Source organism: Gossypium hirsutum, chromosome A03 (assembly GCF_007990345.1).
Source record: "Gossypium hirsutum isolate 1008001.06 chromosome A03, Gossypium_hirsutum_v2.1, whole genome shotgun sequence".
NCBI lineage: Eukaryota > Viridiplantae > Streptophyta > Magnoliopsida > Malvales > Malvaceae > Gossypium > Gossypium hirsutum.
This window is the reverse complement of record NC_053426.1, coordinates 26,458,582-26,530,670: the sequence shown is the minus strand read 5'-3', so window position 1 is coordinate 26,530,670 and position 72,089 is coordinate 26,458,582. Positions and strand designations below refer to the sequence as shown.

At 33.4% G+C, this 72,089-nt stretch overlaps 3 protein-coding genes and 1 long non-coding RNA gene across 4 annotated transcripts; 2 read left to right on the top strand and 2 right to left on the bottom strand.

Annotated features, from left to right (window-relative positions):
- The first annotated feature begins 39,805 nt into the window (after positions 1–39,805).
- Positions 39,806–40,546, top strand: LOC107893696 (uncharacterized). The gene is made up of 2 exons (XM_016818752.2): positions 39,806–40,109; positions 40,187–40,546. Exons 1-2 carry the CDS (start codon positions 39,998–40,000, stop codon positions 40,381–40,383), a joined length of 309 nt encoding a protein of 102 aa, XP_016674241.1. The 5' UTR covers positions 39,806–39,997; the 3' UTR covers positions 40,384–40,546.
- Positions 40,547–41,136: 590 nt separating this feature from the next.
- LOC107893695 (eugenol synthase 2) lies at positions 41,137–43,034 on the bottom strand. The gene is made up of 5 exons (XM_016818751.2): positions 42,710–43,034; positions 42,486–42,620; positions 41,965–42,202; positions 41,640–41,843; positions 41,137–41,476 (listed from the first exon to the last, which is right to left on the bottom strand). The coding sequence occupies exons 1-5, from the start codon at positions 42,890–42,892 to the stop codon at positions 41,310–41,312; spliced, it is 927 nt and encodes a 308-aa protein (XP_016674240.1). The 5' UTR covers positions 42,893–43,034; the 3' UTR covers positions 41,137–41,309.
- Positions 43,035–44,741: 1,707 nt separating this feature from the next.
- Positions 44,742–46,088, bottom strand: LOC107893699 (neurofilament medium polypeptide-like). Its single transcript, XM_016818753.2, has one exon. The coding sequence runs from the start codon at positions 46,086–46,088 to the stop codon at positions 44,742–44,744; it is 1,347 nt and encodes a 448-aa protein (XP_016674242.2).
- Positions 46,089–49,129: 3,041 nt separating this feature from the next.
- On the top strand, positions 49,130–65,805 carry LOC121219489 (uncharacterized). The gene is made up of 3 exons (XR_005916256.1): positions 49,130–49,218; positions 52,063–52,147; positions 65,566–65,805. It is a non-coding gene; the product is annotated as an uncharacterized lncRNA (long non-coding RNA).
- The last annotated feature ends 6,284 nt before the right edge of the window (positions 65,806–72,089 follow it).

The window sequence follows — 72,089 nt, the reverse complement described above, 5'->3', positions numbered from 1 at the left end:
ATGATAAGTTGATTTTTGAAGAATTAAAAACTTTAAGGTTGTTTCCCTAAGTTTAAGTATTAACTTGAGTTGAAATTCACAAGTTTCAACTTCAAAAAGCGATAATTTTTGTCAGATCTTGAGCCTTTAAAGCATATTTTACTCCTTTCATGCTCACTTTTATTATGAGTGCGTCAGTATTGATTTTTTATTCTAGAACTTGCTTGATTATGCATTTCAAGACCACACCATTTGATTTGATATGTCAAGATGATAGAGGCACTTAGGTTTAACCCACTCACTCCACAAAAGCCTACCTTCATAATTAACCCTTAGTGAACCCCTTTGAGCCTAACAAGCCATTAATTGATTTACCTTCAATATTAACTCATAACTCATTATTATTGAAATCCCCTAATTTGCTCCCTATTTTTGTTGAGATTTGATTTGAACTAATTGCTTGGCTATGTTTTGCTCTTCTATGTTTTTGATTTGTTCTTAAAAAAAAAGAAAAAAAAAGTGTACTTCGATACATATTAGTTTTAATTCGTCATTTTTTAGCTTAAGTGTCAATTCCATATTTTGAGAAGAAGCTCACTTGTATTCAATTGATGACTAGTCATTTTTCTAGCTGGGTAATTTTTCAATTCAATCTCGATTCTAACCTTTACTTTCAGCTTGTGTCCACACCCCCTAACCAAGGCCACGTTACAACCCTCTAAAAAGACCTTTTTGATTGATGTATCAGCTCAATGTATAGTAGTGGAGATTTGATTTTCAAGAAAGCTTATGGTAATAAATTTTCATATTAACTAATGAGTGCCTTTATTGATGTCTTTAAACACCTTGAGTGATTTGAGTGAATCTTTAGTGAGGATGTTAAACTCTGGGATATTTTGATCAAAGGTGATCACTTAGATAAGGGGAGACACCTATGTTTTCATGATAAAATGCTCAACTTGGAATGTTTGAAACTTTGATGTACTTTTAGTTGAATTCTCAATGTATGAATACTTATAGATTATTTTGAGATATTATTGATAGGGATTATAAATTGAGAAAAATTTATTTTGATTGTGAGTTGAGGATTTTTCTTAAGGACAAGCAAATGCTTAAGTGTGGGGGTATTTGATAAACCGTAAATTATACATATTTTTATCCCATGCTTAGCACATTTATGGATGATTTCTCCTTAGATTTGGTGAATTTGATGCTCCTAATCCTTTAATTTCATGTTTTATACTTAGGTGAGCATAGGAGAGTAAAAAGAACGAGAAACAGGCCGAAAACGAAGAAAATGGACCCACGTGGGAAATCAACACGGCCTGTACTTTCTCACACGGGTGTGTTACACAGCCGTGACCCTTTGGCAGGATCGAAGCATGACTTACACGAGTAGACTACACGACCGTGCCTGTTCAACAACCTTGACCACGGGCTGGAGTAATCACACACAAGCGTGTCCCTGCCGAGCCCAAGTATAACCCTATTTGAAAAAGGACAATTTTGGGGGCTCTTAGGTATTCTAAAGCCTATTCAAACACCTAAGGAGGCACTTAGAAGGGGAACATAGAGTAGGAAGCAAGGAATTACTCAAGGAAAGCCGATCGATCCATCTCAGAAGCTGGATTCATCATCAAGACTGAAGATCTCCCTTCAAGTTCCTTCAAGAGTTTTAGGTTTTCTTATGTTTTGTTATCTTTATGCTTTTGAGATGTTTTCTTTCATAAGTATGAACTAAACCCCCTAAATACCGAACTGGAATGAAATCTAAGATGGATCTTGTTATTATTATCTGAATTGTATAAATATTTGACTTGTTCTTAATTCTTATTTTGATATTCCAGGATATTGATTCAAGTTAAGCTCTTATTCAGGGGAGGAATAGACCCTGTCTAAGAGTAAATTTGTCATAATTAAGCGGAGTTGATTGCACGATTAGAGATAGGGTGATAGGATTTTACCGGATTAGGGTTAAACCTAATAAGGGAATCCATAGATCGAGTTAATGAAATTCTAGGGTGTTAATTAGAAAGAGATTTCAATTATTCAACCTAGGGTTAGACGTTATTAGTCTCAAGAGAGATAATAATATAACTTAGGGATTTCTATGGATCAAGTCAAATGAATAAATCGTCCGATTCAGAGTCAAATAACAAGTGAAGTCTAGGTGGATTTTTCCTTAGGTATTGTCTTAATCAATCGAATTTTCCCAAAAGTATTTTCCTAAATTTTCTTTCTGTGCATTCTTAGTTTAGTAATTAGTTTAGATAACCAAACCTCTTAATTTTAGGCTAGATAATAAAAAGGAAGTAAATACTAGTACTCGTGGTTCTTTTGGGTTCGACAATCCGGTCTTGTTGAACTATACTACTGTTCGATAGGTACACTTGCCTTAATCATGATAATAAGTTAGCCTCAAGAGCGATTCATTCATAAATCTTTAAAACCTATCATGAATATCATACATCAATGAATAGCATATGTTCTCACAGGTGCTCGTGGCTCAGATCTAACTATTGTATCCCTGGTAGTACCTCAGCTACCACTAACATTGTCGGGATGATGGGATGGTCTGCCTCTCGAGAAAGGATTACTAGGCTTTGGAGCTGGTTCTATCTCTTTTTTAACTCTTTTTAGACAATCTCTAAGAAAATGATCAAGTGAACCACATCAAAAACAAGCTTCACTTCTAGACCGACATTCCTCATGATGAAATTTGTTACAATGTTTAGATTTTAGTTTGGGATTACCAACACTACCTACACTGGTCACAGATTGAGATTAAGACTTTGGGTTAGAACATTGAGAACCCCGCTCTCTTCCAAAATATCCCGTAGAGGTGGTTACATGATTATAATACTTCTTTGATTTCTTAGAAGCAAATGATTGTGACTTACTCATAGTTCTTTTTCTAGAAACTCGAGCCTCTCTTTCAACTTGCTTCTTTTCCTTAATCAATTCATCAGCTTTGTGTGCTCGACCGGCTAACATCGCAAATTCTCTTATTTCGAGAATTTCGATCAATAATTTGATATCTTTATTTCAACCCTCTTCAAAGCGTTTATACATCTCAGCCTCAGTTAGAACCCATTCTCTGGCATATTTGCTCAATAGAACAAATTCTCGTTCATATTCAGATACAGTCATGTTTCCCTACTTGAATTCTAAAAATTCTTTCTTTTTTTGATCCATGAATCTCTGACTAACATATTTTTTTCTGAATATAGCCTGGAAGAATTCCCATGTAAAAATTCTCTCTTGGTACCACTGAAGTTATGGTATTCCACCAATGATAAGTTGTATCCTTTAGTAGAGATACTGCACATTTCAGACATTCGGCAAGTGTACAAGATAATTCATCAAAAACCCAAATAGTATTTTCTAGCCTAAACTCAGCCCTTTTCAGATCATCATCCCCGGTAGCTCTAAATTCCTCTACCCCATGCTTGCAGATTTTATGTACCGGAGGCTTACCAATTCTAGCAGGTCCGGCACCCTGTGGTACCTCAAGAATCGATTGAGGAGTAGGTGGGGGAGGTCATTGTACAACATGGTTTGTTCTCAGATACTGTGTAAACCATTCATTCATTATTTGAAAGAAGGCTTGTTTTGCCTCCTCACTTCGGCCATGAGACACGGGCCTTTCACTACCAGACGCAGAAGTAGCTCGTTGAACTGAAGCTGAAGTTTTGCTCTCAGCTTTCTCGGATTCAACTCTAGCTCGATTGGATGACATTATGATATGAAAACCACTTTTAATATGATCAGGAGTTATCACACTATCACATATTATATAATTGCATGTATAGCTAAACTCGTGTTTGCTACGTTAGATTTGAGAATCGGCTAAACCATAGCTCTGATACCACTAAATGTAACAGCCCTAACCCGTATTAATCGTCAAAACAGGGTTATGGAGCATTATCAAAACTTTCAAAATATTTTTAGATAATTCAAATAGTTACTATATACATTTCTCGAGATTTATTCATAATGTCCCTTAAAGGACCCTTGAGGCCCAAAACTAAAATAAAAGTCCCCAAAATAAAGTCTCATGCCACAGTCCATAAAGAAAAATATTACAGTCCCAAAATAAAATTTTAAAATAAAGTTTAAAGTACTTAAAATTAAAATCATCTGAGAAGCTCCTCAGATAGTTACGTCCAAGTACTAACCTCAAGGGTTATTTGTAAAACCAGTAGACTAAGTAGTGAGTTAACAAGCTAAGTGTGAGTCTTAACTCCAACAAATAGTAATAATAGTAAATATACAAAATATTACAAATAATACAAAATTACATAGTTTATGCAATGCATGAATACGTTAATGCAACGTTTTCAGAATATAGTTAGTACATAGACATATGTCATCATAGATCTTACAATTTGGAGGTACTTGGATTCAATCCAAATAAAGGATTTATCTTCACCAAGTAAACTTTTCATATTCATGTAGCCAATATTTTCAAGCAGATTAACACAAATGTTACCATTTCTAATCATAGATGTGTGATTTTTATGAAAAAAACACATAAAGTTGGTAGGTTAAAACCCACACTTGAAATAAGGTCTTATGCCACTAGATCTACTCCACCACACTCTAATGATATCGATCTAGGCAAATCTCGCTTGATCTGATCAAATAATAATGGTTCGACATCAAAGGTACACTCGTTAGTTTCAGTTTTAGTCCAAAAATAATTCTCTTAAGAAATCAATTTGAAGGACTTATTCTATTAATCGTCACCAGAGATCTAAGAATTTCTTTTGCACTAAGGAAAAATTGAGTTATCTGGATTGGATTCTTCACGAAAACATTTGCACATAAGTATATATTAGATTCAACCCATCTAAATAAAATAGAAGAATTGAGATTATAAGAACTAATCATCAGTTACATTAAATCGGGCTAGTTTAGAAAAGTTAAAGTTTCACTAAGAATTTCGAGTAAATGGAGTAGTGGCTAATGAGACTTCAAAGTAAGAAAAGTGAGTAAGAATAATATTTAAAAATTAAGAAAAATATAAGAAAGTGATTTAGATTCAGTTATGACCAAAAAATGAAGAGATAAGGAAAATGGAGAAAAACCGGCGATGGCGATGGCAACAACGTGATGGTGGCCGTGGTGCAGTGGCAAAAAGAAGAGGATGTGATAAAGGAGAAGATGGTGTAGTGGTAGTGGTGGTTTGGTGTTGCAATGGTGGCCAAAGGTGGCGATATGTTGGAAAAAATGTGAAAAAGTGGTGGCAATAGGAGGTGGAGAGAAAAAGATGAAATGAGAGAGTAAAAGGGGAGAGAAAACACCTAGGTGCATGTGACGACAAAGGGGTCAATGGAGGAAGGGAATAAAGCAAGGAGTGAAACTAGGGGAAGAAAAGAAAAGTAGGGGAACAAAGGGAGTGAAAAGGGCAATAAGAAAGGAAAGAGGAGAAAGATAATAGATGAAAGAATCTCCGTTGTATGGTAACAAATATAGGAAAAAAAGAGGGTTGACCAAAGTTGTTTTGAGTTGAAATAAAAAAAATAGGAGAAGGAAATCAAAATTGGGTCACAAGGGAAACTTAGCTTGCTATTAACCACTAGGCAAGAACTCATACTTGTTCATGAATTAACAATAACTAAATTTAAATAGAGCGTGACACTCTACCCTTCTAAAAAATAAATTTCATCCTTAAAATTTACTTGATCTGAATAGATGGGGATACTATTGACGGATTGTGTCCTTCAGCTCCGAAGTAGCCTCCTGTGTCATGATTTTGTCATAGACCTTTACCAGTGGAATTTTCTTTTTCCGTAGAACCTTAACCTCATGCTACAAGATCTAAACTGGCTCCTCCTCGAAAGATAAATTTGGCCTCACCTTAATCTCCTCAATCAATACCACATGAGATAGGTCTGATCGATATTGCCTCAATATAAGAACACATTGTAGATACGGTCTATCTCTAGAGGTAACTCTATTTGATTAGCCACCGGTCTAATCCTCTTAAAGATCCTATAAGGCCTAATAAACCTTGGGCTTAGCTTACCTTTCCAACCAAAATCTAAACCTTCTTCTATGGAGATACCTTAAGGAATACCTAATCCTCGACACTGAACTCTATACCTTTTCTTTTAAAATTTGCATAGGATTTTTGTCGGTTTGATGCCACTCTCAATCTATCTTGAATCAGCTTAACAATACCCTTAGTCTAGCGAACCAAACTCGGGCCCAACATTTTCTTCTCACCTAACTCGGTCCAACATAAGGTGTCGTCCAACACCTTCGACCATACAGTGCCTTATATGGTGCCATCTGAATGCTTAATTGAAAGTTATTATTATATACAAACTCTACCAATGACAAATGCTACTCCCAACTACCTCGAAAATCGATTACACAACCCTTCAGCATATCCTTAAAAATTTTTATAACCTGCTTAGATTGCCCATCAAACAAGGGTCTTGATCTAAAATAATCGAGTACTAAGAGCCTCATGAAGCTTCTTCCAAAATCGAGATGTAAAATGAGGATCTCGATCTAAAATAATTGATATTGATACCCCATGCAATCTTACAATCATTGAAATATACATCCTTGCCAACTTCTACAGAGAATAAGTTGTACAGACCAGTAGGAAATGAGCCAACTTAGTTAGTCTATCCACGATCCCCCAGACTAAATCCTTCTTAGTAGTTGTCAAGGGCAACACACTAACAAAATCCATAATCACTTACTTCCACTTCCACTAAGGGGTCTTAATAGGCTGTAACAAGCCAGAAGGGAATTGGTGCTCAACCTTCACTTGATGTTATGTCAAACATTTAGCCAAATAATCAGTCACTTCACATTTCAGACCTGGCCACCAGTAAAGTAATCTTAGATCAAGGTACATCTTACTCCCTTTAAGATGCATAGTGTAAGGGATACTATGAGCGTCCCAAAGGATAAATTGTCTCAGATATTTGTCGTCCAGCACACAATATCTCCTACAAAAAAATAAGACACCATCAGAATTGAACCCAAAGTTTGTAGCTTTATCCTCCTCAATCTGCTTAATCTGAGGAAAAAGAGACATATCTAAAGGTTGTTTCATCTTAATCTCATCAACCAAAGTAGGTTTTACTTGCAACTCCACAAACAAACCTTCATCCTCATTCAAACTCATCTTAGTGGACATCGGTCTCAAATCGATCACTAACCTCCTACTTAAGGCATTTTCCACGATGTTAGATTTTCTCGAATGGTACTCAATGTTACAATCATAACCTTAAGCAACTCTATCCATCCATGTTATCTTAAGTTTAACTCCTTTTAAAAGAGAAAGTACTTAACGCTCTTGTGATCCGTGTAAATGATACACTTCTCACCATACAAATAGTGCCTCCAAATTTTAAAAGCAAAAACCACAACTACTAGCTCAAGGTCATGAGTTAGATAATTACACTCATGCAGTTTAAGCTGCCTCAATGCATAGGCCACAACCTTACTATCTTACATCAACATGCAAAGAAGACTAGTATATGACTCATCACTGTAAACCACATAATCCTTCCCAGACTCGGGATGGATAAAAAATTGTGCTTGAGTCAACATGGACTAAAGTTTCTTAAAATTGGCTTGTTTCTCTTCAGTCCACTTAAAAGGAGCCCTTTTCCGTAGCAGCTTAGTCATAGGGGCCACAATCAACAAAATTCTTCCACAAACCTTCGATAATAATTGGTTAACCTAAGAAAACTACATATCTCACTAACATTGTTAGGCTACTCCCAATCCAGAATGACCTTAATTTTCTTTGAATTCCCTCAGTAGATAGCACATGACCCAAAAACATCAGCTCTCTAAGCCAGAGTTTGCACTTACTCAGCTTAGCATAAAGCTTCTTCTCACAGAGAATCTATAGAACAACCCTTAAGTGTTCATCGTGCTCGGATTCAAACTTAGATTAGATCAAGATGTCGTTGATAAAGACAACGACAAACTAATCCTGGTAAGGTTGAAATACCTGGTTCATTAAGTTCATGAAAGCAATCAGAGCATTTGTAAGACCAACAGGCATCACCAAGAACTCGTAATAAGCATACCGAGTCTTGAATGTAGTCTTAGGCACATTGGATTCTTTCACCTTAAACTGATAGTACCCAGACCTTAAGTTGACCTTGGAAAACACTATAGCACCTATGAATTGATTGAACAATTCATTAACCTCGACAAGGGATACTTGTTCTTTAGATTCAACTTGTACATGTGTCAGTAATCAATTTAAAGCCTTATAGATCCATCGTCCTTCTTGACAAAAAAGACCAGAGCTTCCTAATGCAAAACACTCAGTCTTATGAAACCTCAGTCCAAAAGTTCTTGAAGGTGAACTTTCAGCTCTTTAGGTGCCATACGGTAGCGAGCAATGGACACTAGAATCACCTCAGGCAACAAATCTATCCCAAACTTGACTTTCAGCTTCAGAGATAATCCAGGTAACTCTTCCAAAAAAATATTGGGGAACTCTCTCACAATACAGATACCTTCCACAACTGATCCACTTATACTTATGTCTAGAGCATAAGCTAGATAAGCCTCACATCCCTTACGAACTACCTTCTCAGCCACTAAAGCTAATATCACATTAGATAAGTAATCTCTACGCTTACCAACCATCACAATCTCCTTACCAACTAATTTCTTTAGTGTGACCCTCTTTGAAGCGTAGTCTAAACTAACTTGGTGTTCTACCAACAAGTCCATACCAAAATTTAGATTAAATTCCCCGATAGTAAACTCCATCAGATCAACCAAAAATATTTCTCCTTGAACTTCCAACAAGCATCTCCTATATATCTTATTCATAGTAACTGATTGTCTTAAGGGATTGACTATAGTTCTATCTCTAACAGTTTCTTCTACCCCAACCCCTAGCTTACCAGCCATGAAAAAAAAACATACGGGTAAGTAGAACCAATATTTATCAAAGCAAAATACTGAATAGAATTAATTGTAAAAGTATCTGCTATAAGGTCAGGTGCATCATGATCCTCTCTGCGCCTGACCATATAGACAAGGGCAGACTGCCTACAATCAATCTGATTTGTACCTTGAAGCGGTGCTCGCTGTCCCTACCCACCATTACCAGCTTTGTTTTGACCCTAGCCTCCCTGAGGCTGCTACCCAGCCCTCCGATTCTGAACTTTATTCTATACTGAAGCGTTCATCTGATCATAATGGCGTGAACAATTCTTAATCTTATTCTCTGTAGACCCACACATAAAATAAGCACTCATCCTCCTCCAACAATCACCAAAATTTTGCTTACGATAATAAGTACAGTTCGAAGTCTTGCCTCCGATACTAACTACCACATTACTTTACCGAGGTCTACCATATCTGGCTTGCTTAATGGGTTGCGAGGTCGTGACAGTGGGACCAACATCCCTCTTAACAGGAGCCTTAGCCTTTTCTCTCTTCTCGTGCTCCACACGCTTAACTTCCTTAACTATCTTGGTTTTCTCCACCAAAGTTTCAAAAACCCTCTCTTAGTGTGGAGCGACCTGGATTATCAGATCATATCGTAACCTTTTTCAAATCTAACACACTTGTCCTACTCATTCACAAACATCCAATTGGGCTTATCAACTAAGTCCCAAAGAATTCGGCCTCATAATCGACCACTGACATATCTCATTGCTTCAATGCAATAAATTAAAGTATTTAGGCCTCTGCATATATGGTGCCCACATATTTCTTCTAGAAAGCCTTTTAAAAGTAATCCCATGTCAATCTCTCCGCCTACGTACCCCTCCTAATGGACTACCATCATCTTTAAGCCTCGTCCCTTAGCAATGGTATTGTACCCTTTAATTTCTATTCAAGGGTACAATCTATGTCATCTAAGATCATTTTTGTAACCTTCATCCAATATTCATCTACAGTAAGGTTTGTCCTAGTAATACCCCTAAACAACTCGACTCTATTAGATTGAGCCTTTCAGTTATGGACCCACGACTACCAGATTCAATTTTGGCTCCAGCCATCTGCTAAAGAACCCTAAGCATTGCCTGTGATACAACATCATCCACAAGCTCCTGATGACTACCCTTGGCGGTAGGTGCATTCTCAACATGCTCAGCTACAGGCTGAAGGGTATGTAATTGCGATGCAAAAGATTCAATTTGGGCCTCATGACCTTGCGCTCCATAAGCTTGCATGCCACGGGTTTGTACACCTCAGGTGTTCATTTCATTATCAGGAGTCTAAGATTTATATAATTATCTACAGTTCAGAAATAAGTTCTCATTATTAGCCCTGAGTGTTTTCAGTCTAGTAGTTCAACTACAGTTTACAAAATATTATTTTTTCTATAAGTTCAGTAGTAAGAGTACTTATCTAGGATTGGCTTTGAAGTCTTAGATTTTTGTTTTGAAAAAAAAACTTTAAACAATAAAATTTATTTGTGGCATGGTTCCCAAAATACTTTTTTAGAAATATGCATGCAGATTTAAGTAAAAACCACTAAATGTAACCTCTCAAACTCAACCTAGACGTTATGGCCGAATCTTGAAGACTACATTGGCCACCAGAATGGCACAAAAAAACTTTTGTATTTAAAATCATACTTTAAAAATATTTTTCATTTAATTCAAAATTGTGAACTCGTTTATTCTCTTTTGTTTTGAGAAAAACATGTTAATTTCACAAATTAAACAGTTTTAGAATTTCTTTTGTAAATATTAAATATTTTAGAAAACTATGTTGTATTTTATTAAAAACTTATTTTCGGTATTGCAACATAAATTTAAAATAAAGTTTAAAGTACTTAAAATTAAAAGCATCCTAGAAGCTCCTGCGACAGTCGCATCCAAGTCTTAACATCGAGAGTTATCTATTTTGTAAACTAAGTAGTGAGCTAATAAGCTCAATGTAAGTCTTAACTCCAATAAACAATAATAAAAATAAATATAACACTCAAGCCAATAAATATATAGAATATTACGAACAGTACAAAATTACATAGTTAATGCAATGTTTTCAGAAAATGTCCTACTCAACTTCGCTACACACTATAATAAGAATTCCCTAGAGCTCATACAGCCAATAACACACCAGTTTGAGGACAAGCCACCGGTAATGTAGATAAACTATAATAACACACCAGTTTGTGGACAAGCCACCAGTAATGTAGATAAACTATCAAAATTGTAGACAAGGCACCAATAATGCAGTTAACCTGCTAGTATTGTAGACAAGCTACCAGAATTGTAGACAAGCCACCAGAATTGCACACAAGCTATCGATACTTCTCCCTTACAAAATCATCACAACCTAATGCAGTATGACATATTTTTAATGTTAACATAGAAGACAGTATAGTATAATAAGCATGTTAAACATGCAATAAGTAGTTGAATCATTGGGCATGATTTAGACATGCGATCAGTAACAGAATCAGTGGCATGATTTGTCATGCATTCGTAAAATAGTACAGTGGCACATTTAATGATGCTTTCAGTGTTAACAGTATCATAAACCATATTTTAACATGTGACTAAAGTTTTAGTAATAATATACATGATCTATCATATAGTCAGCCTCAATAGTAGATCAGTATTATGTTTTAATATCACATAATATTTAGAATATCACTGAGTCATATAATAACACAAATACACATATGACATCATAGATCTAACAGTTCGGAGGTACTTACTTGGATTCAATCCTAATAAAGGATTTATCTTCACTAAGAATACTTTTCGTATTTATTTAGCCAATATTACGAAGCAGATTAACACAAAATGTTATAATTTTTAATCATAGATGTACGATTTTTATGAACAAACATATATAATGTTGCTAGGTTAAAACCCACAATTGAAATAAGGCCTTGAGCCACTAGATCTACTCCACCACACTCTAACGATACCAATCTAGGTAGATCTTGCTTGATCTAATAAAAAAAACAATGGTTCGACACTTAAAGTACACCCATTAGTTTCAATTTTAGTCCAAAAATAATTCTCTAGAGAAATGGTTCGACACCTAAGGTATACCCATTACTTACTCTTTTAATTGTCACCGGAGATTTAAGAATTTACTTTGCACTAAGGCAAAACTGAGTTATCCAAATTGCATTCTTCACCAAAGCATGTGCGCATAAGTATATATTATATTTGACCCATTTAAATAAAATAGATAAATTAAGATTATTAAAACTAACGATCACTTACACACTAAATCGGGCTAGTTTGAAAAGGCTAATGTTTCATTAGAAATTTCGAGTAAATAGAGGAATAGTGGCTAAAGAGAATTCAAAATGAGAAAAGTGAGTAAGAATAATATTTAAAAATTAAGAAAAATAAAAGAAAATTTTATATAGATTCGACTATGACCAAAGAAATTATGAGAGGAGGAAAAATAGAGAAAATTGGGCAGTGGAGACGGCGGCGACGGTGGCCCGATGATGGTCCACTAGTGGCAAGAAGAGGATGAGAGGGAGGAGATAGTGGTGTAGTTGTGGTGGTTTGGTGTTCCAATGGTGGTCGAAGGTGGTGATATAGTGACAAAAATGTGAAAAAGTGGAAGCACAAGGAGGTGGAGAGAAAAATATGATAGGAGAGTATAAAAGGGAAGGGAAAGCAAAATGTTTGTTTGTCTAGGTGCATGGAACGAGAAAGGGGTTAATAAAGGAAGGGAAAAAGGCAAGGAGTGTAACACCCTCTACCTGTGTCCAACGCCGAGACAAGATACGAGGCGTTACTGGATTTAAACACAAACAATCAAGCAATCCGAGCTATGAAATTTTGTTCAAATTTAAAAATTTTCAATTGCTATCTTAAAGTCCCTTATTTGGGCCTTCGAGGCCTTAAATGTGATAGCCCTAATTTGACCCTAGTCAGAATGTGGTTTCAGGACCACAAAACCGAGTCATAAAAATGTATTTATTTTTATTTAATTGCATATATTTTATATGCTTAATGACTGAATTAATATGTTTGAAAATTTGGTATTTTAATTTTGTCTTTTGGACGTAAAATTAGCTAAAAAGGACTTGTTTGAGAACTTTAAAAATGTGGTAGGTAAATGTCCAAGGGATTAATTTGTTGAATTACTAAAAGGGTGGATTTGCATGTCTATTTTACCTTTTTAAATTATGGGTACGGTAATGGGGTTGGCATACAATAATTATATGCTTTTTATAATAATAGATTATATAATTGAAATATGTTATAATATAAAATAAGTTATAATATATTAAGTGGGGGTGATAAAAACAAGGAAATATAATGTTTCTCTTCCATCCTCATTGCCGAAAACATAAAGGAAAGAAGAAGGAAAATGTCAAGGGCATTCGGCCATCTTAAGGGTTAATTAAGGTAGGATTTTATGTTATTTTTATTAAATTTTATGAAAATTGAGTTAGTAATCAAGCTCTTATTATAACCCATATGTGAATTTTTTTTTAATTGGTGACAAAATATGCATTCGGTTATAATGGATAAATGCTAAGAAGATAGTGTTTTTATGTTTTGGATAGAAATATTAGAAAGGTGAAAATGAGCTAGCTAAATAGATATTGGTGAACTTAAATGATGGTATGAACAAATGTGGAGCTTTTGATAGTTTTTAGAAGTATTCGGTCAAGGTGGTTATGTGTTGAAACTTTGTGTTAAATGACAAAGTGATGTGCAATTGTTATTTTGGTAGTAATAATGCCGAAAGTGAAAAGATTGTTAAGGAATTATGGTTTAAATGTTTAGTGAAGATGATATTCGGCTTGTTAGTATGTAAATAAATTATTTAAAGTATAAACTTTATATGTATGCTAAAAATTTATATGCATTCGGCCTTGAGACATTAGATAAACTTTAGTTGAAGATTCAATGTCTTGAACAACGATGGTTATAAGATGAAATGGAAATTATTAAATTTATATATATATGTGAGTAATTAGCAAGGAGTGGTTACCGTATGTACATATATATAAATATATGTGTTTTATTGAAATATTGATTGGGTTATGGATAGTAATGTGGTATTAGGTGAACAATAGCCGAATGGCTTAAAAGCCTAAGGTGAAAAAAAAATCAAATTTTAGCCGTGTGATTCTCGTGATATGAAATCATTAATATTATGGGATATAACTAACTAGCAATGTAATTAAATTAGTTAATTTATTTATTTTAGCTCAAGAACCCAAAGGAGGGGAATCAAGCAAGGGCAAAGCAAAGAATATCGAGTAGCCGATTGCAACCGTTTCATCTAAAACGATGTAAGTCTATAAGCAATTAAACTTGGTTATTTTATACATAATTGGTGTAAGCATATCGTGAAAGAATTACTCTCGTTTATGTATTCTTTTGATTGAAAGGCATGTGACCGATTATACTTAGTTAATTGAATAAATCACTTGTTTAAACGAAATGATTTTGGCACTATGTGTACGAATTTGAATGGCATTATGAGTGCGGATTTGTATGGCACTATGTGTGCGGATTGGAATGTCAATATGTATGTGAATTACTAAGGCACTATGTGTGCAGGTTAACATGGTACTATGGATATGAATTTCCTTGCTTGAGCACTACGTGCGCGAAAATGGTTGTTGTATGTAGATAGCATGCATGCTAATAATGTTTTTTTTTCTACTTAATACCTTATTGATTATGAGTTAACATGAATATTTAGTTGAACATATACCTTGAATTATGTTCAAAAATTTTAATTGATTAGTTGTACTCTTCTTTTTGCTTTTGAATATTCGAAATATTGAAGGTGAAAGGCTGGAAAATTTCAAGTTGAAATGTTATCCAAATGCTGGAAATTTAGCATGCATATTCTTTTATTTAAATGCTTTGACCGAATGTTGGAAGTTAACTTGCATGCTGTTTGGTTACTACATGAGGGAGTTAAAATTGAACTTAAGATGGTTTATTACTAATTAATTTGCTGCTGTAATGCTGTAAATTATTGGCTGTCCAAATTAGGACAAAATCATGATGTTATGTGCTAGCATGATATGTATGACATTTGAACCGAAATGTAAATGACGGTGTTCATATGGAGCTTGTATCCGAATGTAGCAAATGACTACTAATGTGATATGTTGAATGAGATGTGTTAATATATGATTAAATATGCATGATATTTGATGTATATCCGGACTTAAGGTCCGCAGGCTTCGTGCTGGAATTGTATCCGGACTTAAGGTCCGCAGGCTTCGTGCTGGAATTGTATCCGGGCTTAAAGACCCGCAGGCTTCGTGCTGGAATTGTATCCGGACTTAAGATCTGCAGGCTTCGTGCTGGTACTATATCCGGACTTAAGGTCTGCAGGCTTCGTACTGGTACTATATCCGAGCTTAAAGTCCCGTAGGCTTTGTGTTGGTGATTGAATTCGGGGTTTAAACCTAGCAGGCTTAACGCCGATGATTCGAATAAGATTATGAATTTGAATGTTCGAGGTAAACTACTACTGATTATGTATGTTACATTATGAGGGCCAGGTACGTATTATGTACTCGTATGCGATTTTGATTTGGATTGAATTATAAGTGTATAAAGTGATGCATATGTGAATAAGTGTTACAACTATAAATATGATCGTGATACATTCGGTAAATCTGTGAAGTTATGTGGAAGTATATGATTGTTATATGTGATTATGATCATGGAAAATTAAATGTGGATATGATATTGTATTTTTTTCGTTTTGATTGAATTAAAGTTGATAGTGAAGCATTTTAAATGCATATGTTATATAAGTTCAATCTTGAATGACATGATATACATGTTTAAATAATATGAAAGCAAAGAATGTGTGAAAGAGTAGATTGTAATAAATCTGCTTGAGACAACAGCAGTAACATGATTTTCGGAAAATTTCCATAAATAGTGGGAGTTGAGTTAGAGGCTAAATAAATTATTTAATGAAATCTTAATGAGTCTAGTTTCTTATAAAAGAAACTTTGTAAGCAAAATAATTGCCGATAATGAGATATTTGAAGTGGCGTGGGCCAGAGTCAAAATGACTTTGAGGTCCCCTGTTCTGTATTTAGAAAATCATTGTAAATTGTACAATGATTGTTATAAAATAAAATTTATATGCTTAGACTCCTTAATGAGTCTAGTTTGAAATGAAATAAACGAGAACATGTTTTGAATTCTGTACAATGAGAAATCTGATTCAAAGTGAAGCATGGTCAGAATAGTAAAACAGTGAAATAGGAGAAACTTTAAGAAAAATCTGGTATTGATTGGTAAATCCAAAAATTCTAAAAATTTTATGGATAGAAGATATATGAGTCTATTTTCAGGGAAAATTAACAGCAATTGATTTTGAGTTTCTTAGCTCCAGTTATAAATAATTTAGTGACTATTGCTCAGGAAGATAGCTTGTCATGAAATTGAGTATATATTGTAAACATTGATTAAACATGTAAATGAGCTGCTAATTGTTTTCTTAAGAACTTACTAAGCGTAAAGCTTATCCCCCTTCTTTCCCATGTTCTCTAGGATTGCTAGGTTTGCTCGGGTTGGAGTTCGCCTGAGATATTATCACACTGTCGAGCTAACGTTATTGGTGTAGTGATTTCAAGTACTTTGGGTCTATGGCATGTATAGGTGTGTAAATATTAGAGTATGTGATATGGCTTTAACCGTATGTGTTGGCCTATTTTGATTATAGGGTTGTAAATCCATTTTAATTATGCATGAATGTGCTATGGTATTACGTGATGAGTTTATAATAATTAAAGCATGAATTTTCCAAGTTTTTCTTAAGTTCTTGGTTTAGTCCCGAACCGCCTCGGATGTATGTTTTGGGCCTCGTAGGCCACATAAGGGACATATTGCATGAAAAAAAAAAGGAAAAGTTTTTAATTGTTTGAGATTTCTTGGCCCTGTTTAGTATAGAAGCGTTAGTAAAAGTCAAGTAGCACCTCGAATCCCGTCCCGACTTCGGATGCGGGCAAGGGGTGTTATATTAAACGTGCTATGAAAGTAATTAGGGACTAAACTGGGAACTTTGAAAAGTTTGAGAAAATTTATGAAATTTTTCCATGAAGCGAGCCACACGCCCTTGTGGACACAGGGACATGCCCGTGTGTCTTCAACACACCCATGTCCTCAGGCCATGTAACTCTCTGACTATGATGTCATCACACAAAATTAACCACACGGCCAAGCTACACGCCCGTGTGCTAGGCCATGCCCTCCACACGGCTGAGACACATAGTTGTGTCTCTGCTCGTGTGACTAGCACTTAGGCTATTTTCCAAGCCTTTGTGTTACCCTTAATTTCCATAATTCATTACATATATTAAGGACACATATCATGGCATCATTTTAATGATTTAAACCTCCTTCATTAAGATATATTCTTAACATTAACATGTCATTATTCACGTATTTCGCGTACTCATGCAATATTAAGTCTAGATGCAAACATCCATGACCATTAATCTTACTATTGCACCACCTTTACTAATAGTCTAGAATTATTCACTTATCATTTATGTCATTAGATCTTGAGCATTCAAGTTCAATCAACATCATCATATTTTTTTTTATATATATCATGCATTTTCTCATAGCAATGACATGTTCTATTGGTCATGAAGCATTCATCATACACACATGTTATACACCAACATGCATTTTCAACAAGCATATCCACATCCCAAACATTAGGACTTAACATGGATAAATAGGCTTACAAGCCATAATCATTATAAGCCACATCTCATGGCTATATACAACGAATCATTATAAGCCAATACATTTGGCTACTCATAACTACATCTATCATAAAACTAAGTCCCTATACATGCCACTCACTTGGAATCGCTAGCATATATATATATTAATATTCCAAAGATGATGTTTGATAGTGTGATGCTGCCTCTGACGATCTCCAACCCCGAGTCGACATAAAAACACTAAGGAAATGGAAAGGAAGGAGTAAGCTTTACGCTTAATAAGCTCACATGAAAAATAATAAACAATGTGATAACGTGCTGTAACAGCCCGATTTAGACCTTAATTGAAATGGTATTTTCGAGACCATGAATTCGAGTCAAAAAAATATTTAAAAATTATTTTTTGTGTTTATTTTGTGTGATCTTATATCTGTGAAATTTTTGTAATTTAATTTTGTCGTTTAGGTGTCCGATTAAATAAAAGGACTTAATCGCGTAAATTGAAAAATGGGTAGTTTATTTTGTAAAGGGCTTAATTGTTGATGGCTTTCTAAATGGGAGTGGTTATGATGAAATTAGCCCAATTTATATGGTGTGGGACGGTAATGGGTATGATATAAATGATTTTATAATTCATTAACTAAGGTTATTTTTGTAAACTAATATATTATAACGTATAATATAAAACATAAAATAAAGTTTACATACTTGTTTTTATTGTTCTTCATTGCTGAATATAAACTAAAATAAAAAGAAAAGAAAGCATGTTAGGGTTCAGCCTATTTAGACCTCAATCAAGGTTAGTTTTCTTGTTGGTTTTTTATAATTTCTACGTTTTTTAGATCGTTGCTTCGAGTACTACAAAACCCAAGCTTTAATTTTTGATTTTGATGAATATTTTGAGTTGTGCCATTGTTGATAGCTTGTAATTTTTGTTGTTTGATGATGAAAAATGAAAGATTGTTTTAGATTAACATATTTTGTATTGGAGTTTTTGATGATTTTGAGTAAATAAGACTTAATTGCAAAAATAATAATTTGAGGGACTAAAATGTGAAATTGATAAAATATGTGGACTTGTATGAGCATGGGTACTATTCAGCCTAACTTGGGTGTTGTGAAATTTTGTGTATTTTGTGTTTTGTGCAATAGGGACTAAATTTTAAAAATTGTAAATGTCAGGGGTAAAATGGTAATTTGTCCATTTATGTGTTTTTGGACTAAATTGAATGAAAATATGTTTGAATGAGCTTAATTTGAATATGTTTAGATGAAGAACTAAAGAAATCAGACTTGGATCGGGGAAAAATGAAAGTCGTCGACTAGCTGCCCGATTCCATTTTGTATCGTCCGAGGTAAGCTTATAAACAAATAAATGTGTTTATTGGTAATTTAATATTATATTTATGTGCTGTTATGAAATGTTAGAATTTAAATATACTATGGCCGAAAATGATTAAATGTGGCTACTACACTTCCGAGTTCGATTCGACCGAGATACGTCATCCGAAAGCCCCGTATGAACCTTAGGAATAGCTAGGATACGTATGTCATGACATAGGATTCCGATATATGTGTACGAGTAAGTCCATGGCATTGATTTGTGATTCTGATATGTGTTTACGAGTAAGACCTTGTCTGGGACAGTGGCATCGATATGTGGTTACATGTAAGACCACGTCTGGGACGTTGGCATTGTACGATTTATGTGATTATCCGAGTGTCCTATCCAATTCCGAATGGTTCAGCAGGCAAAAGTAATTGTGTTCGGATTGTATAATACGAGCTAAATGGTCAGGCATGAGTTAACTTGATATCTATTTAAGATAAGGTAAGAAAGTATTATTGTTATGAGCGATAAATCATGTATAACGCAAATGAAGAATCCATGGATAATGATATGTGTATTCGGCTTGTGAATGATTAATTTGTGTAACATTGAAATGTTATTCAATATATGTATATAAGATTTGTATATTCGGTTACTTAAGTATTATATATATGAGATATTAATAGTTGACTTTTAAGTTGCATAAAAGAATAAATGGATGTGTGGATATTATGATTATTGGATTTGGGAAATTGATTTGTGTTGCATTAAACGATTGTACATGTATTCGGCTTAGGTGGTTAATGTTGTTAATGCAATTCGTATATTTAATATGAGTTAATTATGATAATGAGTTGTTTATTTGCTTATGACTTACTAAGCTGCGGTAGCTTACTCTGTGTATTATGTTACTATGTTTTATAGATTTTTGGAAGTCAGCTGCAAGCTTGGGGATTTGTCAGCCAAGTTCATCACACTGTCTACTGCTTTAGTACCTTTAAGCTAAACTTAAATTATGGCATGTATAGGCTGGTCTTGCGGTAGTTATTCTGGAAATGAATGTATATTAGCCATGCGAAAATGGCTTAACTACCTTGCTTAAAATCGGTTAAGTTTAGTTATGGTTTGTGTTCATTTTGATAATAATATTAAGTGCTATGGTTGAATGTTTTTGGTGATATGTATTTTGTGTGTTGAAGTTGATTTGTGGGTAGGATGTATTTTGAATGATTTGGCCTTGACAAATTGGTAAGTATAAAATATATTTGATATGTTACCTTGGTTGAAATACTACGGTATTGACTTGTACTGAAAGTAATAACTTCTTTGGTTGGCAAGTTTATTCGGTTAAATGGTAGCTAGAAATGTTGAGTATGAATGAATATTATTTCAGCATATATATATATATTTTCATGTTAAGTGTGGCAGCTCATGATGTAAAAGGACGAGTTGTTATGTGGTCTTGGATTAAACTCATGTTAAGATTATATTCATGTTATAGAATGTTTAATAAGTTGTTATATGTCTCGGCTATACAAAGTATAAAGGTTGTAAAATGAACCAAGTTCATAACCTACTAGTTAAATGACAAGTAAGATATATGTATAAGGTGTATTCGGTAATTCCTTGCGGCTTGGAACAATGATATGTACTTATTATAATTTGTTTATCATAATAAAAGACAAGTGTTAATTTAATTAGATATGCCTTGTTAGTTGAGCTTATATATGTAAAAGTATGAATGCATTTACGCTGTGGTTGTTATATGAATAAAGTATAATAATATTTATTATTATTTTTCGGTTTGTTTTGAGAGTACATACACATGTGTCATGCATATATAATTTGTAAAATTAGTTGATTAAAATAAATAACTTATATATATAATATTTGTATGCAGATGTGCATTTACGAAGTTTTTAACTTAAGTTAAATGATAGAATTGTTATTATTTAAATGTTTAGTGTGTTATTATTGATTATTTGTGAAATTAATTATGAAATAATTATTAAGAGGCATAATATCTTGTAATATGACTTAAGTGGTTAAACCTGCACTTGTATAGAATTATTAAATAAAAGGTATAATTTTTATTATAGCATTCGATTATCATTAAGGTGATTAATCTGTGATTTGTAAATGTAACATGTTCATATTTAATTAGTTTTATGCCCTTCTTATATATATAAGATAAGGCTTGTGATAATATGTGAATGTTTGGAACTATGTGCATGTTCAGTAATGCCTTGCGACCCTAGTCCGGTGACGGATTCAGGTTAGGGGTGTTACACGTGCTATTTTTAAATTCTTTTTATTTATTCAAAGTCCAGTCAAGCTGTTCTCTTGAGTCATGGTCACTAAATTATTCATATCTGGAGCTATGGGACTCCAAATTGAGAAGCGTTAATTTTCCCTGACACTAGACTCACATATCTTCTTACCATAAAGTTTTTAGAATTTTTTATCTAGCCAATAAGTACAATTTATTCCTTAAAGTTACCCATATTTCATTGTTTGGTAGTTAAAACCTCCCATCACTATGAATTAATTATCTCATAGTACGGGACTCAGATGACACTTCTGTCTATTTCCTTTGAAAATAGACTCATCAAGGATTTTAAACATATAAATTATAACCTATAACCATTTTTTTAAAATTTTTAATGATTTTCCAAGGTTAATATAGGGGAGTTGAAGATCACTCTGGCCCTATTTCACAAAAATTTAAATATCTCATCATATGAGATTCCTTTGCTTACACCGTTTCATTTATCTGAAACTAGACTCGATAAGCTTTAATTTCATATTTTATCAGCCACTAACTTAGTTTCCATTATTTTTGGTTGTTTTTCAAAGTTAGACCGTTGCTATTGTACTAATCTATCTTAGTGCAACATAATGATGACTGTCCCAAATTTGTGATTGAAATTATTCTCATAAATATCACTCATTCATTTGCACTCTTATCACAAGTCCATTTCATTTCACATGGCAAAAACATGCTCATGGGTTTCGAGTACATACCTATGCTATCTCTTAGCATAACCACTCATCCAAACATGACAATCATATACATCATACTAGTATCATCTAAGCATAGATGAGTTTATCATTTCAAGTATTTCCATTCCATTTCTCATATTAATTCTCGTTGAATTCCTCGGAATCTCGATGGATATCACATTTATTGTCAAGTCATGCAAGTGATCATTTCAAGTACGCACTCCTGCGAACCTCACTCATTACGACAGGATTACCAGTCTAGGCTAAATCCCCCATATCATAACTCACAGAGTGTTGTCGGAATTACCAGTCCAGGCTAAATCCTTTACAATGACATACACTCTCATAAACTTGGATCTGAATATCCAGTCCAGGCTAAATTCAGTCGTTAATCGGATTACCCATCCAGGCTAAATCCTTAAAGCACCCATATTCCTTAGGAGGCTCGATCACTTAAGGAACACTCGTCCGAGCTAGATCCTTTCTATATTGAGATCAACGGATTACCCGTCTGGGCTAAATCCTTTTCTGTAACACATGCAGGATATCATGTCATGTAAGCAATGATTTATCCATCGGATATCCCTTTTTATTCAACTGGGAATTTTCTCTTTTCATCAAGAATATCAATATGCATAGATGATCATGCAATGTACATTTAATTCAACACATTTTCATGTTTATTTGACCATTAGTCCATACAATAAAAATAACATATCACTTAGTTTTCATACAAACTTATTCATTTCATTTAAAATGTCAATTTCCATCAAATGTCCATTAACGTCAAATTCAATACAATTATAGCAAGATATATTTCATGTATAACAATAATAGCATGAATAATATGCTTGTAAATCATGCGAACTTACCTTGAATACGGAAACGGCAAAATTACCATTTTAGTCCAAAACTTGTTTTTCCCGATTTAAGCTCGAATCTCAATTTCCTTGATCTATCATTTCAAATATAGCGTATTTAGGACTCACATTATTCAAATTGACCCAAAATCATATTTTGGAAAAATTATATTTTTGCCCCTAAACTTTGTCAAAAATACACTTTTGCCCCTAGGATCGTAAAGTGATTTTTATTCAATTTTCCCATTCTATAGGCCTAGCCGAACCATTTTGATAACTATAGAAAACTACAATTCTCATCGTAATACCCTTTTATACTCTTTTTACAACTTTTACAAAACGATCCTTTTGGACTTTTTGTCAAAAATCGCTTAGTAAAAGTCATTTATTTAACACCCAACACTCATTTTCTACCATTAGACATCAAAATACAAGCTTGTCACTCATGGGTAAATTTTGAAACATAAACCCTAGCTCAAAATAATGGTAGAAATGAGTAGATCATGTTACCGGGACTTCAAAAATGTAAAGAACATTAAAAACGGCGCTCGGGATCACTTACAAATGAGCTTGGAAGCTTGAACCAAACCCTAGCCATGGTGTCCATGCTAGTTTCGGCTGGATGGAGAAGATGATAGCCAATTTTGGCTTATTTTCCCTTTTTAATTCTTTTAATTATTAGATTACCAAAATGCCCCTAACTTAAAAATATTTTATTACACCCATTTCATGTCTATTTTTGTCCAACAATTAACCAATAGTCTAATTACCATATAAGGGCCTCCAATTTAAAAAACTCATAACAATTGGACACTTCTAACATGTGGAACTCAACTTTTGCACTTTTTACAATTTAGTCCTTTTGACTAAATTGAGTGCCCAAACGTCAAAATTTTCGAACGAAATTTCAACGAAATCATTCCATAAAATCATAGACCATAAAAATATAATAAAAATAAATTTTATTACGTCAAATTTGTGGTCCCAAAACCACTGTTCTGACTACGCCCTAATTCGGGATGTTACAATTCTCCCCCCTTTAGTGATTTTCGTCCTCGAAAATCTTACCAGAAGAGTGGTTTGGTTTTCACATAAACTCCACTGTCACATAATCATTGCTAAAGAACTTTTACTCAGGCTTTGCTTAACACTTCGCTCTTTAATTTCTCATACTAGAGTCATGAGCAATTCTTTACCATTACGACACATCAACTAGATCTTGATCTCAATTCGCTTAAAGGGAACTAACATACTAAATCTGACAATCTCGAAGATACATGATTCCATGGATCCGTTAAGTGAGAATTCAACACATACTGAAATGATTTGTAGATTTCATCAAACATTCAACAACAAGCCACAAAACATCTTTCTCTTTCAAAGATTAGAATAATCTTAATAACAATTCATGTATATCCAAATACAAAGATTAGAAATGTCAAGTTCCAAACTCGATCACTAACACATCACTCTTGTGAATTTTCTTGCAAACACTCTATATAAGCTTGGGATTTTCTACCCAAGCACTTGAAATCACATTTTCTTTTCTCAAAGACCATACAATAACTAACTTAAGTCATCTACACTATCTCAACTCAGATCTGGCTATAACATCAGATACGTTGAGTTATTACACTACTTTTTTTTTTGTTTTATAACGCATCATAAACCATTTAACAACATATCGCTGAAAATCTAGAAGTCTCTGCCCAATGCAGACTGAACCAGTTCTAAGGCTTCAGTTAACAATGTTCTCGTCTATTCAAAGCTTTACTAACATGTCATAAACCTTTCGACTTTCACAAGATGAAAATTTTATCATTTAAAGAAGATTTTAATCATATCGAAATCTTCTAGGATATATACATTCTTCATTCGGACTATCTGTCTTTTACTCGAAAAGAAATAAAATCTCATTCTCAAACATTAATATCCTATTTAATTTTTCAAATAATAACCAATACTGATTTAACAACCAAGTCAGTCTCAATCATCAATGATGACGTTTCGAGAAATCCTCCCTTCCAGTCGGTAGAATGATTCAACATGAAATCATTCAAAATTCACTTCTCATGCTAATCAAAGTCTGTTTCAACCGCATTAACTCATAATTACAAGAACATCCTGACTAAAAGTATTAACTTGATTAACTTACTTGAGAATAAAAATCCATATATTGGAATCATCATGTTGCTATAATCAAACCAGAAACATAATTATTATTGACACTTTAGGAACGATCTATGACTAATAATTTATGGAATAGATATGCCAAGAAAACCCAATAAAGAAGTCTGAGATAAAGAAATCCAAGATAAAGAAACTCCCAAGATTCAGAAATCCAAGTTACAATACCATATCGGTAGATCGTGGACAAAACTCATAAGAAAACATGAAAGATCTTGATAATTCCTTGGGGATAAGAAATCTGGAAGAATACATCATTCAGAACCACTGGGAATAAATACGACAAGAACAATATGCTTCCCATATATGCATTTATATATCAGATAGAACAATAATTAGAAGAAATAGAATCGTAACGTCACGTATATTTTCTCATAAAGTCTCAATAGACGAAATGTAACAGAATGCCCGAGAGAAATAGAACAACACCGATTATAAACCAATCAGGTTATCAATGCTTTCGTTAAACATCAAGATTAGAAAACAACCTTGTACAATAACAATTTTATCAGAAGATAGATAGTCATAATAACATTTCCGAGAACAAATGAATCATCAGGGTACCTCAAGAGAAACAGTCATAATCCACTCATTGTAAGCTGTTACACTCAAATGTCATACATTTCAAATATTATTCCTTCAATTATTTCTATCATCACTAATCCTGTATTATTTCTTTCACTGAAGAAAATAAGTTCAAAAGGAATTCTGATTACCCCATTCTTTCAACATCGTGTCTAAATCAGTCGGTTTACCAAAGTTAATTTCTCATCTCATTATGATTTTTTGTAAACTAAATTGTCTTTAAATCAACCTGATACCTTTCTATTTCTATCTTTACTTATCAATTCATTCACAAACTATGACCATATTTATAATCGTTCCACAGCTGAACTCTTTGGGTTCACACTTGGGAGCTTATCCCACAGATCTTGTGTATGATATTTTAGCATGGTGTATAACTTGTGAAATTGGCATATTTTGATTTGGCATTAATATTTATAAATTTGGTTTATTAAGTCATATAGAAATGGTGTGAATTATTTGTATGTATATTAATGACCGAATAAATTATGTATGGATAGTTAGTATTTTGCATATAAATCTTAGTATGTTTTGATTTGGTAATATTGATTAAAAATGGTCCATTTTAATTTGGTAATATGCGCATGAAATTGAATTGTAAAAGGAATATTTATGGCCATGTTATAATGTTAGCTTTATCTTATATAATAATGAATATTATACTATGTTATAAGGTGATATGATGTAATATACTAATGTCTATTGATTGTGTTTCTAAAAGCCAATGCCGCATATATTTTATATGTCTTTGAATTTTATTGATAATTGTATTGATTTAAATTATGTGCTTAATGTTTAAACAAATTTATGTTTTAGTTTTGTGATTATAACATGTGTAAATGTGAATGTTTGAAATTGTGTGTCTCGTCTGGTAATATCTCGTAACCCCATCTGATGACGGATGCAGGTTAAGGGTGTTGCATTTGATTGGTATCAAAGCTACGATTTAGTCTATTCTAGGACTAACTTAGCACGTGTGAGTCTAGCTATACATGCCATATTATATACTGCGATAGTGTCATGACTTTTGACATTTGAAAATATGTTTTTGTATATTAAATGGATCCAGACAGAGCCGTAGCTGATGATGTCGAGAGTATAGTGTCTGCTCCCGCGTAAGGAACAATGCCGGGTGATTCTCGACCAAATTCGAGTAACCAAGAGGGAAAGGCTAAGCAAGCCTTTTACCAAATAATGAACGATTGGTATACTCAATATATCCAAACAAATCTGACTATACAACCTCCACCCCCGATTAATCCTTCTCTAATACATGCTATGCCTCAAGTGAGTGATCCGTTGAGATTACATAAGCCTCCTGTTGATAAAATCAGAAAACATGGGGCTGAAGAATTCAGAGCTACTGATGATGATGATGCTGAGCAAGCTAAATTTTAGCTTGATAATACTATCCATGTGTTTGATGAGCTATCTTGTACCCCGGATGAATGTTTGAAATGTGCCATATCTTTACTTCGAGACACCGCATATCACTGGTGGAATACACTAGTATCGGTGGTTCCAAAAGAACGGGTAACTTGGGGCTTCTTTCAGACTGAGTTCCATAAGAAATATATCAGCCAGAAATTTATCGACCAGAAGCACAAAGAATTTCTGGAGTTGAAACAGGGTCAGATGACCATGACAGAATATGAGCGAAAATTTGTGAGACTCAGTCGATATGCCCACGAGTATGTTTCAACCGAAGCTATCATGTGTAAAAGATTTGAAGATGGGTTGAATGAAGACATTAAACTACTAGTTGGCACATTTGAAATAAAAGAGCTCGTAGTACTAGTTGAGCGAGCATGCAAAGCCAAAGAGCTCGGGAAAGAGAAAAGAAAAGCTAACTTTGAAGCTAGAGATTTGCATAAAATATCATCAAGTCATTTCAATAGGCATTGAAGAAGTTTCGAGATGATTTTAGTCATTCTAAGGCTACTTCGGGTTATTCTAAACGAGATCGTGATAGACCACCTGTGAGCTCGAGAGCTACCTCAGTAGCTAGTGTTGGTAATGTTAGATCAAATCAACCCGAGTGTAAACATTATCATAAATAACATCCAGGTAGTTGTAGATTGCATGATCGAGCTTGTTTTAAAGGTGGTTCGATGGATCATTTTGTTCGTGAATGCCCTAAATTAGCTGAACAAAATCCAGTAGAAAATACGAGATTGAGTAACACTGCAGTTCGAGGTAGACCACCCAGAAATATGGGCAATGTGAGTAGAGTCGGAAAGGGACCAAAGATACAGTAATTAGATCCGAGGCTCATGCACCTGCCAAAGCCTATGCTATACGTGCACGCGAGAAGGCTTCATCCCCAAATGTTATTACTGGTACATTCACTCTCTATGATACTGGTGTAATTGCATTGATTGATCCTAGTTCAACTCATTCTTATGTATGTGAGACTTTAGTATTCAGTAAGACTTTGCCTGTTGAGTCTACTGAGTTTGTAATTAGAATATCAAACCCCTTGGGCCGGTGTGTTCTCGTTGACAAAGTGTGCAAGAATTGTCCTTTAATGATTCGAGATTCGTGTTTTTCGGGCAATTTGATGTTGTTACCATTCGACGAGTTCAATATAATTCTAAGTATGGATTGGTTGACTTTGCACGATGCGGTTGTAAATTGTAAAAGAAAGACTATTGATTTGTGGTGCCAAAATGATGAGATTATTTGGATTGAATCTAATGACCTGAATGGTTTACTAGCAATAATATCTTCGATGTTAGCTCAAAAGTATGTGAGAAAGGGTTGTGAAGCTTACTTTGCATATGTGCTTGATAATAAAGTGGCTGAAAGAAAGATTGAATCAGTACCAGTTGTGTGCGAGTATCCTGATGTGTTTCTTGAAGAATTATCGGGTTTGCAACCTATTCAAGAAGTAGAGTTTGGTATTGAGTTAATGCCAGGGACGACTCCGATATTGATAACTCCATACAGAATGGCACCTACTGAATTAAAAGAACTGAAAGCTCAATTGCAAGAACTGACAAATAGAGGTTTTGTGCGACCGAGTTTCTCTTCCTGGGGTGCACAAGTTTTATTTGTGAAAAAGAAAGACGGAAGTATGAGAATGTGCATAGACTATAGACAGCTCAATAAGGTGACTATCAAGAATAAATATTCGTTGCCATAGATTGATAACCTATTTGATCAACTGAAAGGGGCTACAGTGTTTTCGAAGATGGATTTGAGATCGGGTTACTACCAATTGAGAGTTAAAGACTCCTATGTGCCAAAGACTACTTTTCAAATGAGGTACGGACACTATGAGTTTTTAGTTAAGCCTTTTGGACTCACTAATTCACCTGCTGTTTTCATGGATTTAATGAACCGGATCTTCAGACAGTATCTAGATAGATTTATGGTTGTGTTCATAGATGGCATTTTGATATATTCCCGTGATGAAACCAAGCATGCCGAACATTTAAAACTTGTGTTACAGACTTTGCGAGATAAACAGTTGTATGCAAAGTTCAGTAAATGTGAGTTATGGTTACGTGAAGTCAGATTTCTAGGACATGTTGTATCAGCATCAGGTATTCGGGTTGATCCGAGTAAAATTTCAACTATACTTGATTGGAAACCTCTGAAAAATATTTTTGAAGTCTGAAGCTTTCTGGGACTTGCTAGTTACTATAGATAGTTCGTGAAAGGTTGCTTCATGATTGCAACCCCGATGACAAAGCTACTTCAGAAAGATGTTAAGTTTGAGTGGTCAGAAAAGTGCCAGAAAAGCTTTGATCAGTTGAAAGCCTTTTTGATTGAAGCTCCAGTGCTAGTTCAGCCAGAATCGGGTAAAGGATTTGTTATCTATAGTGATGCATCTTTAAATGGTTTGGTCTGTGTTTTTATGTAGGAAGGCAAAGTCATGGCTTATGCCTCGAGATAGTTAAAGCCACATGAAAAGAATTATCCGACACACGATTTGGAATTGGCAGCTATTGTGTTTGCATTGAAGATATGGCGTCACTATCTGTTCGGTGAGAAATGTCATGTTTATTTTGATCACAAAAGCCTAAAATATTTGATGACTCAGAGAGATCTGAATTTGAGACAGTATTGATGGTTAGAGTTGCTAAAAGACTATGAGCTTGTGATTGATTATCATCGAAGAAAGGCTAATGTTGTTGCTTGCTTTAAGTCGAAAATCATTGTTTGCTTTGCATGCAATGAACGCGCATATGGCTATGTCTAATGATGGTTTGATAATAGCTGAATTAAAAGCAAGACCATTATTTGTTCAACAAATTTGTGATACTCGGAAAGTAGATGATTTGTTAGCAAAGCGAGCTTAATGTAATTCAAATATTAATTTAGAGTTCAGAGTTGATGCTGAGTGTTATTTGAGGTTCAGAAACCGAATATGTGTCCCGAGAAATTCAGAGTTGATTCAAATGATTTTGAACAAAGCTCACAGCAGTCGATTATATGTTCACTTGGGTAGTACGAAGATGTATAATGATCTGAAATAGCTTTACTGGTGGCATGGTATGAAAGGAGACATTTTTGACTTTGTTTCTAAATGTTTAGTCTGTCAGCAAGTAAAAGCCAAGCATCAAGTACCTTCTGGGTTGCTTCCGCTGATTATGATAGCTGAGTGGAAATGGAACAGAGCCACGATGGATTTTGTATCCGGTTTACCATTGACACCGAGTAAGAAAGATGCAATCTGGGTTATTGTAGATAGGCTGACTAAATCAGCTCATTTTGTTCCGGCCCACACAGATTACTTGCTTGATAAGCTAGCTGAATTGTATGTTTCTCAGATTGTGAGATTACATGGTGTACCTATTTCTATTGTTACGGATAGAGATCTGAGGTTTACATCACGGTTTTGGAAGAAACTGCAAGATGCGTTAGGTACGAAATTACATTTCAGCACTGCTTTCCATCCGCAAACAGATGGTCAGTCTGAAAGAATCATTCAGATACTTGAGGATATGTTAAGATGTTGCATTCTCGAGTTTGAAGGTACGTGGGAATGATATTTACCTCTGATTGAATTTGAGTACAATAATAGCTTTCAATCGAGTATCAAAATGGCACCTTGCGAAGCTTTGTACGGTCATAAATGCCGTACACCATTGTATTAGACTGAGCTCAGTGAAAATAAGATACACGGGGTCAATTTGAACAGAGAGACTAAACAGAAAGTGAAAGTAATCCGTGAAAGTCTGAAGACAGCATTAGATCGTCAAAAATCGTATGCGGACTTGAAACGAAAAGATATAGAGTTTCAGATTGGAGATAAAGTATTTTTGAAAGTCTCACCATGGAAGAAAATACCCAGATTCAGTCGTGAAGGCAAATTGAGTCTGAGATTTATTGGGCAGTATGAGATTATAAAGCATGTTGGGCCTGTTACTTATAGACTATTGTTGCCACCTGAGTTAGAGAAGATCCACAATCTATTCCAAGTTTTGATGCTTCGTAGATATCGATCTGATCCCTCACATGTGATTAGTCCATCAGAGATTGAAATTAAGTCCGATATGACGTATGAGGAAGAACTGATTCGCATTCTAGCTCGCGAGGTTAAAGAATTGCTAAATAAGAAAATTCTGTTAGTTAAAGTACTGTGGCATAAACACGGAGTTGAGGAAGCAACGTGGGAGCCAGACGATGCAATGAAAGAGCATTATCTAAACCTATTCACCGGTAAGATTTTTGGGGACGAAAATCCCTAAAGGAAGAGTTGTAACAGCCCAATTTAGACCCTAATAAGAACGTTGGTTTTGAGACCACGAATCCAAGTCAAAAAAATATTTTAAAATTATGTTTTGTGTTTATTATATCTGACTTTATATATGTGAAATTTTTGTGATTTAATTTTGTCATTTGAGTGTCGATTTGATAAAAAGGGCTTAATCACGTAAAATGAAAATTTAATGGTTTAATGTGTAAGGATCGAATTGTGTTTGTCTTTGTAAGTTGAGGTATTTAATATGCAATTTGTCCATGATAATAAGTAATGGACGGTAAAGGCCTTAAGTTATAATGGTTTTATTTTAATTAATAAAGGTTATATTTGTAAAATGTATAATAACATGTAATAATAAAACATAAAAATAAAATAAAAGTGTTCACACACTTTGCATGACCGAATATAAAGAAAAGAAAAAGAAATAAAGCTTGCATAGGTTCGGCCATTATTGATAGCTTAATCAAGATCAAGAACCAAAGAAATCGGATTTGGATAGGGGGAAAACCAAAGTTGTCGACTAGTCATCCCGTTTCATTTTTCATCATCCAAGGTAAGTTTATAAGCAAATAGACATTGTTAATTTTAAATAAATATATATGTTAGCCGAATGTAAATAAGCTTGGGAGCTATGTTAACGAATTTGTTTCGACTGAGTTATGACGTCCGAAAGCCCCGTACGAACCATAGGATTTCGATATGTGTTTTCATGTAAGACAACGTCTGGGACTTTGGCATCAATATATGTGTTTTCGTGTAAGACCACGTCTGGGACATTGGCATCGTTATATGTGTTTTCGTGTAAGACCACGTCTAGGACGTTGGCATTGATATATGTGTTTTTGTGTAAGACCACGTCTGGGATGTTAACATTAATATATGTGGTTATGTGTAAGCCATGTATTGGACATCGATATCATATTGGATTCGTGTAAGACCCTGTCTAAGACAGTGGCATCGATATGAGATAGCATGTAAGACCACGTTTGGGATGTTGGCATTGTTCGATATATGTGATTATCCGAGTATCCTATTCAATTCTAAATGGTTCAATGGGCAATATCAAGTTAAGATCAAATGTGATATCGAGCTAAAATGTCAGCTATGTGCTAAGTTAGTTGATTTGAAGGATAAGGTAAGTATATACTTGAGATGAACAAATGAAATATGCATTATGAAATTGAGAATTATATATGCTTATGAACTTATGTGTATTCGGCCAAGTTACTATAATTAAATATCGTTCATGTGATGATATATGAGTTTCAAGCATGAAAAATGTGTACTTGATTAAAGATTATTTAATTTGGTTTAGTTGATTAAATAAAAATGTTCATTTCATTATTACTTGATTATGACTTACTAAGCTATGATAGCTTACTCTATGTGTGTATTTGTTTTCCTTTTTTTTTATAGATTTTGGAGTCAATTTACGAGCTCAGGGATCGTCAGCAAAGTCTATCACACTATCGATTGTATTCGGTATTTTTATAAGTGAACTTTCGATTCTATGGCATGTATAGGCTGGATCATATTTTTGAAATATTGGATTTTGGTTTATGTATAATTTAAGCCATGCGAAAATGGCTTAACTTCTATGCTTGAATTCAGTTATGTTTGATTATGGTTTAAGTTCATTTTGGTTATAATGCTGTGTCATAGATGAATGGTATTTGTGATATGTGTTATGTGCATTAATAATGGCCGATGAATTTGGATGTGATATGATTGAATCGGCCATGATATATACATAGATATGTTTGGTTGATTTGGATGTGGTTCATACTAAGATAAAATATATATGTGAATTTGGTTATTATGTTTGGTTAAGGTGTTATATATGATTTGGTATTAAAAGATGTAACACCCCGAATTTGGGCCTAGAAGTATTGGGCCTTGAGTGTGGGTCCGTAAGGACGTTGTATATAGGTATTTAATTGTGCAATGAAATGACACAATTAAATGTCTGCTTTGGTGGTTAATGGCCCTGAGAAGTGCTAGAGAAATCTTGGGTTCAAACTTGGGCTTTAGCAAAAATTTTGGTATTAAGAGAAAAAAAACCTGGATGCTTGGATGAGGGCTTTTAAATTTTTGTGTTAAATAAATGACACAAGGAAGCTTGTAGTCTAGTGGTTGTGGCGTCATTAAGGTTGTATGGGAGCCTGGGTTCAAGCTTTGGCTCTTACAATTTATTTTGGTTTTTTTACGGGAACCTGGACTTTGGCCTTTAGACCTTATAATTAATCGGGGATAAAATATGACACAAAAAGCCTTGTGGCTTAGTGGCAAGTAGCGTGTGGAGCATCTGAGGGGAGGCATGGGTTCGAATCCCATGGCAAGCAAGGAGCATTTATTTTGCTAACAAGGGGCGGCAAGAGTTGGTGTTGAATTTAAACTCTGATGTTGGAGGGATCCCATATCGGGAAGCTAACATAAGAGTGGATGCGAAGCTGGCTTTAAATAGAGGGAACCATGAGTACAGAATACTTTAGGCCCATTCATATTGTTATCCCTGTTTAGAATACTTTAGTTTATCAAATTAATAAAATATCCTCAATTTGTATAATTACCAAAGTACCCTCGATTTACAGAATTACCGTTTTACCCTCGATTGTGAAATTACTGAAATACGTCTGTAGCATAGAATTACCAAAATACCACTGGTTTGAGAAATTACCGAAATACCCTTAATTTGTAAAATTACCAAAATACCCCTAATTTACAAAATTATAGAAATACCCTTGACTTTTTTAAAAATTATAGGAATACCGTTGGTTTACAAAATTACTGAAATACCCTTGGTTTGTAGATTTACCAAAACACCCTTGTAGGATGAAATGACTAAAATACCCTTAATAGGTAAAAAGACCGTAAAGCCCCTGTAGGATAAAGTGACCGTAATACCCTTGTATGGTAAAATGATGAATACGCCCTTATGTTCCGTATGACTGATGTGCTTAGGATTTACATATATTGATATTGGAATAGTTAAGTTTGAGTGACAGGAGGTGGTTATCGTAGGTGATTGATTATGGAAACATTTCAACTTCAACCCGTAACAAGTGTGTACTAACCCTCGTAATAGCTTAGATTAATATTTGCTGAGAAGCCGAAATGTTAAAATACCGGTATTTCGGGAACTTGTAATGTTGTGTTTAGGTATAGATGCGATAAATACGATAAGATCGGTGTTTGGATCGATGGAACAGGTAAGAACTCAATTTTGTGCACAATGGTAAGTTGGGCCTCAATGGGCTGGAATTGGGCCCAATGGACTTTTGGGCCCATTTGGGTAAAATTGATAAAAAAAATGGAATTTGAAAAAGTTACATGTTAACACGGTTAGTATTGTTGTAAAATTTGGGTTAAGTAGGTTAAATCAGCATTCGTAGGGCCCATTAGGGGTTTTGGGCCCAAAAGCTCGAATTTGATAAAGTGGGTTAAAGATCATTGTTTAAACACTCGGAAATATTGACAATTGTAATGAACACGGAAAACCCTGATATTTGGTAAAATTACGAAAATACCCTTATAATATGAAAAATGATTGTTTTGCCCTTGTGGGCAAGTGACTGACTTGGACTGTGTGGTTGACGGATTTGGTTGTGAATATATGTTGGTGATATGAGTGACTTGACTGTGATTGTTTGATTCAAATATGGGCATGACATTCTGCATACATGACATATTGCATGGGATATGGGTTATATTGATGGAGGAAGTGCTAAAAGGGCTCTGCCCCAGTTTACCGAAAAGGGCTCTGCCCCAGTTTATCAGAAAGGGCTTTGCCCCAGTTATTAAAAGAGGCTAGGCCTCCAGTTATATGATAAAGCAGCTATGCTGCCAGTGGAGAGTTTGGTTAGGTGGGTTGAGTTATTCCCCACATGGAGAGCTTGGTTGGTACGGGTGGAGAGTAGCGGATGGTGGGTCGAGTAGTCTCCCCAAATGGGCTTGCATACATTCATTGGTATTTTATGTGATATTGAAATGGGCTTACATACATCCATTGACATTACATGTGATATTGAAATGGGCCTAAGGGCCATACCATTTACAGTAAAGGCTTCGGCCCAGTGATATGATTTATGAAAAGGCTTCGGCCCAGTAACCGTTAAACGAAAGGCTTCGGCCCAGTATATGTCAAGACTAAATAGGGCTTTGGCCCAGATTGTACTGATACTGTGTTTTCACTGTTTGTTTGTTATTGGGATTACACACTGAGTTTTCGTAAACTCACCCCATTTCTAACTGTGCAGGTAATCCCTAGCTTAGATGGTTTGGAGCTGCGAAGGACTCGAAAATGGCCACACTACTGTTTCTGTTTCTTTTAATTACAATAAGTAGCCGATTTATTTCTTTATAAGTTTTATCTTATTAATATTATTATTTGGTTTTGGGTTGTAATAAGGCCATTTTAATTATTTTTCTGGGATTATTTTATTTTATACCCTATATTTTTCTGATAACAATATGAGTTAGACCTAGGGCGCGTTTCCAAAATGATAATTGTTTTCAAAATAACGCAACGATACAATTAATCGGTTTATCAAAAATATCTACTTAAATGAATTCCAACTCATTTTTCTCAAAACCTAACCTAGCACCAAAGTATGGCAATGGTTTTGGGCATGTCTAGGATTGGATCCAATCAAGAGTTTGGTACTTAAGCAGCCTTCATGGCTCACCTCCTTTGTTTTAGATACCTACCTGGTGCACAGCTTCCATTCACTTTATTAACTTAGCAAAGACTATCTTTTAAAACACTAAGAAGGACGTTGAAAGAGGCATGGGTTTTCTTAAAAACTTTAATGTGACACGTCAGATCCGGCCATAACGTCTGGGCCGGGTTTGGGGTGTTACAAAAGATATTTTGTTATATCCGAAAATGGTAGGAGTTATTTTGATATGTTTTCCATATGGTATGTACGATTTATGTTTTGGACATATATATATTTCATTAATGATTTATTTTTGAGAAGTATAATTTATATCATGAATTGGTTTGGAAATTGTTATAATGTACTTGTGTATTCGGTTATATGATGAAAATATATGAGATGGTTACAATCAACTTTGTGATTCGGCAATGATGGTATAAGAGGTAAAATATTGAATATAAATTATAAGTGAAATGGCTATATAGACTCATTTGTTAATTGAAAATTTATGAATATATATAGGTGGATTTTTATTAGTTGAATAGATAAGAGTAGAATTGGACATGTGTATGATATTTTAGCATGGTGTATAACTTGTGAAATTGGCATATTTTGATTTGGCATTAATATTTATAAATTTGGTTTATTAAGTCATATAGAAATGGTGTGAATTATTTGTATGTATATTAATGACCGAATAAATTATGTATGGATAGTTAGTATTTTGAATATATATCTTAGTATGTTTTGATTTGGTAATATTGATTAAAAATGGTCCATTTTAATTTGGTAATATGCGCATGAAATTGAATTGTAAAAGGAATATTTATGGCCATGTTATAATGTTAGCTTTATCTTATATAATAATGAATATTATACTATGTTATAAGGCGATATGATATAATATACTAATGTATATTGATTGTGTTTCTAAAAGCCAATGCCGCACTTATTTTATATGACTTTGAATTTTATTGATAATTGTATTGATTTAAAATATGTGCTTAATGTTTAAACAAATTTATGTTTTAGTTTTGTGATTATAACATATGTGTAAATGTGAACGTTTGAAATTTTGTGTCTCGTCTGGTAATATCTCGTAACCCTAATCCGGCGACGGATACGGGTTAAGGGTTTTACATGATTTGTTATAATGGGAAGACTATAGTGGTTAGGCTAATGCCAAGGCATGTAAATGGTGTTTATAAGTTAAAGGAGTAAGCACTATGAATGAATAAATAGAAATCTTAAAATCTATTGCCAATTGAAATTATAGTACTCTTATGGATGGATAAAGTAAATGAATGTTAATAGTTGTTTATTATTTGCATATGAACTTACTAAGCTATATTATATAGCTTACCCCCCTTCATTTCCCATGTCTTATAGGTTAATTTAGCTAGCTCGGGTTGGAGACCACCAGAGATGCCATCACACTATCAAGCTATCATCGTGGGTAAAAATGAATACAAACCTTTTAAGTTTATGGCATGTATAGGGACTTAGTCAATTGTGAATGTGTCATTACGATTTAGCCAATTTACTTGTAATGGTTAAGGGTTTGATGTAATGTGAAGCCATGTAAATTGGCTTATATTGATATTTGATTCATTTTGTATAAGGCCATGAGATGTGGCTCATATTGATTATTGGGTTGTAAGTCTATTTATTTAAGTATACATGTGCCCATGCAATGGTGATGTGTTGTGGTTATGAATGCTTGATAATTTAATTTGGATTTATTTAGTATGATGATAAATATGGCTTAAATGAGAATTGGTAAGTTGGGCTTGACAAAGTATGAAGTCTTATGCATGTATAAGTAAAGATGAAATGAACACGGGCATGTTTTGTTTGTGTATGTTTAAGTGCTCACTTATGCCATGTTAAATGCCTTTGAAGTCATGTATGTGTATGTGCAAATAAGGGTGGCAACTGGCTCGAAAAATAGCCTCAAAGTTGTCCACACGGGTAGGCACACGGGTGTGTGATCTGGTCGTGTGTCCCCTGTACCCTAATTCGGTAAAACAGAATGCTCAGTAGTAAGCACACGGGCAGAGACACGACCATGTGTCTCAACTGTATAAAGGCTACAGCCTAAGCACATGGGCGTTTGACTTGGCCATGTAACCTCAATTTAGTTGATGACGTCATAAACAGAGAGTTACACGGGTTGAGGACACGGGCGTGTCCCAAGCCATACGGGCATGTGAGACCACACAACCTACCCACACGAGCGTGTGACCTTCCAAAATAGGAAAATTTTCTAAGTATTGTATAAGTTCCGAGAGTTCTCGGTTTAGTCTCGAACCACACCCAATGTATGTTTTGGGCCTCAAAGGCCCATTTAAGGGATGATATGCATGTGAATGAAAAGTTTTAAATTTGGGAAAAATTTTATGGCCCGGTTTTATATGATTGTGTGAGTTTATGTCTAGTAACACTCATACCCTATTCTGGTGTCGAATACGGGTAAGGGGTGTTATAGGAGAAATGATGCTTCAAGCGCAATGTGGGCCTTCTTCAGCTGGCCATCTTTAGGTTTTTTTTCTTTTGGTACTGGCTTTGGCTGACTCAGTCTATTAACTTGAGTTGAGTCTTGAATCTAACCCAATTCTATAGGATCAAGTAAATGTATTGATCATCATATTTTATCTTTCATTCAAATAAATCACGCATACTAAATCTTAAGTACAATAAAAATATTTTAAAAAATGCTTTCATCTATTAAATATATTAATAAAAATAAAATTTGAAAACAATTATATAGATTGTTATTTTATGCACAAATAATGTGTACTTACAAATTTGGAAGATAAGGGTTTACTTGATTGTTATGAATAGAGGTCAACATCCTATCGAATCAAGTGAAAAAAATTTTAGTTAGTCAAGTTGATATGTCCTATTTTATTATTCTAACTTGATTTAAAATATTTTCGATTCGAGTTGAGTGAAATGATATTCTTATTGAGTTAAGTCAAATAAATTTATTCGAATTAAATTAGAAAAATAAACTGACCATGTTGAAATCTTGTTGACAATATGATTAAATTCCAAGTTAAAGAACATAAAAGACCATGCATATTTAAAAACTCTTTGAAAATAAAATGAGAGAAAAAAAAACTAAAACTATTTGAAAATAAAATGAGAGAAAAAAACTGGGATAATTTTATAATAAATTTGATTTGATAATTTACTTGTTTAAGGCTTCAAATTTATCATTTTGAATTTTTAAACAATATATATATTAGCATTTATATATATTTAAGATTATTTTAGTAAATTTTAAATTTTTTGAATATTTATTTATAAACTTTTAGAAAAAATATATTTTATAAATATTTTGAATTTTCTTGTAACTTTTTTAGAGGGATCACTTTGTGCATTTACGAAACTATTAGGGACCCAAGTGGTATTTATATCAATTTATAATTTAGATTATTCGAGTTGTAAAATTTAATTCGACTTGAACTCAAAAACTGAATTACTTCTTTAAATTAATAAAAATTTAAATAACTCAAAATTCGAAAAAAATTCTATTTTTTCTAATAAAAATGAGTTTTGTCAACCCTAATTAAAGACTAATAGGTTAAGTGAGTGAAGTTATAAAACCCAAAATCTGTCTTAGTAGTTTAGCCTGTCCGACAACTTCAACTCTGGAAGGGTTGCTGTAGGCCCATTAGTCATGTACCAGGAATCTCTAAAGCTTTTAAATTGCCAATTATCAGGTTCTCAATGATGCCAGATGGGATGCTTAATATCATGGTCATAAATTAACAACTCTCCAACAACTGAACCACCTTATTATCCACAATGTTTGATGTTCTCTTGTACTTGACTTTGATTAGTTTAAGAAAACAATACTGCAATTTGAATATTATATAATGAAGTTGTTATAATAACATAGTTCCTTAAACATGGCCAGCTAATTTGTTAAAGGATTTATGTCTCTCTTTCCCCCCTTAAATAAACCCCTTCAACAACTGAATCACTACTTATTTTCCCTGGAAAAACATGAGTGGAAGAATCTTCGTCGTCATATTCTTCTCCTGGACTGCTCTTACAATTATTACCCCTACCCTTGTTCTCTGGTCAGAATCCTCCAAACACAGCTTTGAATTCAATCGTAAGAGCTCAAGCCTTCTTTCATTTCACTCTGTATTTTTTATGTTTTTAACTTGTTTTTTGTTCTCTATTTTTCAGGTAAGGGAACTGAGGGGATAAAGGATCATAGGAAAATGATTGGATATGGAGTGAAACAAGTAAGTAATGGAACCATATCTGTGAGTCGATTGGAAGCAGCAACAGAGCAACAGAAGTGGAGCTGCCTCCTGGAATTTGGAGGCTGGGTCATCAAAGTACTTCGAAAAGCAATGGGTTTGTTATCAGGGTCAGATTAAATCAATGATGAACTATACAAAGGAAGTGTATGTTTTTCTTTTTCCAACTTTTACAAGAAAACATGTAAAAGAAGGCAGACTTTCAGATTTCTTACCTTGTACACAGAAACCCACTGCACAAAATTTACATATTTATTTATTTATTTTATGAATGTTTCGTTCTTTTTAAAGTTGATTTCTAGTGGTAGGTAAACAGATGATGAAAATCTCGGTAGAGTAGGTGAAGCTGAATGACTGAAGGATTTTATGTTTGTCGACAAGTTCAGACTTGCCAAGCAGCGACTTGTATATTGAATGCGAGTAAAAGTAAGATAGAGGTATTCAGAGTAAAATTGCCTTTTACTATCTTTACTCAAAAAAAAAAAAATAGTCATTGTAGAATAAGTTGAAGAGCAAATTGGTAGTTGACAGAGGATAGTTACACGTTTACCTCATGTTGACTTATAAAATTTTTAATAGAAAGACTAATTTGCTCTTTAATCTAAACTAGAAAGACTAATTTGACTATTTTTTTTAAATGTATTCAGACTTAGTAAAAATTTCACCATGATACATTTATCATTGAATGTAACACCTTTCATTTTTATGAGACTTCAAAACATACTGTGATTAAAAGATAAAACGATGTTTGTCAGCGTTTATTTTAAGGAGCTCCCAAGCTGATTTGGCCCTTGTCTGAATTTCCCATGTTTGCTAGAACAATTCCAATCAAGTTTTCAAATTCAATGTTAATATGGGAATTATATAAGCAAGTAGGCAAACAGATTCTCCTCATATATTATATAGTAATTTAGAACAATATGGTTCACATTCTGCTGAATGATAACAAGAAACTTATGCATACACGCATATACCAGTCGGTGATAGTTTCTCAATTATTGCTAGTATTAGTTTAATAACAAGGAGCATATGATTCATTTTCTGTCTCAAACCAAACGGCTCAGATATTCCTCCACAGTAGTATATTTCACATCAGGGTACAGCTCAGAAGCCTCAACTCCAAATGACGGTTCGATCTCAAAGTTGGTATGATCACCCCTCACAAAGACTGAATGTCTGATTGCCAATCCAACACTGTATGGAAATGTAGCCTCTGCAAGAATTGATGAAAACCAAACAACACCAATTAGCCTTCACATTTTGAAAATGAAATAACAAAGCAGTAAATTGGTTTGAACTGAAAGAATAGCCTGCTGGCAACATCCTTTAATTAGCCATGGTTTGAATAAGAACAAAGAGCAGGGGATTTCACCAACCTTTGATCTGTTTGAGAAGTTGGTCCTCTGGAACATATGTTTTCTCAAGGGTTTTGCCAATCAATTTCTCCCACAAGGCAACAATCTCATTAAATGAATAGGTGTTTTTAGGAGGCCTAATGTATAGGATCTTATTCAGTGTTCTGGGGTCATCAACAGCTTTGATTGTGTATGTTCCAATATCACTTTCATGGTTGAAAACAGCTGCAAACAGAGTAGGATGCATCATATCACCTTAATCTATGGATGGTTTCGGGCTTCCCTATGTTAAAATACTTGAAAATGAAAAGATGCTGATATTGATGAGCTGATAAGTACTATTTACCTTTAGGATGTCCATCGCCTGGGATCACCAACTTGTCTCTTGGGGGAGTAGTGGCTCCTGGCTGTGACAAACCAGGAAGAAAATAGCCTGCAAAGCAGTTACTGGACACATAGGTGTAGGGGATTCCCTCAGCCTCAATAGCACGCCGGATTTGAGCCTTGGTTGCGAATGCTGTTTTCGCTGGCTCTACAGCATGAACCCGGTCCACATCATTTCCGAATTCCGATGGGAAAAACCTCTGATCAAACAAATTAGAAACCATTAGGATGAAGAACTTGAAAGTAAACTGCTCTCTGCTCGTTGCTACATTTATTGTGTAAATGCCAAATGGTACTCATAAATTAATTAGTGCCTTCTACCTAAACAACAATAATGAGTTAAGTGCCTGCAAATTTCCCAAGTACGAGGTCATCAAATGTGATGATTGCAGAATGGGGATATTACAGCTGTGAAATCAGTGCTATCAAGTAAGTTATTCTCAATAACCAACAATCTAAGTAAATTAACTGGGAAATACTAACCTTCACATTCCCAGCTTCTTTAATGGCAGCAATGATCTTAACTTGATCTGCTAACTGCATCGAACCTACCGCGGATATCACCACATCAGCTTGCTTTATTGCCTTAACCAGACTCTCATGATTGTAAAGATCCCCCTGCATGCCCGTACAAAACATCAAACTAACAAAAATAAGATTACAACCAGAAAGCTTCGCAGCCACGAATGAAGTGAAATTATACTTACATACAACAGATGAACCCCTAAGTTCTTGAAATTGTTAATAACCTTTCCCTTAACTGGGTCTGAAACTGAACCCTCTCTTACGAAAGCAAAAGTGGGATGACCCTCTTTCACACTGGCTTCAACAATGAACTTTCCGATGTACCCAGTGCCTCCAATGACTAAAACCTTGCTCTTTCCAGCCATTGAAGAATGCTTCTGCTATAGAAAGGACAGGCAGTGAGAATTGGTAGTTGGCAAAGAGAGGTCCCGGATGAAGTTGTTGAAATGGGAGGTTTGCAGCCAAATGGGGCAGTATTTATGGATGAAAATGAGGTCTGGGAAGTGACAAGTGGTAAGAACCAAATTGTGGGGTTGGTTCGATGATTTTGGGTATTTGGATTCATTAACGGTAGAAATCGATTATCTGAGTAATTAAGCAGTCTTTGTTAATAAGACAAATAGAAATTTTATTTAAAGTACCATTATAATTTAAGTATTAAAAATACTTAAATTAAATTATAAATTTTTAAAAAAGAATAAAATTACAGTTTTTTATTTAATAAAATATTAAAAAGGATTAAATTGAATAATTTAATTCTGAAAAAGGGCTATAAAAAAAATTTTCAATTGAGCCGAGGGTATATACTTATCTTCGTAAAATAATGAAAAAATTTGTACTTTTGTAAAGAATCGTAATTAATTTTTTTTATTTTAATTTCGTTTAAAGAGGTAATTTTTTTAAATTTTTTATATTCTTATTTCATTTAAGAGAAATTATTTGATATATTGTCACCAAATTAATACTCTAAAATTAAAGGATAACTGCTTGTTTCAAATTTATTTGGACATCTTATTTTAAAATTTGGAACTATAACACTCAAATCAAATTATAATTTGAAAATATTCCATTAAAATTTAATTAGATTAATATTTTTTAAGATATATTAATTTTTTAATCTTTCATCTTATTTTTATTTTATTTTTATTTTTTTAATTTTACGTTAATTTATCAAATCACCTCAAAATGGATAGAAAAATAAACATTTACTAATTTTGCTATGTAGATGACACATCAAAAATTAATTATTTTTGAAAATTAAAAAAGAAATATATTAAAAAGTATGAAAATATAAAATACTTTTAAATTTTAAAAATAATTAATTACTAACGTGACATATAAAAATATAAAAAAAATCACGTATATGTCATATCAATAAAATTATCAAACAATAATTTTTTTTAAAGGAAAGGGTAAAATAATTTTTTGATAAAATTTGAGAGCAAATAAATTATTATCATAACTTTTAATAAAAAGAATATAAGGTTGCGGCTTATGTATGTTTAGAACTACAAAGATGTAATAAATATTGATTAGAAAGTAAGACAATTTTATTTCATTGAAGACTCTTGGTTAGTTATATATCATTAGCGAAAAGAACTTGATTCTAAGATTCTAGAAATGAGCCCTAGTCATTAGCAATATAAAGATGTAATGTATTTTGATTTGAAAGTAAGACAATTTTATTTCATTAAAGATACGATTCAAAGTATCAAACTTTCTCTCTTTTTTTCACTCATGATTGCTCTATCATCTTTCATAACTTTCATTTAGTATAATCTTTATTTATTTAAGTTTATCTTTAAATAATTTAACATCAATTCACTAAAAATAAAATTTTATATTTTAAATAAGTTATGTTACTAAGTGGATATTTTTATTTAAAAAATCAATAAATTATGTAAATATTAAATTTTGAGCAACCCCACTAACAATTATCACTTTAATCAAACTATTATTTTAATATTTTTACATATTTAAATTTTATTACATAAATTGGTTTACTTACATTAGGAGTGGGAATTACTTAGTTTTTTAAATTAGGAATTTAATATTAATATGATGTTGTTTTTATTTTTATATTAAATGTTTAAATAAAATAATTAAAATGAAATTGAATTCAAGTCTTAACCATAAACAGTTTACGTAGAACTTAATTATTACTTTTTTTATAAATATAATTTTAATATTAATCCTCTCAAATTCAGTTTTTATTTAATCGGCTTTAATGAAAAAAAAAAACAAATTAACCAACTTCACCTGGCGTAGCTCCTTTCCATCATCGAAAAACTCCAGATGAACGCCGGGATTTCTTCCCTCCAGACGACTTTCCAACATAATTGAATTATTGATGCTTTGTGTGTTACTATTCACATATGCTTTTTGTGCCACATCATCTTCGATCACTGAACCCACAGGCTTTCTTCCCTTAGACCTATCTTCCCCATCCTTTGTGGTAGATTCTGAGATGCAGCGAAAAGATGCTCCACTATTTTCTCCTGCTAGCGTTACAACATTCACCGATTTTTCATCCGTATACAGCTTTGGTTTCCCAGTGACAAGTGCATGAACAAACTTGGAGATATCTTCCCTTATCTCTTTGTGGAGGGGAACTTTCTCCGATTTAGAATCAACATGCGTTTCATGAGAATTACTGGGCCTGCTACCACCTTTTGGATATGTTGAACTCACTGTTTTGATTTGCTTTTCATCACTGCTTGAGCTTGTTAATGTATTCTTTCTTTCTGTATCTTCTTGCTTTTCCAGGTGTCTTTTTCCTTTTTCCAGTACAGCCCCAAATAGCTCTCTGGTTGTCGTCCCAGCTTCGCTTGCTGCCGCAACAAGTTTAGTAGTGACTGTTGTTGGCTCTTCATGTGTTGAACCCTTTTTTGTAGCTTTCCTGCGTTCTTCACCTACCTTCTTTCTTATTTCCATTTCCTTAGGCTTTTCTTTAGCCGCAGCAGTTATTGGTGCAACATCTTTTAGTTGGTTTGATTCCACTGAAGGCTTTACAGCAACACCAAATGGTTTAAAAGTGGGTTGAGTAGAACTTGGTGGCTGAGACGCTACTTGTGTAGCCATTGTTGATCTTCTTGGTGGAGACAAGGTTTGCACTTGGGTGGCTCTACGTGATGGAGAAGGGGGCTGTGAAGATGTTTGGCCAGTTGGCTGAGAGGCCAAACGGGGTGGAGATTGTTGCTTCGGAACTGCGGGCTGCGGAGCAATGCGAGCTGAAGACATAGCTGCAGCCCTTGCTGGTGTGGGAGCATGGGATTGCGGTCGAGTTTGAACTTTTTCACGAGAAGCCACTGGCTGAGGTTCAGTTTTTGGTGGTGGTGGTGGTGGTGGTGGTTGAACCTGGATGGAAGGGGTCCGCACTGGGGTGATCCCTGCAGGCCGAAAGGGTGGTCGTTGGATTGGGATGGAAACGGTGGGCTGGGAAGGGGCTTGTGATTGAGGCTGCGGTTCAGCAGCGGGACGAGGAGTAGCAACAGGACGGGGAGCAGCAGCCGCCGAGAGCCAAGGCAATCGAAAACGAAAAAATTGCCTCTGTTCTCCCATATTTGATACCAAAAGGATGAAAATAACAATGAAAAAACGATAGATAATGAAAGATGTTGAGGGTTGTTGCTGATGATTAGATGTGAGGACTACATATATAGGTTGGAGTTGATGCCTTGAAAAGTATACGGGACATTAGGACAAATCACTTTCTTCTAATTTACATTCTCAACAATCTTGTTTCTTTTGTGAAGGGGACAAATTATTTTATGAAATATTCAGCAATCTTTACAAAGATTTGTCTTGTCTACTAGGGATGGCATCTAGTTTATGTGCCTTGATACGTTGCATTTCTCTATTATTGAACACCGGGAATTATGTTATTCTTTTCTTAAAGGCTTCCCGAGTTTATACTTGCCTCAATGTCAGCTTAAAGAGCTCGTAATTCACAAGCTTTAACTTCCCAGGAACCAAACTAATTTCTCTTTGAGTGCCAATTAAGGTTGAATTAGCAGATGACAGGATCTCTTAAACCACCCTAGGAATGCTCTCCGCTTGCTTTAATCCTTTTTTTATTTTTTCTTTTATGTATGGTAAAAATCTTTAAAACCATGTTGAGAAATGGTAAAATTATTTAGGCATTTTCTTGGTAAGAGTGTAACTTCGGAATCCCATGTTTAATGGTGAACTCTCTTTTCACTTTATTAACGAGTCCTAATACTAAATTTTAACCATGGATTATAATTGTAGCTATTGGAATATATTAATTGTTAAGGGTTTTTTTTATATTAAAAACAAAACAATGGCAGAATTATAAAAAAAAGCTCTTATTTTAAAAAATTATGGAAATAGATTAAATTTTTAAAAGTTTACTTGAATTAATCGATTTTGATAAATTACTTTTAACTGAAAATATTTTTAGCTATATCAATAGTCAAAGTGATAACATTATTTTTTTTAAATTTTTTAATCTCCCCAATTAATGTGAAAATTAAAACTTAAAAAGAATAGACTTGATATAAACATAAAATCTTATTTCTCTTATTTTTATAAGCAATGCGGAAATAAAGTTTGATTTAACACGAGGGTTGTTAATTGCAAGATAGTGAACTGTCTTGTTCTTTTGAAATCCTGCTCCCCTGCGATACTGTTCTATCTTTCCTCTCGTTGCACGAAAGTTTTGTTTATTAAAATTAACGAAAGTTTTGTTTATTAAAATGCATAATTTCTGAATTGATTTGTGTGCATTGGAGGCTTGGTATTCAAGCTTGTTATGGTTTCGTAATTAATTTACAACCTGGTTTGAGGTTTTCCTCAATTCTTCTTTTAGGGTGCATACACCAGTTTAATACACCAGTTTATTTTATTCAAAATAAATTATAATTAATAAATTATGTAAAATATAAATACTTCTATGAACATATAAAAATTTTCTAAAACAAATGAAAACATAAAATTTTACATTATCAATAAAATTTTTGAACTCTATAAGTACAAAAATTATAAAATATAGTGTAACATTTGTTAGTTAAAAGAGGAAGCAATCTTACATTATTTAGGAACAAGCTGCAAACCTATTAATGAGTCTATATATACACATATCTCATATCCCACATTGCTTAAGAAAACAAGAGAAATGAGATTTTAGGTCTATATAAATACCTATTTTGTAAGTTTTATTTCCTGACACCAAAAATTTTAAAAAAAAATTGATCTTGTCACTTTTAGTGTTGATGTGGCAAAAAAGTGCTTCCAGTTAAAAACGTTTTTTCCCCTAAAAAAGTTTCTAGCTGAAAGCGTTTTACCAAATTTGGCTCATTTCTGTAAATTTTTAAATTTTGATCTATTTTTGTAATTTTTTTAAAAAAGGATTTTTTTGGTAATTTAATCCAAAACAATGTTACAAAAATGCCTTTTAAATACTAATGTATTTTCTGGAAAAAAAATGAAGTATAAGTTAATTAATAAAGTTATTTAGTTGAAAGCTTATAATCATTGATTATATTAATTATAACTTAAAAGAAAATAATATGAATTTCTTAATTTAATAATCTCAATCTATAAATAAGAGGGCAAACTACACTATTAGTCACTAAAATATGAGTAAGTTTTTGTTTTGGTTACTGGATTGTTAGTTACAATTTGATCATTGAGCTATTCAAAAGTTTACTATTAAAATCAATGTTTTATGGCTTTCTTTGTTTGCACTACCTGCTCCAATAGAAAGCTCTCTTTACTCTTCTCTTATACATTTCGGTTTGTTTTCCTGTGAAACAATTTTGGACGTCACAAATCTGCGAACCAAAATTAGAACAACTTTTTTTTTATCTCCGAAACTATTAGATCGACTTGGATCTAAGGTATATTCTACTGATTGATGGGTACTGATCCACCGTACTAGTATCGACTTGTCGCTTGGAGCTCACTGATGGAACTTAAAAAAAAATTAAGAACACAGCGACTTAAATAAAAAACTTTTGAATAGTTCAGTAACTTAAAAGTTTCAAATAGTTTAGTGACCAAATTATAAATTTCTTTAGTTAAGTGAGAAAAATAAAAAATTTACCTATAATTTAGTGACTAATGATGAAATTTCCCTATATAAATTAAGGTAAAAAAAAATTATTCCTATTAAAAATATATGCTTTATCCGATTTTAAATCATATATATGAAAAAGAATCACCATTAATACTTTTATCAAACCTCAAATGTTTAGAAAAATTCAAAATTTTAGCACATAAACTAAATTAAACTATTTTAGTATACGTAAATTTACCTTGAAATAATGATTTAAGAGCTCTCATCTCTAAAGGCTAAAGCGATGATATTTGCAGCTTGAATGCTTTATCTGTGGTGTAGTGCTTGATCCTTACTCGTACACCAAGCTTTTTTCTACATAGTCGTAATAGATTGTAACTCCAAGGAATGAAGGTAGCAAGTTTAGTATTCCTTGCTTCAATATAGCCCCCTCTATATACAAATCAATGAAAACAAGCTACAAGATTCGTATTATATTTCCATTTTAAAAGAGACACAAGTTTTTAGAGAAAGTTTCATACTTCATCCTATGAGGCAAGGAACAACCAACAAATTAAATAGACCAAGTAAAGAATTCCCTAAATATAAATGAACACATGATCACCTTCATTTTGAAACAAGCTCCCACATAATATCACTTGTTCTTCTAAGGTATGTGTAATTCTAGCTTTATTTCATTCTCTTTTTTGAGCTCTATAACTCTGTACAATGTCCATTGTTATATTGAAAAAAACATTTATGTTCTCACGTTATGATTGTGGGTTCCCTTTGCTTGCATTATAATTTTTAGGCAGTTTCTTTTTCACTTGCAACGCAAGCTGATTGCGCGAGAGTTCCGGTACAATTTTCATATGATGATTGGAGGTCTAGTGCAGGGGGAATTAAAAAAAAAATTATAGGTTTGGATTTGAATAATAAATTTTTGAGAAATCAAAACATAATTATATAGTTTAGTAGTTTGTTATTTTCATCATTTTAAAAGGATTAACCATAGTACATTTTCTATTTTTAGGAGATTAAAATGCAATTTTACAAAAAAATTAAATTTTAATTCAATCATAGGCTTAAATAACAAATTTCCATTTGAGAGGGAGACCAAAGCCCCTACCTACCCCTTCATACTCATAAATAATGCAATTCTCATTTTATCTCTCACTTTTTTTTTTACAGTCCATGTTCAAAGTTCGTGATTATCCTTCTCAATAATATTGTTTCCATGCTTTGAATCTTGGTTCACCCCTTAGGAATGCAATGTGCTTTACCATTGCATCCAACCAGTTATTAATCATTTTACCTCTCACTTTAATATTATTTTAATATAATACTATTTTAATTAAGATTTAATATAACATAATTTTAATATATATTTTTTATACATTTATTTAAAAAATAAATGTATTTTTAATTGCATTTAACATAAGTAAATATAATTTAGTATTTAGTATTTAATTTTAAAACATTATTTAATAATTTATTATATCCTCATATATTTCAATTTAATATTTTTAATGGTCATTTTCGATTTTGATTTCACTATCACCACTATGTTTGAATCTAAACATATTTCTCACCACTGATTTTAATTTTATTGTCACATTATTCAATTTCATTGCTACAATAAATAATCTCATTTCCACAATTACTTTTAATCTCCATATTTATCCAAAGGGAGCCCAATTGTTAAAAGGTTTGGTGCTTAGCAGGTATTGAATTGTGTGTTATAACTTTTTGTGTGACATCTTAAACGAATGTGTATAACAATTAAAGAAAGACATAAAGTAATTGTTTCCACAATTCAATAATAATCAGTTACATCTACAACATGAAAGCTTAGAGAATAATTTCACTATGTGAAACAAAGTACAATCACCAATATAAATCCGGTACCCTAGGATCACCTACAATTACAACATTTTGGGTATGCATTGTGGATGCTTACAAGATCCTTGCACGATCCTCTTGCACTTCGAAAACATTCCTATTGAAGGCTATGTAAAATCTTTTCCTAAACAATCAATTAGTCTTAAAAATACATTTAAGGAGAAGTTCTTTTATGAAAAAATTGGATGCTCAATAGTTTTTGTCATGGAGAATGATAGTCCCTTTAAATAAACCCACAATCAGCTAGTCAATTTTTCAAAAGATTATTCTCCTAAACATAGTTCAAGTTGCTAAATATCCATCCCTACAATCACAACAACTCTCTCTCAATCAATTCCATCTTCATCAACATAAGAAAGTATTATCTCCCATTAACTTGTTACTATTTTTCAATATAGTTTTCAAACAAATAAGGATAAATCTTAAATTTTATATATATAAATGAATTTGAAGATCAATTGGGGGCTTTAGAAACATTTTAAGATCATTTAAAAAAGGTTTGAGAGTGGTCAGAGGTGTCCGAGACCCAAAACAAGCCACCATAAGTCAAATTGCACCAAAATAGTGCAATAAGAGATGATGTGGTATGTGATGTTGTGGTATTGTATAATGCCACAATGTTGTAATACCTAACATCGCAACACCACTATATAGATGATCAATGTTGCGACATTGTGAGGGGTTGTAACATCCTAAAATAGGGCCTAGTCAGAATAGTAGTTTTGAGACCACAAATCTAACGTAAAAATATTTATTTTATGATCATTTTGAGGTCTAGGACATGAAAGCATGCATGTGTGAAATTTTCATGAAGAAATTTTAAGAATAAAGTGTCCAATTGGAAATTAGGGACCAAATTGAATAAATTGTAAAACTTGGGTTCTAGAAGTAATTAGTATGAAATTGCTATGGATTATTAATTAGGAGGCCTTAAATAGAAATTTTCCCAATTTTTAAGTTTTTGGATAAAAATGGGCATGGATGGAAAATTTTGAAAGGTTAGCAAGGAAGGGCATTTTGGTCATTTGGTAATAAATGAAATAAAAAGGGAAAATGAAAGCTAAAATCAGCCATCATCTTCTCCATAGCTGCTGAAAATTTTAAGGGTTCCATAAGCTAGGGTTTTGACTTTTTCAAGCTCAATAGTAAGTGTTCCCTAGCCCCGTTTTTTATGTTATTTATGTTTTTGAGATCTTCGTAACATGCTCTCTCTATTTCTACCCATATTTTAAGCTAGGGTTCATGTTTAGAAATTTACCCATGCATGAGATCTTGTGTTTTGATGATTTATGGAGGAATATGAGAGTTTAGAGGATGGTAAACAACTTTTACTCAGTAGTTTTCATGGAAATGGCTTAAAGGACCATGTTGTAAAAGTTGTAAAAATGGGTAGAAAAATGTGAAATGAAGGAAAATGTGGGCTTGTATAAGCAAGAAAAATATTTTTCTAGGCTTGGGTGACTTAGAAATTTCATGCATTTCATTATATGAGCCCAGGGACTAATTTGTAAAAGTGTGAAAGGTTAGGGGCGAATTGGTCATTTTGCCCGGGGGCGAAATTTAGGCCTAAAATGAATAGTGTGATGTATTAATAATTTATTTTTACTGATACAGACCTTGAGGAACCAATTCCGGAGGTTGACCGTGGAAAATGAAAGGTTTCAGAATTTCTGAAATACGAATCCGAAACAATTACCAGGTAAGTTCGTGTAACTCGAAGTAGACTCTTAATGTACTAAAAAATGTATATTCATGTATGCATTATAATATATTCATGTATGCACATGGGCGTGTGCATTGCCTCCACATGGGCGTGTGAGGCTTAAACCTAGAAATTCCCTAAAGTTTTCTAAATTTCTTGATTTAGTCCCGGATCGCTTTTAATGCGTGTTTTAGACCTTGTAGGTCCATACTTGGGACAATGTGATTTTGTTTGATTAGTTTCAAATTGGAGATGAAATTTTATAGCCCTATTTTTTGAAAATACCATGTTTATGTACGGTAATGCCCCGTACCTTGTCTCGGTCTCGGGTACGAGTAATGGGTGTTACAGGGGTGATGCCATGACACCACTCTCTGTATGCTCAATGTCGTAATGTTGCAAGGACGATGTCATGAAATTGTAGTAGAGCAACCCAAAAACACTTTTAACTAAACCATAACACTCCTCAAACATTCCAGCAACATACCATTAAGTTTCTATTGATTTTAGAGAAATATCAAAAATACATTTGAGCTTAAAATCAACTTGAAAACATGATCAAATCATATACACACTTAAGATTACTTTGATATGATTAAAAACATTCATACATTTTGTGAAGCTTACAAATTTATTGTAAGATACACTTAGCCTAATTACATTTCATTGCAAACTCTTCTAATACAATGATAAAAAAAAACTAAACTCTCTATATTCTTCAAACCTCGTATGGGAATATGATCCTCCATGACATGGTCACAACTTCACGAAAAGATCTTTCACTTATGAGTTTAAACCACTAACGCATTAAGCTAGAATATCTTAGAAAATACACTAGGATATCCTACTTTACCATCTCTTACATTTAGTGTTCAGTCTTATGTAAATCAATATCTTTACTTTGTATAAGCTAATGCTTATTAATGAGAGTATAGTTCTTTTCACTTATTGATTTGTACATTAAGATGCAAGGGTATATTTGTTCATTTAATCACTTTACACTATTAAGGTAATTTCAAATTTTTTTGGTATAACCAAGGTATTTAAGGTAACTACTATGTAATAGATCATTTTCTCAATTGTTAAGTATTCCTACTAGAATCTCTAAATCATTAATCCCTTTAGTCAGATTAGGACTTATAAATAGGACTTATAAACTTCTCATTTAACTTTACATTCACACTTAAGTCCATTCTTAGTTAATGATACACTTCGTTACTCTTCTTTTAATTTCCCACTTTACTCATGTTCATTTGACACACATATTGTAATTTATCAGTCCAATTGTTATTAATTTAAATACTTTTCCCTTAGTAAACATGTAACACCCCTGGGCTGACTCGATCGGTAGATCTGAGCAACAAAATATTACAAACATTACCGAAGCAATTTCAGACAATTTAGCAAAATTCAATCAATCATATATGCAAACAAGGTGTCATTCTCATTCTAAATATATATTATAATCATTTCTGAGTTTTCATGGGCTTACAAAAGCTCTTTTGTTAAACTGTACATGAATTAGGACCAAATTATAAATTTTTAAAAATTTAGAGTCGACATCGCGACTTCAACAATTCCACGACGTGATGATGGCAACCAATATGTCATGTCGGGAATTACTACCTTTTTTTTGTCACTACATCACTTATTGTCATATATCATTGCAGCGAGGGATGTTAGTTGTCGAGATGTGGCCACTATTTTTTTTTGGAAAAATGCACATTTTGGTACCTACTCCGTGGTCTCCAACAAAAAACCTTTCAACATGTTCACCCAAAGACCATTTCTACTTGATTTAAACATATCAAAACATGCCAAGCAAGTTCAAACAAGAAAATTCAACCTCTTATCATGATATTCAATCCCTATTCATCAATTAAACTTAAAAAATTCAAATGACACAAAACATAACAACTATACCATGGAAGTTTACCACCACTTTACCTATCATTTCCTTTGTACCATTTAAAACTAAATGACCTTATTATGAAACTACATAAAGCATATATTAATCATACATCCAAGCTTCACCTTAGATTTTGCCAATACTAAATATAATTTTAATCTAATCAAAATCAATTCATGACATCTCATACATTTAAATATAAAGCTACCATTTCTACCTTAATCTATGTCATTCCCATACATGTCGAAGGCATTACTCCAATCAAATTTTCATGCTTAATTCATTTTTTCCATCTAAATATCAAGTTCATTTCATCCCATTTCAATTTCTCAATTTCATATAAACCGTTTCGCCCGATGAACCCTAGTAAACAGGCTTGGATACACAAGTATCTACACCACACCATTTGTTCGTTTGAGTTGAATATATACATATCAGGTTACTTGTTTAGGCTAAACCTTTATAATGACATATTAGGTTACTCGCTCGAGCTAAACTTGTGTCACATAATACTTGAGAATCTACTACAAATGATGGACCTCGATAACATCTATAATAAATCTCTTGCAAGCACACATAATACCCTATTAGAATGCCAATTGTATCTTAACCTTTACTAATTTTACACAGGCATCTTTTACACATATAAATGTTACATTTCAATTAAGTCCAATTCTAGCCCTTCATACCAATTCACAACTATTAATCCATAATCAAACACACACATACACACAAATATATATACAAATCAAATTCATAACAACCTAAGTAAATAAATTCCATATGAACTTACCTAATCAAAACACCAAACAAGTTGATTTTTCAACGACTAATCAACAATTTTAGCTTTTCCTCTATTAACTCTGCTTTGATTCGGTTCTTGATCTAAACAATTATTTTATACAATCCATCAATACCAAAAATTTTCATATTATGTCATGACATGAATGAACCTATATAACCTCATTTTTGATACCCTAAAAGTTTACATTTTATTCAATTTAGTCCTTGAATTCAAAATAGCCACAACTTCCAATTCTTAGCTTCAGTTTAAAATCCGACTTTGCATACATTCATTAGGGACCCTATATTTTCTATTTATACTAAATTTAACACAAATTATACATTTTATTCACTTTCCCTATGTACAAAACTAATAATTGAACATTACAATATAATCCTTTCATAATCTATGCTAAAAATCTATTAATTTCAAGCCTAATTCTTCAAGAAATCAATAATGGAAACTTTCTAAAACTTTAACAATTTTACAAATTAGTATATGGGATAGCTAAATTAAGCTCTTATTACCCCAAATTCATAAAAATCATAAGAAAATGATTTGAATTTACCTTAAAATCAATGGCCAAATTTCTTTTGTATTTTTCCTTAGGTTTTTCTTCCATTGGCAACAAGAAGAAAAAATGAAGAAGATGAAAAACTTTGCTCTACTAAATTTAACTTTTATACCTTGATTAAACATTAATTAACCTAATACTTTATTAGTTTACTTTAATTATAATTAACCTTATTAGTGGAGAACATGATCATCCACTATCTTAAATAACAAAATGATTTATCTACCATTTTGAACCTTTGACTAATTTCAATTTAAGTTCCTAAGTCTTTGGCCAATTAAAAATCTATAGCGATAGGAGTTTTACAATTTAGCCCCTGCACCTAAATTAACTATTTAGCTGACAAAACGATGGATTGAAAATCAATATACTTTTATACTAATCCCATAAATATTCATATTTAATATTTACGGAATTGGGTTATGAAAATAGGACTCCGGAATCATATTTTTCGATACCATTGAGAATTGGGCTTTTACAATTCTCTACCCTGAACAAATTTCATCCTCAAAATTTACTTGAGAAAAGATGAGGGTATTGAGATTTCATAGTTTCCTCCGACTCCCAAGTAACCTCTTCTATACTGTGATGATGTCATAATACTTTCACTAATGCCACACGTTTATGTCTTAACTCTTTTATTTCTCGAGCTAAAATCTTAATCGGTTCTTTACCATACTTCAAATCAGGCTGCAACTCAATTTCGTTGAGAGTTAACACATGAAATGGATCATATCTATATCTTTATAACATTGATACAAGAAAAAATTATGAATCTTATCCAGTTCAGAAGGTAGAGCTAGTCGGCAAGTTACAGACCCAATCTCTCAAGAATTTCATACAGTCCAATAAACCTCAGACTGAGCTTCCCGTTCATCCAAAATGCAAAACCTTTTTTCCAATGAAAAAATTTCGATAAGACCTTATCACCAATCTTGAATTCAATGTCTTTTCTTTTCAAATCAGCATAGGTCTTTTATCAATCGGAAGTAGCTTTCGAGTAGTCTCAAATAATCTTAGCTTTCTTTTTTGTCTTACATTTCAAATTTGTTCTCGCCAACTTTCTTTCACTCAACTTTGACCAGCATAGAGGAGTTCAAGATTTATAGCTATACAAAGCTTAATAAGGTGTCATATTGATGCTCGACTAATAGCTATTATTATGGCAAACTCAACCAACGGTAAAAGTTTTTCCCAGCTTCCTTCAAATTCAATCACACTACAATGTAAGCATATCCTCGAGTATTTGAATTACTCAATTTGATTGTCTATCGATCTGAAGGTGTAATGTCATACTAAAAATCAACTTAATGGCCATAGATGCATGTAGTTTATTCCAAAATCTGGAGGTAAATCTTGGATCTTTGTTTGAAATGATAGATAAAGGCACACCGTGCAATCTCACAGTCTTAGAGATATAAATTTCAACTAATTTCTCAAGTGAATAGTTGGTTCTCATAGGAATGAAATGATTCAATTTGGTCAACTTATCAACTATCACCCAAACTGTATTTTTCTTTTTCGGTATTGATGGTATCCCGATATAAAGTGTAACACCCCTTACCCCTTACCTAAGTCCGAGGCTGAGACTGGGCACGAGGCATTACCATACTTAACCACCTGCATACAATCATTTTCGAGTCACCAAGGCTTGATCAAATTTAAAACTTTAACTAAACTCCTTAACAAAGGCCTATAAAGCCTCAAACATCCCTTGAGAACCACTCGGGATTGGCTCGGGTCCTTAACCGACTTTAGAAAAATAACCTTGAAACAGGGCACATGCCCGTGTGGTCATCATAACATGACCGTGTTGATGGCCCGTGTGACATACACGGTCTAAGCATCTAGGGACATGCCCGTGTCCCATACCCGTGTGAATCAAATTCTAAATTCGAACTTACAGGGGTTTTCACACAGCCTGACACGCGCCCATGTTTATGGCCTATGTCCCTCACACGGCCATGACATGCCCGTGTCCTAGCCCGTGTCTAAAAACTTTGACATTCTGTTTCTGACGCCAGCATCCAATTTAGGGCACCCAGCCAAGGCACACGCCAGTGCGCTAGGCTGTGCCCTTCACACGGCTGAGACACACGGCCGTGTCTCTGCCCACGTGTTTACTACCATGCATACTAACTTGCACCTTTTACGTGCAAGGGACACACGGCCAGACAACATGCTCATGGGGCTGGCCGTGTGTCACACACGGCCTAGACACACGCCCGTATGTCTACTCGTGTGGAAAAATACAAGGCTATTTTGCCGCCCTCGTTATCATGCACACAAGCTTACTTACCTTGGCCAATAACATGGCACCTTTGGACACTTAATCATCCACAACCATGACAAGATCATGGCAACTTTATAACACAACATACATACTTAAAACATCATATCATCACCCCTCAATTAAACTATTGAGCATTCATCCCAACGAATATAACTCATCACATACATGCAGTTATAAGCTACATCTCAATGGCGTAGACACTTGCATAATCAAATAATTAACATAAGCCATCATTCATGGCTATATACAATTAGGACCATAACCATCCTAGGCTGGTCCACTTGACCATTTTATCAATGACACAATTACAAAATACAAGTCCCTATACATGCCATAAACTCAAGTGCTTGAATACTCATACCTCAAATGGTAGCTTGGTAGTGTGATAGCATCTCCGGCGATCTCCAACCCGAGCTAGCACTATTACCCTATAAGAGATAAGAAAGGAAGGGGAGTAAGCTCTAAAACTTGGTAAGTCGTATGCAAATGTTAAATAACTATTTACATTCGTTTATTATCCACTTATTCATAAGTATATTATTAACACAATTTTCACTAAACTTTAGGGTTACTTCTTACTCATTCCAAGCGCTTACTCTTTTATCTTACAATCTCGGATTTCATGCCTTGGCATTGGGTTAATAATCATAACCCTCCCACTATAGTCTATCATGTAATTTATGGGCGTCTTACTACACCATAACTCAATTTGGCCCTAAAGCTTAATGCATGATCTTCACCAAATCTTAGTATACATCACACATGATTTCTACCGAATCTCAGAGTACATCATCTTATCATAAAGGTGGATCATTAATCCCAAGGTTATCTATATTGCATAAGCATAACATATTCCTATATAATTCTCACCATATGTTCATCATACATTGAATTCACTACTCATAGTTTTGTCGTACATACCTTTTCCATCTTGTGAGATAATCACTTACTTGCTCATTCTTTGGCATGCCTATTGAAATACAATTTTAAGCATGCAAATACGTTAGGTCACATCTCAATTTGGCCCGAGGCTTACTACGAAATCATCATCTATAATTGCCACACATCTACTTCTCAATATACATATGTTCCATCAATCACAATAGTTAATATGCAATCATTACCATTATGGTCTGGAGTTCACAATTATGAGCTACATATGTGCCCGTTTACTCAAAATAACTTCATTTTCATACACATTTTTTATTTACCCATTGAACCCTTCAGGATCCATAAAGGATACTTGGGGATCTCATATATATATATCACCTTACCAATGCCATATCCAGGATATGGTCTTACATGGAGTCTCATAGCGATGCCATATCTCGGATATGGTCTGACACACAATTTCAATATCTCTATGTCATACCAATGTATCCTAATCATCCCTAGGTTCAACCGAGACTTTCATTACTTCGAATCTTTATTGAATAATATTATTCATACTTACAAGAGCAATTATACAATTCATGAAATATTAAGCACTTAATACATAACATAATGTTGATTTACTTACACATGAACTTACCCTATCATACCGAAACGTGAACGACTATTTCGGTTTAGTCCGTTAGCTTGGCTTTTCCTCGGTCTAGGCCCGAATTTTGTAATTCTTGATCTAAATATAGAAAATTAATTCATTTAAATCAGCATATCAATCTAGTCACTACCATTTCATATTTTGGGCAAAATGACCATTTTGCCCCTAGACTTTTACAAAATGACCATTTTACCCTTGGGTCCGGAAATCAATTTTTATCGAATTTCCTTATTAACCAAGCCTAGCTGACCATTTATTCCTCTTATAAAAATCCTAAATTTTCACTATTTCACACCATTACAACCTATTTCATAACTTTTACAAATTGGTCCTGTTAAGGGTTTTTTTTTATGAAAAATCCTTTCACAAAGGTTGTTTATTTAACAACCATAACTCATATTATTTCATAAAATTTTAGTTATCAACACATATGTTTTCATGGTAAAACTCTAGACTCTCAACCATTTTGCAAAATAGTCCCCTCAATAGCTAGATTAAGCTTTAGGGGTTCCAAAAATACAAAAAATCATCAAGAAAGACAACCAAGAAGACTTACTTGCAAGAGCTTAAGGTTGCTGAAAATTTTTAAGCTTCCATGGCTATTTTCTTGAAGAAAATCGGTGGAGAAAGAAGGAGAGATGAGAAAATTACAACTTTTTCCTATTTGTCTTATTTTAGTCAATCTTATCACCTACTTTCACCAAATTGTTGACTTTCTTATTTCTTTGTCTCCCTTGGCCAGCCATCACTTGTTTAATGGCCAAATTTCACTTTAAATACCCCCAATTTAGGTTCTCTAGCAATTTGACACCTTTGGCTATTAAAATAGGACTTTTGCACTTAATGCGATTTAGTCCTTTTTCACAATTAGGCTCACAAACGCTAAAATTACTTCACCAAAATTTTCATACACTAAAATAATCAAGCTATGACACTAAAATAATAATAAAAATATTTTCTCAACCTCAAATTTTGTGGTCCCAAAACCACTATTCCAACTAGGCCCTAAATCGGGATGTTACGTGAAGTCCATTGTGATTTTGTCGCATTTCTATTCATGAATCATTATAGATTGTAATAATCCTGACAGGAACTAATGCTCTATTTTAACTTGCTGACATACCAAACATTTTTTTTTCTGTATTTAATGATCTCCCTTTTCATCCCTAGCAACTAGTATAACAGTTTCAAATCGTTATACATCTTATTGCTGTTTGGATGCATTGTATAAGTACTAGTGTGGGCTTCATGAAGAATATCTCGCTTCAATTTTGAATTTTTTGGTACACACAAAAGATTTTGAAAATACAAACTCCTGTTATCACCTTTGCTGAATTCATTGGTTTGATTGTTTTCAACAAGTTTCTGCTTCGCTTGTAACTTAATGTCATCTTTTTACAACTCTCGAATTCTCTGAAGAGATACATGTTTAGCTCTCAACAAAGCTAAATTAGAGCCATATCGCTCAAGAGTTAAACAAGTATTCATCGCTTTTAAAGCAATCAGGGATTTTTGAATTAGAGCATTAGCCACAACATTAGCTTTTCCCAAGTGATAGCCAATAATCAAATAGTAGTCTTTAAGTAACTCAAGCCACCTACGTTGTATCAAATTCAATTCTTTTTGTGTCAATAAGTACTTAATACTTTTATGATCATTGAAAATGTGACATTTTTCTCCGTACAAGCAGTGTTTCCATATCTTCAGAGCAAAAACCACAGCTGCAAGTTCCAAGTCATGAGTAGGGTAATTCTTCTCGTGCAACTTAGGTTGTTGGGAAACAAAAGTAATCACTCTCTTTTCTTATATCAGTACACAACCTAAACCATTGAGGTCCTGTCGCTGAACACTACAAATTCTTTCCCCGATTCAAGCTAGAGTAAAATCGGAGCTTCAGCTAATAGTGCCTTCAACTTTTCAAAACTCTACTGGCACTTTTCAGACCAAATGAAACTAACATTCTTCTATATCAATTTTGTTAATGGAAGGGCTATCATTGAGAATCCTTTTACGAGTCACCAATAGTATCTTGCCAAACCCAGAAAACTTCTTACTTCAGTGACATTCTTTACAGGCTTCCAATTATTGATACCTGAGATTTTACTCAGATTAACTCAAATACCTTCACTTTATATCACGTAACCTAGAAATCCTACTTCTCGTAACCAGAATTTGTATTTTCTAAACTTGGCATACAGTTGCTTTTCCTGAAAAGTTTGCAACATAATCCTTAAATGTTGATCATGATCTTTTTCACTCTTCTAGTAAATCAAGATATCAGCAATAAATATGACAACAAACTGGTCTAGATACAGCTGAACGATTATGTTCATCAAATCTATAAAAGTGACAGGGGCATTGGTAAACCGGAATGACATTTCCAAAAACTTAGTTTCTATATCGAGTTCAAAAATAAGTTTTTGGCACTTCTGACTCCTTGAATCTGAGCTGATAATATCTTGATTGAAGATCAGTTCTAGAAAACAAGGTTTCTCCTTTGAGTTGATCAAAAAAATCATCAATTCAAGGAAGTGAATACTTGTTTTTTATGGTTACTTTATTCAATTACTGGTAGTCAATACACAATTTTAGGGTTCTACCTTTCTTTTTCACAAAAAAATTAAGGCTCTCTATAGCAAAATTATTGAATGATGTGCAAGTGTACACAGTTGTTAACAAGTAACAAAGTAGTGAGTGAAGATTATCATCTCCATAGGGACTGATTACGTGAATCACAAGTTGTAAACTTAACACTAAACAAGTTGGTTACGTGAGGAAAAAATAAAGAGTGTGATGAGTGAACTAATTAATCTACCTAAAATTAATCTAAATATGCAAGATAGAATGTAATACAGAATAATAAGCAAGCAAGTTTATAAGACTTGATCACAGTGTCATGCATGAGCTAGAACAATTACTTTTACTTAACTTAGAATTATTAAGAACAATGTTGAAAATGTTATGGTTTTCCCGTGGCAATTTGGATCTTTAGTAACTTAGAATTTATAAATTGTAATGTTATACTATTTAAATCGTAAGTCTCTTTAGCATACTTCTATGTTCAATTAACTCTGAAGTTACATAAAAAAACATCATAATTAGGAGCTATGCAATGTAACAATATTGCTACATACCCTTACTAATTTAATTTCCAAGAAACCAAACATGCATAATTCAAGTATTGTGTCCATTAATTATTATCTTGTTTTGATTAATAAATTAATTAAATTACTTTTCAACATTATTGTAACACTCATAACCCGTATTCGTAGCTAGAACAGGGCTACGGAGCATCACTAGATTTTACAGAATAATTTCATGCAATTCATGTCATTTACTGTTCATATATGAAATTAATCATATTGTCCCTTATATGGACCCTCGAGGCCCAATTTAAACACTTGAATCGAATCAAGGCTGATTTGGAAACTCAGAAAATTTTTCACGAAATTTTAAAATTTTTCCTAGATGCAAGGCACACACGCCTGTGTGGTCAAGGGACACGCCCGTTGTAACATCCTGATTTTGGGCCTAGTCAGGAACAGTGGTTTCAAGACCACAAATTCGATGAGGAAAATTTAATTTTTATTATATTTTTATGGTCTACGACTTCATGGAATGATTTCGTGAAAATTTCATTCGAAAATTTGGATGTTTGGGCACTCAATTTGGTCAAAAGGACTAAATTGTAAAAAGTGTAAAAGTTGAGTTCTGCATATTAGAAGTGTCTAGTTGTTATGAGTTTTTAAATTAAAGGTCCTTAAATGGCAATTAGACCATTTTGAATTTTGTGGACAAAATTGGACATGGTATGATAGGTTTTTAAAAGGTTTTCATTAAGGGCATTTTAGTAAATTGGTAATTAAATGAATTAAAAATGCCAAAATAAGCCAAATTTGCTCATCTTTTTCCTCATGGCCGAATTTATCATGAAAAACACCATGGATAGGGTTTTCAAGCTTTCCAAGCTCATTTGTAGGTGATCCTGAGCCCCGTTTTTAATGTTCTTTACATTTTTGAAGTCCTGGTAACATGTTTTAGCTATTTCTACCATTTATTTGAGCTAGGGTTTGTGTTTAAAAATTTACCCATGAATGATATGCATGTATTTTGATGTTCAATGGTAGAATATGAAGCTTGAAATTGTGTTAAACAACTTTTTCTAAGCAATTTTACGTGAAAACAAGTAAAATGACATAATCGGTAAAAATACATAATGTTCATAAGTACATGTTAGAGTGAGAATTTGATGTTTCCATAGAAGGGAAAAATGATCAGCATGTCATAAAACATAAGAAAATAGGAAGAAATTTAATTTCCGAGCCTTGGGGAAAAGTGAAAATATGCAAAAGTTTAGGGGTCAAAATGAAAATTTGTAAAAATATGATTTTTGGACCCTTATGACTAATGTGACTAATTATTAGGCTAAATATGATATTATAGATCAAGGAAATCAAGATTCGGGCTTAAATCGGGAAAATACAAGGTTATGGACTAAAATGGTAAATTGCCGTTTTTAGATCGAGGTAAGTTTGTGTGTTAATAATAATGCAATACCATGCATGAATTGTAATTCTCTATTGATATAACATAAATTGTATGATTTAATATGTTTAAGAGATGTTGATGGATGGTGTGTATGATATGGAAAAATGTAATGCTTGTTGTGTCATGTGAAATTGAATGACAAATTATTGTTACATGAATTGAGTGTTAAATTACTATTACCTGGGTTGTATGAATTGCTACACGATTGTACTTGATGAAATTTTGAAAAGTAAGTTTGGATAACTTAAAGAAAACTCCTAACATGCCTAATTGTATGATTTATGAGTGCATAATAAGTGCATTTATTGATGGCATGAAATAACATGAAATGCATCTTTGAAAATGATTTGTCGAAAAATGTCTCAGTTGAGGTTAAAAAGGGAATTCGATGGATAAACCATGATTTACAAGAGAATGGAGATCCTGTATGTGTTGCAGAAAGGATTTAGCCCGAACGGGTAATCCGTTGATCTCAATTATGAAAAGGATCTAGCCTGGACGAGTGTTCTTTTGGATGATCGAGCCTCTCGAAGAATATATGTGCATTGGATTTAGCCCGGATGGGTAATTCGGTTAGGGTCTGAATTTAGCTTGGACTGTTAATTCAAATCCAAACTCAGTAAGGGTGTTTGTCGCAATAAGGGATTTAGCTTGGACTGGTAATCCTGACATCACCTTATGAGTTTACGATACGGGGGATTTAGCCTAGACTAGTAATCCCACCGTAAGATGTGAGGTTTGCGAGAGTGCATACATGAAATGATCATTCTTATGAATTAACGGTAAATGCATAATCCATCAAAATTTCCTAGAAACTCAACGGGATTAATATGATGTATATCAATGAAATGATAAATGATGAGCTCTTCTAAGACAAATTTACATGGTGCATTGTCATGAGACTAATTTGATGATTGAGTACATGTGATAGGGAATTATCTTATACTTGGAATGCATGACTAAGTGTGCCCATGAGAAATAATAACTTTTATATTGAGCTTTATTATGAAAAAATGAGTAAGGGATCCATGAAATGGTAAGTTCATGATAGTTTGGAAATGATCTTATGATAGTGATCATTATATTGTACTAAAATAGATTTGGACATCAACATTGGTCTAAATTTGAAAATCCACTAAAAATAGTGGAAATTGAGTTAGAAGCTTAACAAAATATGAAATTAAAGCTTAATGAGTCTAGTTTCACATAAAGGAAACAATGAAAGCAAAAGAATTCTGTATCATGAGATATTTTAGTTCTTGTGAGACAGAGTTGGAGTGATTCCAGACTCCCCTGTCTCAAATTTGGAAAATCACTAGAAATTGTAAAAAAATAATTATGAGTTAAAATTTATATGACTGAAATCCTTAATTAGTATATTTCTAGGAAAAAGAGACAGTAACATTATCTGAGTCTCGTACTATGAGATAAATAAAGTTTAGTGAAGAATGGTCAAAGCTATCAAACAGAAAAATAGGGGAGACTTTGAATAATAAACTGTACTTATTGGCTAGACCAAAAATTCTAAAAAGTTTATAACAAGAAGAGATATGAGTCTAGTTTGTGGGAAAATTAACAGATCTTAATTTGGAGTTCCGTAGCTCTGGATATAAATAATTTAATGACTGTGACTCGGGAAAATAACTTATCTAGAATTTGAATAAATAGAAAAAATAATGAAAATAGCATGTTATCGCATTGCTTATTATTTTCACGTGAGCTTACTAAGCGTAAAGCTTACTCCCTCCTTTCCATTTCTTATAGTTTTTTCAGGTCAGCTTGAGGTTGGAGATCATCAGAGGCAGCATCACACTATTGAGCCATTATCCGTGAAGTATTGATATGTGTATGTTAAATGTTTTCAAATGAGTGACATGTATAGGGACTTAGTTTTTCTATGATGACTATTGTTGTGATTAGCCAAAGGTATTGGTTTATATTGATTTGTTGTTTATAGCCATGAGATATGACTTATAATGATTTTGGCTTGTAAGCCTATTTATCCATGATATGTGTTAATGTCTTATGATGTGGTTATGTGATTGTGCTTGTTCAGTATGTATAAGAAGTATATGACATATGTACATGATGAATGCCATTGAAATCGTGTATGTGTGTGTATGTAAAAATGACAAAAAGGCTTGGAAATTAGCCTAAGTCTTGACCACACGGGTAGAGACATGGCCGTGTGTCTCAGCCGTGCGGAGGACACGGCCTTTGGCCACGGATGTGTGCCTTGGCCGTGTGCCCTTAAACGGTTGCTGACGTAATAAACATAGAGTTACACAGGCTGAGGACACGGGCATGTCCCAAGCCACACGGACATGTGCGACTACACGGCTCAACCCACACGGGCGTGTGACTCTCTAAAGCTAGAAAATTGTTAAGTTGCCCAAAGACTTTCGAAAGTTCTCAGTTTAGTCCCGAACCACCCCGATGTATGTTATAGGCTTTGAAGGCCTGTATAAGGGACAATATGCATGTGTTTGAAAAGTTTTAATTTTGGGAGAAAATTTGGTAACCCAGTTTTGTATGTTTGTGAATGTTTAAGTCCGGTAATGCCTCAAACCCTATCCCGGAGTTGGTACGGGTAAGGGGTGTTACACCAGTGTGACCATAAGACACACCCGTGTTGTAGGCCGTGTCCAACCCCATGTAACTCTCTGACTTGTGCCACAGGACTAGTCACACGCCCGTGTGAGTAGGCCATGTGATCAATTTAATTTTCAAAAATTAGGTGCAGGGTTCACACGGCCAAGATACACGCCCGTGTTCTAGGCCATGTATAACACACGGCTGAGACACATGCCAGTATGCCAAATTCTGAACATTTTGTTTCTCAAATTTAAGATGTAGGGGACATTCGGCCAAATCACATGCCCATGTGTCAGGCTGTGTCACACACGGTCAAGACACACGGCCGTTTGTCTACTCGTGTGGACAAAATAGAGCCATTTCCTAGCTTTATTGCTCACCCAAATTTTCCAACAACCTACATCAACGCTTACATACTTATTTCAACCAATTCAAGACAAAATAATCAGCCAAAAACAAGTCTTTTGCATAACTTATTAATTCATTTATTTATATGATTAAACTTACCAACGACATAATTATAACTATAGATTTATGTTATAATATATAGCAATTTAAAACCATTCATTCATCAAACATGACTAGGCCATATATAATTGCATCAAAATATACTTTACACCACCCATTCCAATGGCTAGATACAACCAAAATATTTCATCATTTTGCCTAACTTATACATGCCACTATACCATAAAAAGGTTGCTATTTATACCAAAACGGCTGAAGGATATTATGGTGATACTCCGACCGATTTCTAACCCTTTCGAGCTTCCTAGCACTATAAAACAGAGGAAAATAAAACCTAGTAAGCATTTAATGCTTAGTAAGTTCGTATAAAAAGAATTAAACTTACCAATTATATTCATTCAAATAAGCATACAATAACATAATTCCCAACAAATCTGCAATTTGCCTAATCACATATACTCAAATAAGCAAGTTAGCTACATAGTTCATATGTACATCAAATAAACTTGAATGAGTCCATCATGCTACACTCTTTCAGATATTTAGAGGAATTCAAGACATAACTCTTTTAATCTTATAATTTCTCATGTTAGAAGTGTTGTCCGTTGAATTATTGAAATAGCGATGGATACTTATGTAGTACACATAAGGTGTACAAAAATGTAAACCTTCAACTCATAATCAGGGGTACCCATTAGGGCACTTAATCAGGGAGCACACTCTTGAGCCACATATTAGGATTCTCAGTTGAGCCATGTAACAGGACACTTATCCGGGCTAAACAGGAAAACTCATAGAGTTTATAACAAGAAGCTCATTGAGCTTAACAGGTAACTCCGAAGAGTTATTATCAGGGAGCTTCAAATAAGGTAACAGGGAGTTCAATTGAGCAATGTCAAGAAGCCCATAAGAGCTTATATCAGGACACTCATGTGGAGCTATGTTTGTGTCCGCATTATATGCTGGATTACAACCGATCAAATCACATAACAAGATGTTCACAAAGAGCTGCGGTAGTGTGCAACACATGCAAAATCACTACCTATCAGGATGCTCGCATGAACTATATAACAAGATGCTCGAGAGGGCTATAACAAGATTGCTCGTCTGAGCTATATTTTGTCCGCAACATATGCAGGACCATATTCAATACAGGAAATTACATATATCCATTGAATTTCATTATTCAAATGGAACTTAACATTTTCTGGACTTGATTGAATATGTGATTATTTCATTTATTTATAACATTTATATATTTTATACAATCACATACCACATTCATTTCAAATATGAAAATAAACACAATTTGGTTACACGAACTTACCTCAACAATCGTTTGTGTGTAAAATCTACTAATCCAAAATTTTTCTTTTCCTCGATCTAGCTTTGAATTTGATTTGTCTTGAGCTATATAAATGAATTTAATCATCAATTTAATCCATTTCATACTTAATTGAATTCAATTTACACCCTAGGCAAAATTATCATTTTGCTCCTAAACTTTTCATAAATTCTAATTTTGTCCCTAGGCTCGGAAAATTGAAATTCATACAATTTAATCCTTATTCCAAGCCTAACTGAAATTTTCATATAACATTTATAGCACTTATATTTCAAAAAATTTAGAATTTTTCCATGGGTTTTACCACTTTTCAGTTTAGTCCCTAAATCATGATTTCATCAAAATTCTCTTTGTAAAAGTTGTTTATCTATCAACAACCTTTCATTTTTTACCATAAATTTCAAAATTTCAGCATATTCATCCATGGAAAAATTTCTATACTTTGAGTTCTTTTCAAATTAATCCCCAAAGTAGATAAATTAAAATATCCCGATCTCAAAAAATATAAAAATTACTAAAAACGGAACAAGAAAACATACCTAATTAAGCTTGATTAGTTTCATTTCTCTCTCCTAGGGTTTTCATAGAATTTAGGTATGAAGATGATGAAAATAAGATGATATTTTCTAATTAATTAGTTATCATCTTTTAATTTTTCTCATTTCCAATTTAGTCCTTATCCTTTTCAAAATTTTCATGGATGAATCACCAAAAATATCTACTAACTTTTCTTTAATGGTCTAATTGCCATATAAGGACCTCAAATTTTGAATTCCATAGCTATTTAATCTTTCTAGCTATTAGAATTCAACTTTTGCATTCTATGCAATTTGGTCCATTCCACAATTAAGCACATAATCGATAAAATTTTCTTATCAGAATTTTCATATGACATTCTTACCAAAATGAAAATCATGCAATAATATTAAAATAAATTTTCTTTCTGGCTCGGATTTGTGGTCCTGAAACCACTGTTCCGATTTCACTGAAAATGGGCTATTATAATTATGCATGTATAAGAAAGTATAATCATGATATTAATTGAATGAGTAAAACAACTAATGTATATAACATCATTAGCAGAGTATGAACAACACAGGCTAAGTAATTGTAATCATTCTAGTATAAACTAAATTAAGTCATTTTAGTTAAATTGAAAGCATAAAACTTAATTGCAATCATGTTTATCAAATTGAATAAAAATAGTAGATTAAAAGGAAGATAAATTTAAAGTCGGTTCCAGTAGATCTCCGAAGTACTGCTCTTGTTGCTCCTCCTTGTCTCTTCTCTCCTTGTCGTGGCTACTAAGCTTGAAACTCTCAAAATGTCAAAAATTGGCAGCTCTCAAAAACTCTCTTAATTCTATGAAAGTGAAGAAGTGTTGGAAGGAATAAAAGAGTGGAAATGGAGAATGAATGATGAGTGAGGGATGATCGAAATGAGTGAAAAGATATCCCTTATTTATACTTGTTATGGCCATCTATTTTTAGCAAATGCATGCCTTGATTTTCTCTAGGAATGTGACCGACCCTTGCTTTGTGGAAAAAGGGCGGACGACATGGAGAGAGGTTATTTTCTCTAGGATGTCATTTCAATTCCTCCCCTCTTCTAAATCCATTAGACACTTTTATGGCTTGAAAATCAACTGTTTTAGCACATAAATTTATCAAAGTGAATTATTCCAAACAAATTTAACAATGAACAGAAATTAGAACAATTACAGTAGAATTTATCATTAGACACCCTGGACTTGCATGAATTTGTAAGTAAAAATGCCTTTATGACTATATATTTTAGAGTTATCACACCCCCAAACTTAATTCATTGCTCATTCTGAGCAATGTCTCTTTGATAAATGCTAAAACATATAAGTCCAACACCCTTAGTATAATTAATTCTCCATTTTGGCCACACTTCAAAACAATTATGCGCAAAACAAATAAAATTTGCAAACATGTAACTTAAGTACATATATCATCCAATTTCTCTCAAGTATTAAAGTGCTAACAAAGATCATGAATTGAATGCCTTCTCCTCATGATTGTGCACTAAGTTCTTTTCAATCAATTTTTGTTTCCCTTGATTAAGCTAAGCAACAATCCTAAGGTTTAAATTATGTCTTCATATGTTGAGCTTAGTATTTCCTCTCTACTAATGTAGCAAACATAAAAATTTAAGTCAATAGGTATTTAACAATGTTGTAATGGGGCTTAGTTCAAGGTATGGAAAAATATGGTTATTTTTAGGCTAGACAACCTCAAACTCAGCTTACTTTAGGCCTCTGAAATAAACCTTGCCTCTAAAGTACTCAATTTTTCCCCTTTTCTTACTTTGGAAGTATGTGCTCACTAGTACCCTTTTCTTTGCAATAATTTTTTTTCATAGGATACTTTACTGAGCATGCAACTATAAACACACTTTAAGCAATAAAGTAAGCACCCAATACTTCTTTCTAACTCCCCCAAAATTAAACCCAAAAAATTCCCTAAAACAAGTTGAGTATAAGATTTGGTGACAAAAATAAAGATGAGTAATTTTAAACAACGGGTGGTTTGTTAATGTAAGGTTTAAAAAGAATAGGCTATTAAACTTAAAAGTGGGTTTCAAGGGATAATTTTAATTAGGTAGGCTCGAAAAGGCTCAAATGACCCAGACAAAAATATGCTTAAATTATTTTAAAATTGCTATGCCTCCTAGGATTTTGCCTTAAGAGAATTACTAAGTCAAATCTAAAGACTCAAAACCTTCATGCATGCTTAGTTCTTCTAAGAAATTATAAATTTCATGGTTGACCTTATACACAATCACTGAGATTTGCATTCTTATCATAACTTAGTTAACAGAGAAATACTTAAAATAAAAGGATTTCATGCATACCAGAGTTAGCATAATTATGTAAAAACTAAAATTTGAGCCAAATTTCGCAAAAACACCCATATATGGAAAAATCAATTTTCAAAAAATATAAAAAAGAAAATTAAAATATCAAAGAAATTATAGCATGGTCCCTCTACTAAGAGAAACAATGTCCTTATTGCTTAAAAGCATTTAACAAAAGGGAAAATATCAAAGAAGTGAATGTGAACTGTGCACCAGGTTAGATCCCAAGAAAGGGAGGTGAGTCTCATTTGACTGCTTAAATACCAAACCTTCCCTTTCCAAAGCTTATCCTAGTCATGAACATTTGCATTATCACACTTTTCATCTTTGAAGCATTTGAAAATAATTTACAAGTTTGTTCAATTTTATTCGTAATTGCAACTTAAAAATTTATTATGCGAAAAATAAAAAATAATTAAATTCAAAAACTGTCTAAAAATCTTAAAGATATAAAAGAAGAAAAAGAAACCCTCTAATTTATTGGTAGAACCGTCACTATCCGAGATTATTTTCAGTTTGATATGATCGTCTTCATGTCTCGTTTCTCAATTTAGGGTAACAAAATCCTCTTGCCTAGTATCCAAAGTTGGAGTATATGATGCAAAGATAAAATTTAGAAATTCAGGCACAAAGTCAAAAAGGTTACGTGAAAGTTTCTTAAAGGCACCTTGTATTGAGTCGTCCTGTATTTTCGCATATCGTTAGTAAGCTTGCTATTGTAACTGCATGTGCTGCAACATGCCCATAATTACAAATTGGTCCAATTATGCAACAGTGCTAAATGATAGAAATGTGGGTGTCGGAGTGGTCTAACCAATATAAGAAGTTGGTTCATTAAGTATCATGACGTTTGGAAGGTCAAATGGCTATGTATTTGACTTATAAACTGGTTCTGCAATGTCAGGATAATTATGCCGCTTTGCTTTGTAAGGGTCATCAACTATTTATGTTTGCTTTTGTCAAGTAGCATCACCCACTTCTCTAGCAATATCTCCATCTG

Coding starts and splice junctions, on each gene's coding strand:
- LOC107893699 (XM_016818753.2), bottom strand. CDS start 46,088: ATGGGAGAACAGAGGCAATTTTTTCGTTTTCGATTGCCTTGGCTCTCG.
- LOC107893696 (XM_016818752.2), top strand. CDS start 39,998: ATGAGTGGAAGAATCTTCGTCGTCATATTCTTCTCCTGGACTGCTCTT. Junction 40,110..40,186: donor ACACAGCTTTGAATTCAATC/GTAAGAGCTCAA, acceptor TCTATTTTTCAG/GTAAGGGAACTGAGGGGATA.
- LOC107893695 (XM_016818751.2), bottom strand. CDS start 42,892: ATGGCTGGAAAGAGCAAGGTTTTAGTCATTGGAGGCACTGGGTACATC. Junction 42,203..42,485: donor AAGAAGCTGGGAATGTGAAG/GTTAGTATTTCC, acceptor TTGTTTGATCAG/AGGTTTTTCCCATCGGAATT. Junction 41,844..41,964: donor AGGCGATGGACATCCTAAAG/GTAAATAGTACT, acceptor CTCTGTTTGCAG/CTGTTTTCAACCATGAAAGT.